The 72,089-nt window shown below is 37.7% G+C and overlaps 5 protein-coding genes, 1 non-coding gene and 1 pseudogene across 9 annotated transcripts in view; 4 read left to right on the forward strand and 3 right to left on the reverse strand.

The window, feature by feature from the left end:
* The window catches only part of ABCB2 (P-glycoprotein 2), a 9,555-nt gene extending 3,061 nt beyond the window's left edge, over positions 1-6,494 (forward strand). Inside the window, exons 5-13 of the mRNA XM_021976847.2 lie at positions 558-758; positions 937-1,196; positions 1,854-2,394; positions 2,738-3,117; positions 3,382-3,797; positions 4,166-4,407; positions 4,490-4,737; positions 4,915-5,327; positions 5,738-6,494. Coding sequence (XP_021832539.1) covers positions 558-758; positions 937-1,196; positions 1,854-2,394; positions 2,738-3,117; positions 3,382-3,797; positions 4,166-4,407; positions 4,490-4,737; positions 4,915-5,327; positions 5,738-6,285 — 3,249 coding nt within the window. The 3' untranslated portion in view covers positions 6,286-6,494. The remainder of the gene's footprint in view (positions 1-557; positions 759-936; positions 1,197-1,853; positions 2,395-2,737; positions 3,118-3,381; positions 3,798-4,165; positions 4,408-4,489; positions 4,738-4,914; positions 5,328-5,737) is intronic.
* A 9,851-nt stretch (positions 6,495-16,345) lies between these two features.
* Positions 16,346-17,887, forward strand: LOC110772421 (transcription factor MYB41-like). Of its 2 annotated transcripts, XM_021976852.2 has the most exons (3): positions 16,371-16,710; positions 16,828-17,520; positions 17,684-17,887. In XM_021976852.2, exons 1-3 carry the CDS (start codon positions 16,445-16,447, stop codon positions 17,694-17,696), a joined length of 972 nt encoding a protein of 323 aa, XP_021832544.1. In that variant the 5' UTR covers positions 16,371-16,444; the 3' UTR covers positions 17,697-17,887. The 2 variants fall into 2 exon arrangements, with proteins under 2 accessions (XP_088109587.1, XP_021832544.1); XM_088253461.1 differs by lacking the exon at positions 17,684-17,887 and having other exon boundaries at positions 16,346-16,710; positions 16,828-17,524.
* Positions 17,888-22,216: 4,329 nt separating this feature from the next.
* LOC148294390 (small nucleolar RNA R71) lies at positions 22,217-22,323 on the reverse strand. The gene has a single exon (XR_015836221.1). It is a non-coding gene; the product is annotated as a small nucleolar RNA R71 (small nucleolar RNA).
* A 309-nt stretch (positions 22,324-22,632) lies between these two features.
* Positions 22,633-24,224, forward strand: LOC148294391 (uncharacterized; annotated as a pseudogene).
* A 2,437-nt stretch (positions 24,225-26,661) lies between these two features.
* On the forward strand, positions 26,662-29,993 carry LOC148294392 (uncharacterized). The gene is made up of 4 exons (XM_088253736.1): positions 26,662-28,505; positions 28,582-28,978; positions 29,069-29,849; positions 29,977-29,993. The coding sequence occupies exons 1-4, from the start codon at positions 26,662-26,664 to the stop codon at positions 29,991-29,993; spliced, it is 3,039 nt and encodes a 1,012-aa protein (XP_088109862.1).
* Positions 29,994-61,060: 31,067 nt separating this feature from the next.
* ITPK1 (Inositol 1,3,4-trisphosphate 5/6-kinase family protein) lies at positions 61,061-62,786 on the reverse strand. The gene has a single exon (XM_021976851.2). It carries the CDS (start codon positions 62,533-62,535, stop codon positions 61,456-61,458), a length of 1,080 nt encoding a protein of 359 aa, XP_021832543.1. The 5' UTR covers positions 62,536-62,786; the 3' UTR covers positions 61,061-61,455.
* A 7,255-nt stretch (positions 62,787-70,041) lies between these two features.
* LOC110772415 (uncharacterized) overlaps positions 70,042-72,089 on the reverse strand; it is a 4,767-nt gene continuing 2,719 nt past the window's right edge. Inside the window, exons 6-10 of one of the 3 annotated variants that reach the window (XR_002529101.2) lie at positions 71,879-72,010; positions 71,693-71,759; positions 71,275-71,438; positions 70,684-71,185; positions 70,042-70,495 (exon numbers count right to left, since the gene is read on the reverse strand). Coding sequence is in view for 2 of the 3 variants with exons in the window: in XM_021976846.2 (XP_021832538.1) it covers positions 70,958-71,185; positions 71,275-71,438; positions 71,693-71,759; positions 71,879-72,010 (591 nt within the window). In the remaining variant the exon portion in view is untranslated. Of the gene's footprint in view, positions 71,186-71,274; positions 71,439-71,692; positions 71,760-71,878; positions 72,011-72,089 lie in introns of all 3 variants that reach the window. The other 2 variants (XM_021976846.2, XM_021976845.2) reach the window with 2 other exon arrangements.

Here is a 72,089-nt window from a genome sequence, read left to right on the forward strand (position 1 = left end):
CTCCATGGGAAAAAAACTTACCTATAATGGAGATAATATTGTTTTGCTATCCTCGACCAATAACATAATAACACGTGAAAAATTTATCTTATATGTCATTGCGTTAGTGCTATTCTCGTCGCATGAGAGTTTCTCTCCTATCATGGGCTATTTTGAAGCATGGCAAACCAGCATGGGATGTGACCATGGTTTTTTTATCAAAACATTATGAAAATAGAGAATAAGAATAAAAAGTAAAAAAGCTGACAATTTCCTGATTTTATAATCGATCACAAAGGAAATAATTATGGTAGTGAATTAATTAGAAAATTTAGGACATAATTTAAATGACCCTTGTATTAGGTTTAGTAATTTATCGTTACAATTCTTGACTCGATTGAAATTTGATTTATTTGGTTATAAGATCCGTAATAAGTTTTTTGGTTATAAGATCAATGATTGCTCTTGTGTGTGTGCATAGGAAGAATTAATTAATTTATGTGAAATATTTATCAAATTTCTGCAGTTTTTAATGTTATATATATATAGTTGAATGATGAGGGTGGATGATGATGCAGGTAGGGAACTTCATGCACTACATAAGCCGATTTCTAGCAGGATTCATAATAGGGTTTGTTAGGGTATGGCAAATTAGTCTGGTCACTCTCTCCATTGTTCCATTAATTGCCCTTGCTGGTGGTCTCTATGCATATGTCACAATTGGTCTCATTGCAAGGGTTCGCAAATCTTATGTCAAGGCTGGAGAAATTGCAGAAGAGGTCACCTCTCTCTCTCTCTCTCTCTCTCTCTCTCTCTCTCTCTCTCTCTCTCTCTCTCTCACACACACACACACACACACAATTGGTCTCATTGCTAGGCCTCTGTCTTCCGGAAAGGGATCCCTTATACTGCTTTGTTTGATATATATATATTTTCTTTTTGTGATTATTTGATCAGGTGATAGGAAATGTGAGGACAGTGCAAGCATTTGCAGCAGAAGAGAAGGCAGTAAGAGAGTACAAGACAGCTCTTTTGAATACGTACAAGTATGGGAGAAAAGCAGGACTAGCAAAGGGTCTTGGGCTTGGCTCCATGCACTGCTCCCTTTTCCTTTCATGGTCGTTGCTTGTTTGGTTCACCAGCATCGTTGTTCACAAGGGTATCGCCAATGGTGGCGACTCCTTCACCACCATGCTTAATGTTGTCATTGCTGGCCTGTAAGTTTTATTTTCTACTATCTTAACTTGTTCTTACCAATATGTTTACTGGAAGTCCGGAACATATATTAAGTTGAGCATTAGTTAATGATAAGGTCACGCAAGGTGGGATGAAACTGACTGTTTGATCAGGATCTTTGAGTCAATAATTTCAGATTTTTAGATTAGCAAAATTCAGTCTACGAGTTGGAAGTGAAGACAATGAAAATCACAAATCAGTACACCTTAGGACGCATTTCTGATTCACCAGTTCTTATCTCTTTTGAATTTGAGTGGAGACAGTATAATGTAGCTATGTAGAAGCATATGGTGTACTTCATCAACTTTATGTTGTTAATGGAAGCTTCAAAAGTTTTCTGAAGTACCTTACCAACTTTGGTGAATAATGAGGTTGTCATTTATAAAATATGAACAAAATTTTACTGGTAAACATAGAACCTGGTTTTGTATAGAAACAGTGAACTACTGGAGCGTGGAGGGCAAGGCATAGTGCTTCAGTTAGATTTCACTATATAAAATGTGGAAAGCTGTAGAAAACCTCAAGATGTTTATATGACATTTGACTGAGTTGGTTTATAGTTGTGATGAATGTATTGTGGCTTAGAAAATTTGGATTTACGTCAAACTCAATGATACTATTTGCTTTTTACTTGAAAGGTCTCTGGGGCAGGCAGCACCAGACATCTCTGCATTCATTCGAGCTAAGGCAGCCGCCTATCCCATATTTGAAATGATAGAGAGGAACACAGTAAGCCGATCCAGCAGCAAGAACGGCAAGAAGCTGGACAAAATTGAGGGGCACATCCAATTTAAGGACATATGTTTTAGTTACCCGTCTCGTCCCAATGTTACTATATTCAACAAGCTCAATCTTGATATCCCTGCTGGAAAGATTGTAGCCCTTGTGGGAGGAAGTGGGTCTGGAAAGAGCACTGTTATATCTTTGATTGAACGCTTCTATGAGCCACTTGCCGGCCAGATATTATTAGATGGAAATAATATTGGGGAGCTTGACCTTAAGTGGCTTAGGCAACAGATTGGGCTGGTAAACCAGGAGCCTGCACTTTTTGCAACAAGCATTAGGGAAAATATTCTCTATGGAAAATCCGATGCTACATTCGATGAGATCACACGTGCAGCTAAACTCTCAGAGGCTCTCTCTTTCATAAATAACCTCCCAGAGAGATTCGAAACTCAGGTAATGATATGTTATATCTCTAAAGAACTTGCGTTTTTCCTTGTGCATAAATTGGATGCAGATGTGGATACAACTGCAGAAATCTATTACTTGGATCCAGTTTCATATGGTGCATAATTTCTGTAGAAACATATAGCTTGAGGAAACAAGAGGACTTTTATACAATGAAAAGTAGTCTCTGCCACTTCAACACTGACTTTACAAGAGAATGCTTCGTGAAGACCAAGAATTAATCATGATATATATGGATATTGCCTGCAGACATAGTAGAGAAGTAGATGGGACCTTACAGACTTTTTCTTTTTTGCTTTTCATGGATTGATGCTTAAATGTTCTTTTCCAGGTTGGTGAGAGAGGAATACAACTCTCAGGAGGACAAAAGCAAAGAATTGCAATAGCACGTGCAATAGTGAAGAATCCATCCATTCTTCTATTGGATGAAGCAACAAGTGCATTGGATGCAGAGTCTGAGAAGAGTGTCCAGGAGGCTCTTGATCGTGCCATGGTGGGACGAACGACAGTAGTAGTGGCCCATCGTCTTTCTACCGTAAGGAATGCAGATGTAATTGCTGTTGTTCAAGAGGGGAAAATAGTGGAAACTGGGAGTCATGAGGAGCTCATTTCTAACCCGAACGGTGTCTATGCAGTACTAGTACAACTACAAGAAACAGCTTCTTTGCATCGACACCCCTCACTTGATCCTCACTTGGGTCGGCCACTAAGGTACTTGGTTGAAAGTGTTACATCTTGGAGACTTTATATGAAACATTCTGATGCCTAGAGCAACATCAACTATTTGAAATGAGAGTAGAATAATTTATGGAAAGTATTATAATGAGTTTATTAGAGGCTAATTAAAGAAAATATTTTACTTTGAAATATTAATGCTCTCCTTAAAAGGGAGGATAATGGGAAGCCTTGAATGTGTTTAGCTTGTAAATTCGTCTCTGACATTCATGTCTTCATAATATCTATTTTCTTTTGCAGTATAAGGTATTCAAGAGAATTATCCCGCACTACAACAAGTTTTGGAGCCAGCTTCCGTTCTGATAAAGAATCTCTTGGCCGTGCTGGTGCTGATGGAATAGAGACCGTAAAGTCAAGACATGTTTCAGCAGGGAGACTGTATTCCATGGTTGGACCAGACTGGTATTACGGGGTGATTGGCACCATTGGTGCCCTTATTGCCGGAGCTCAGATGCCTTTATTTGCTCTTGGGGTCTCTCAGGCTCTTGTTTCCTTTTACATGGACTGGGACACAACATGTCATGAAATTAAAAAAATCTCTTTACTCTTCTGCGGGGCTGCGGTTTTAACTGTCATTGTTCATGCCATAGAGCATCTTTGTTTTGGAATTATGGGAGAGCGACTCACTCTTCGTGTTAGAGAAAAGATGTTTTCTGGTATGTCACAATCAAATACTGTATTATCCCAGTTGCATATATAGGGTGTTAATTGAAGTTTTGTTCTTCCCTTTGAAAGCTGTTTGTATGATCTCTTCAAGGTTTGAGGTCCAATCAGTCCAAATATTATATATATTTTTCATGTTTCATTGGTGTCCTTCCTTCATCTTGAGAATGCATTGTTCCTCATATATTTCAAAAAACAGATCACAACAGGTTGTTATGTCTTGTCTGATGGCACTAATATATGCCTACGTGTGGGAACATATTTGTATTATACATACGTGAAGTTTTCCTTCGTTGAGCTTAGAATAAGATTGTATGATATTGATTACTCTTTTTAAATTTTCTCTTATAATTGATTGCAGCTATTTTGAGGAATGAGATCGGATGGTTTGATGATACAAACAACACTAGTTCTATGCTTTCGTCGCGTCTAGAAAGTGATGCAACTTTGTTAAGAACTATTGTTGTTGATCGGTCAACAATTCTTTTACAGAATGTGGGTTTGGTTGTTGCCTCATTTATCATTGCCTTCATCTTGAACTGGAGAATCACACTCGTCGTCTTAGCCACATATCCGTTGATCATCAGCGGTCACATCAGCGAGGTCCTACTTTCTTCTGTAGCTTTAAAGAGATAAGGAAGACATTTATTTATAGTATGCTAACAGTTTTTATCTTTTGTTGCAGAAACTTTTCATGCAAGGCTATGGTGGCAACTTGAGCAAAGCATATCTAAAAGCTAACATGCTAGCTGGGGAGGCTGTGAGTAACATGCGCACTGTTGCTGCATTTTGTTCTGAGGAGAAAGTCATTGACCTTTATTCTCGTGAGCTTGTTGAGCCTTCTAGACTTTCATTTTCTCGTGGTCAGATTGCTGGCGTATTCTACGGTGTATCCCAGTTCTTCATATTCTCATCCTATGGCCTGGCCTTGTGGTATGTAGCTTTACCTCCTTCATTCCACGTTTGCCATAAAAAATGCAAGTTGGATAATGAATAATTTGCCATTAGGTTTATGGTGTTTGAGTATTGTATCCTTACTTTATTTCACATGTTCGAAGAGCTTCATGTGAATTGATAGCTTCTTTTCTTCTCCTTCGTCTTGCTGTTCAGGTATGGTTCTGTTTTGATGGGAAAGGAGCTTGCAAGCTTTAAATCTGTCATGAAATCATTCATGGTGTTGATTGTGACGGCATTAGCAATGGGTGAGACTTTAGCACTAGCCCCCGACCTTTTGAAAGGGAACCAAATGGCGGCATCAGTCTTTGAAGTTTTGGATCGTAGAACCGAGGTCCTGGGGGACATAGGAGAAGAGCTTACGAAAATGGAAGGCACAATTGAGCTTAGGAGTGTTCACTTTAGCTACCCCTCAAGACCAGACGTATTGCTTTTCAGGGACTTCAGTTTGAAAGTCAGGTCAGGCAAGAGCATGGCATTAGTGGGGCAAAGTGGTTCTGGTAAAAGCTCTGTGCTTTCTCTAATACTCCGATTTTATGATCCAACAACTGGGAAAGTCATGATTGATGGTAAGTCTTGTGCATAAAACTTTGCTCTATTGCTCTGACGAGGAACAGTAAATTTGAACATAGAAGAAAATACTTGATGCAATTTTTAAAGGAAATCCATATTAAACATAGAAGAAAATACTTGGTGCAATTTTAAAAGGAAATCCATGTTAACTTTGAAAAAGCAAGATCAAAACAGAATTGCGGAGCAAATTTCTGAAATAATTCAATGATGTGCGGAAGTTTAAATTGTTTATCACCCTTGGACCTTGGTGTTCTGCATCGTAAAACTTATAGGAATCTGTTCTCTGATGTTGAAAACATATGATTATTCATTCAACTTCTCATTTTTCCAAGAGCTTTTAAATACGCTGCAAAAGTAATTTTCTTTCAATTGGGTAGGTTTATCTAAATGTTGATACACCATGCAGGGAAAGACATCAAGAAACTCAAGATCAAGTCTCTTCGAAAGCACATTGGCCTGGTTCAACAAGAACCAGCTCTGTTTGCCACATCAATATATGAAAACATTCTTTATGGAAAAGATGGATCTTCTGAAGCAGAAGTTATTGAAGCGGCGAAGCTTGCTAATGCCCACAGTTTTATCAGTGCCCTTCCTGAGGGCTATTCAACTAAAGTCGGAGAGCGAGGGGTGCAACTATCTGGTGGTCAAAGGCAAAGGGTTGCCATTGCCCGTGCGGTTTTAAAGAATCCGGAAATTTTGTTATTAGATGAGGCCACCAGTGCTCTAGATGTGGAGTCTGAGCGTGTGGTGCAACAAGCTCTTGACAGATTGATGAAGAACCGTACAACTGTGTTGGTGGCACATAGGCTGTCCACAATAAAAAATGCAGATGAAATTTCAGTTATACAAGACGGGAAGATTGTAGAGCAAGGAAATCATTCGACTCTTATAGAGAACAGAAATGGAGCATATTTCAAGTTAATAAACATTCAGCAACAGAACACACAACAGTAACAAGATTGAGAACAGGTTTACTCAAATTTATATAGGGGCCTCTGTTCATCACTGTATCTCTGTAATTCTTTTCATTTTCAATTTTTTTTCTCTTTTACCATATATGATATAAACTTATCAGATGGAGAGATTGCAATTGTCTGAGAATAATGCTAATATACACATGTTGGGGATTGCTGTACAAATATGAAGTGCTATTTCTTATGGCATCCAAATGTGTCAATATGGCCTTTCCTTTGTATTTCAAGAAGTGATGGAAAAGAAAAAACACATTGGAAATTCATAAAACTAATGAAAGAAATAACCAATTGTGCATTTTTGTTTTTTGTATAGGTGTTCTAGATTTAAGATTTTTGTTGTATAGCGAGAACCAAATGCAACCTCAACGGATTTCAGATTTATATGTTGCCTTTGTTCAGGCTAATTGTGCTGTAAATCTGTTGTAATATGGTGTTGGATGCCAAAATTTGGACCAAGATCCAAATAAGAAAAATAAGAGTAACATTCATAGGGAATCTAGTGAAAAACCCAAGACAGATAGCCAGCTCTCAAACAAACCCAAAATATTTTCAAAAAGACGAGAAAACCCCTTCTCTTTAGCACCAAAGACATGCAAGTCCTAGGGCTTTTTCCTCCACCGAAGACCAATATCAACATGTGAAGATTTTGTCTCTGTCCAATAGTTGTTACTGCACAACGACAGTGCCAGCAATAATATTTTGTTTGTCTGTACATATTTTTGAGTGCATTTTGTCTTAAAATGCATGTGAATTCGTTTATTTTTCATCAGTTTGCATGTGAAGTGTATATGTAAGTTCAGAGAGATGGAGAGAAGAGAGGCTCCTCTTCTCTCCTTAGCCATCCTTAGTAAAGTCGGTTAATGATGTATATAGTGTAGAACTCAAGAAAAGAGAAGTACAACACCAGAGAAGAAGAAATCTCAATACTCTCCTTCAGCTTTCAATTAATAAAACTCCCTTTGTTCATATACTTTCTCTTATCACACTCTCTTACTCCGACCACTATTAATATCTCCAACTACCGTTAATTCCGGGTGATCACAATTCCAGTAACAAAAGAAATTAAGCAAGTCTTTTTCTCTTTTATTTTTGGTTTTCTTAGTAGAATTCTTGTCCAAAACAAGGAAACGCTTTTATAATTATGTCATTATCTTGCTAAATTGATGATCAATACTTTGTTTGAGTACTTGGTCATGTTTGATATTTGCCACAACAATAACAGGATGTCTGTCAAGGAACCTTTGAGTTCTGCTCCATAGCCCTTTAAGTTGGTGTCTTTGCAGTTCCATGTTCTAGGCATGGTGTCTGGTTGTTATTTTGTCCCTAGAAACCTTGACCGAGCCCGCAGAAAATTATGGTATTAGAGCATTAGAAGAAGTTGGTAAACTAGATAACGAACCAGTAGGCCATCCAAAATTTACAACATATGTTGTAAGTAGTGTTGAGAAAAAAAAAATTATCAAGGTAAATTATATCATTTCTGAAGAAAAAAAAAAAGATAAATGCAAGCCAACATGTGTTCCCAAAATTTTGGGATATTTGTTGTGTTTCAAAATGGTGGATATAAAAGATTATAGGCCTAAAAATGAGGCGGAATCCTATTAGCACTTATTTGAAATTCAAACGTGTTGATTGCTTAAGGGAGGCTTATCCAGTTGGCTTATAAAAAGGCTAAAATAGGGGGGGGAAAAAAAAGAAAAAAAAAAGAGGAAGTGGAGAGACAAAAGAAACAGATGGCTATTGCTACAGGTATACTGTAATGTCCATTTTCTTTTCTATGTTAGGCATGACATGCCACAAAGCCATTGGTGAGAAACCCATAAATCATTTGGATGCAAATCTATGGGTGAGAAATTCCGAAATTATTTGGATGCAAATCTATGAGTGAGTAACCCCGAAATTATTTGAATGTAAAAATCCATATGGGTGAGAAATCCAGAACCTCTGCAGATGAAAAAAATTCTAGGCATGTCCTGGAAAAATGGATTTAGAGACTTATGACAGTTAGCAAACAAAACAAAAGGGGTCTTTACTTTTGTCATGTTGCTTCTTCTTCTCTCTACCTGAACAAGCTACAAATGAAAAAATGGGAAGTTAATTCTCTACAACCAAGTGCAGCAACAAAAAAAAAAAAGGAAAAATACTTGGGTCTAATCCGGTAGCAGATACAAGAAGAAATGGGTTATACCTCTCGTTGGGCAATCTGATCAACTCTCTTCCTCTTTGTTTAAAAAAAACAAAAAAACACTAATTCTTCTGGGCCTGAGTATGCTGCCCCAAAACAGAAAAAAGAAATTAGTTGTTAGCACATAGACAGAACAAGAAGAGAAATCAGCCAAAAAAAAAGAGGACAATTTGAAGGAGGAGGCCATGTTGCATGGCCCACTCTTGGATGAATTCCTCACATTTGTGTTTGTGTTCAAACAACCAAAGCAAAAGAATGTGTGTTTGTGTGCAAACCTGACAGTCAAAACAAAAGGAAAATGAGCCAACAAAATAAGAAAAAGAAAGAGAGAGGTTGACGCCTCTTTCTTGTGCGATTTGACAAAGAGTGTACGAATACCTTTTACTGGAGTAACAAGGATGCTCTCTAGGAGGGGTTTGATTGCAAAGGAAAAAAAGAGAGAATAAAATAGTAGAGGGCTTGACAAGATAAAAGAGTTTGCTTTAAATAGAGGAAAGTCTGGTGCAACTGTTCTCCAAGGTTATAAAGGCTACAATTCCTTCACGTCTCCAATTCCTGAAGTCCCATTTGGAGTATGATTGGTTCAGCTAGAAGATGAGTCTCACGTTGGTTGGTGATGTTTCACGAAGGCCACGGTTCAGTCCTTGCTTGTGGGCCAGTTGATTAAATGACAAGTGGGTTGTCCAAAATCGCCTATTGATTCTCAAAAGCCGAAAATGTTTGATGGATTGTTCTAATTGCCCATTAAAATTACAGAAGCCCAAATTATTTAATGGATCAATTTTAAAATCGTCAAAGTCATATTTGGGTCCAAATGTCAATGTCAATTGTAGAAAATTAGTGGGTCCAGATGTAAATGTCAATTTAAAAATCCTCAAAGTCATATTTGGGTCCAAATGTAAATGTCAATTGTAGAAAATTAGTGGGTTCATCAAAATTGCTCATTATTTTTCTTGAACATTGACAATAAGAAAATGGTACAAAACCATCCAATTTTTCCCATGGGTCATCTATCTATTAAAATTTCAAAATCATTTATAAATTATAAATATAAATAAAAATGAACATAGAAAACACTTATAAATTATTTTGAAAGAATTTATTTGATACTGGTATAGTTATAAGTAGGAATAAAGTAGAGCTTGAAAAACAAGACATAGAATTTTTAGGAATGTATATTAAGTCAGGAACTATAGAATTACAAGAACACATAGATAAAAAAACAATTACAAGTATTTTTAAGATTATTAAATTATGCTAGAAGTTTTACCCTTGATTTAGAAAGAAAGATTGCAACATTGCATAGTAAAACCAGTAAAACATGTCAAAAATATTTTAATAGTGAAGATATTAAATTAGTTCAAAATATCAAACAAGACATGACTCAGCTTCAGCCTCTAGCATTAGCATTAGATAATAATTATAAAACAGTTGAGACAGACGGATCATCAATAGTATGGCAAGAATTTTATATCAGAAGAAACGTAAAGAAGAACCTAAATCTGAAGAAAAAGTTTGTAGATATACATAAGGTAAATTTAATGATATACAAGCTAGACTTCCAGCCACTGACTTAGAAATTTTAGGAGTCATTAACTCTCTTGAAACATTTTCATTGTTCTTACATAATGAGATATTTACTATTAGAATAGATTGTCATAATATTGTTTCTCATTATAATAAAATTACTACTAATAAACAAGCAGCCCGAAGATGGGTCAATTTTGTTGATTCTATTACAGGAAATGGATTTAGACCAATATTTGAGCATATTAAAGGTATGGATAATACTTTAGCAGACATCTTATCCCGTATTATTCATTAACAGGTATGCAATATTTTGGAGCATCATCCTCTGGCAACAAAAATAATGGTACACCATCACAGGGTGGTAATCCATTAAGCATGAGTAGTCAAGCAGGACCAGTAGTAAATACTTATTATTATAATGGAATTCCAATACAAGAAGTTGGAAATTCTGCTTTAAAATATCATATTCAAGCATCATTAGCAGATAAACAAAAAGTTCTTTTAGACAATTTTTGGAATATTAGAACTAATAATGAAAGCATAAGAAGAGGGCATGAAAATCTTATTAAAGCCGTTGAGCAAGAGTTTTTAGCATATAATTATGATTACAAAAGAGCAAAACAACAAATTTCTTTTTTCAAGGAAAAACATGAATATCAAAAGAAAGAGTATGATACAATAGTAAGAAATTTTAGAATTATTAATTTAAGATGTCAAAATTTAAGCATGATTTTACAAGAAAAAGACGCTAATAAGCCCAACTTACTTGAGCTTAATAGAGAATTTTCCCTTGAGGACCCATATTTTCTTCAAACCCAAACTAGAGACAAGTATAGATTTTTACTAGAAGATATTAAGAGTCATATGATTAGATTAAAATATGAGCAACATCTCTTCAGTTATACATTCAAGCTTTTCTTTTTAATTTAGACAACATGATGGAAGCATAACTCCATATGACGGCCTCATGATAGAAGAAGCATCATCAACTTCATTTAACATGAAGGATCATCCCAACATATGAAGTATAAGTTACAACCTTTTTGACTTCATACGGCAATCAAGAAGCAAAACTCTCTTGGCATCATCTGAAAAGTAGAAATAGACTCCTTAGGCAATATAATAAGGGCATTATTGTCCAAACACTATAATTTTGTCCTTCTTTATAAATACTTCACTCATTTTGGGCTGAATCAAAAGTCCCCCTTACATGATTCACCCTTAATAGGGTTACGGGGTTTGTTTGCAGTAATGGTATGGCTTTTCGAGTTGTACGTACAGCGTTTTGGGTTGTACGCGTGCAAACCAAAATCATATCAAGAGATTAAAAATAAACTTTAAATTGGTTGTTGACCTGAAATTATTCCTCCCATTTATCTGGATCAATTATACACTTGAAATGAGCATAATAATACATGAAAAAATGTTTTTTTTTCCTAGTGAAATATGCTTCTTATGTGAGAGGAAAAGGTTAAAACGGACAATAAGAAAAAGATTTGAAAAGGAAGGCTATTCTGGCCTATGAATAAGTACCCTATTCTGGCCTATGAAAAAAAAAATTTAGAAATTTTTTGGAATATTAGAACTAAAAATGATAGCATGAGAAGAGGGCATGAAAAACTTATTAAAGTCCTTGAGCAAGAGTTTTTAGCATATAATTATGATTATAAAGAATGACGGAGCCAAGATTGTATATGTGTGAGGGGGCCGAACCATAATACAAGTATAGAAATAAAAAATCAATCATACATCAATAAAATATATATATATATATATATATATGGAAAAATGGACATTTTAAAGAACTTTGTACTCAATTTCATGTATCAAAACGGAAAAATCTTTTGATAAAATCTCATTTCCCTTTAAACTATTTATTTGGCTTATCAATTTGATTATTAGAGGATTAACACTTTTCTTTTTGTATGTCAGTTGTGTAATGGGCCTAAAAATATTTTACATATTTATAAATGAAGTTATTATGGATTGCAATGGGGACCATTAGAATGGTTGTATGGTTTGCATTGTTAAATATATGAACTAAAGCCCAACATTTACTGTGTTGAGAACAAATTATGGGGGGCTAGGGCCACCTCAAGCCCTAGAGTACCTCTGCCCCATATTATAAAAGAGCTTTCTTTTTTGCACTAAAAACATTAATATCAAAAGAAAGAGTATGATACAATAGTAAGAAATTTTAGAATTATTAATTTAAGATGTCAAAATTTAAGCATGATTTTACAAGAAAAAGAGGCTAATAAGCCCAACTTACTTGAGCATAATAGAGAATTTTCCCTTGAGCAAAAACTAAACACCCATATTTTCTTCAAACCCTAGCTAGAGAAATGTATAGATTTTTACCAGAAGATATTAAGAGTCATATGATTAGATTAGAATATGAGCAAAATATATCTCTTCAGTTATGCATTCAAGCTTTTCTTTTTAATTTAGACAACATGATGGAAGCATAACTCCATATGACGACCTCATGATAGAAGAAGCATCATGAATTTCATTTCACATGAAGGATCATCTCAGCAAATGAAGTATAAGTTCCAACCTTTTAGGCTCCATACGGCAATCAGGAAGCAAAACTCCCTTGGCATCATCTGAAAAGAAGAAACAGACTCCTTAGGCAATATAAAAATGAATAAGGGCATTATTGTCCAAACACTATAATTTTATCCTTCTTTATAAATACTTCACTCATTTTGGGTTGAATCAAAAGTCCCCCTTACATGATTCACCCTTGATAGGGTTACGGGTTGTTCGCAGTAATGGTATGGCGTTTCGGGTTGTACGCATGCAAACCAAAATCGTATCAAGAGATTAAAAATAAACTTTAAATTGGTTGTTGACCTAAAATTATTGCTCCCCATTACCCGGCTCAGTTATACACTTGAAATGAGCATATTAATACATGAAAATATGTTGTTTCCAGTAAAATATGCTCCTTATGTGAGAGGAAAAGGTTAAAACGGACAATAAGAAAAAGATTTGAAAACGAAGGCTATTCTGGCCTATGAATAAGTACCCTATTAAGATAAATATATTCCAATGCAAATTTCAAACCAGTTAGGGATGTCCGGAGAAATATAAAGTTAATCTTTAGTCTTTAATATAATCATAACCCAGGAAAACAAACAAACATTTGTCAAACAATAACTAATTAGATGCTGTTTTAAATTTCTTGTCCTACTAAAAAATTAGCTGTGCTGCAAATACAAATGGTCCCTCTTTAGAAGAAACAAGGAACCCTCTGTGTAGTTTCCCACAAAGTCACAGTGATTTTTTCTTCTCTCTACCCCCTACTATTTTTTTTTAATCAAAAGAAATACGTGGAGTAATCTCAATCATACATCTGTCTAAGATTTCTTTCTAAGTTGAGGAAACCAAGTTTATTAAGTAAATCCCAGTTGGAAGATTTTGCAAATGATCCATGTGAAAAGGTCAACATATAGGAGGGATGCTTAATTAATTGTTCTTTTCAAACTCTGTCAATATTTTCCAGAGTTTTCTTGCTTCAAGGAAGGCAATGAGGTAAGAAAGGTTGAGAAATCCTCTGGCTTTATCTTGGTGTCCTTTTTGTTGCTCCTTTTGACCAATGAGAAGCATTATGTCACACTTTGAAAATTACAAAATACCTTGAGCTACCAAGCGGAGGTCAAAACCAACTCAGATCTTCTACCAAATGTCAAACATTTTTGGGAAGGTCAAACATATTACACATCCTTTACATTGAGTCCAAGCTATTTTATATTTTATTTGGAGTGGAGCAAAGGCTAAGTGCACTGAATTCTATTTTAGCACACAATGATATCTAAAACTTTTGTTTTTCTTCATACAAATATTTCTTCCACTTGGTTGGTTTGATATTGTCATGCCATTGTCATTCAAAATTTGTAATACAATTACAATCAAATCTTCTGCAAATATTTAACAATGGCTTTCTGCTTTAGCATGTAAATTTGCTTTTAAATTAATTCATCCTATAACTATATACATAAATTCTCCTATACGGACATCCAGACGTTATTATCAGTTCTCCGGACGTTATATATACAACTCTCATAATCAGTTCTGCTAACAAGTTTTTAGAGTTATCTTTTTTAATTGTTGGGTAAGAAAAAAATTGAAATTTAGTCCATGCAGTTCTTACTGTATGTAAATGCTTTCAAAGGGGTGAAAATTGACATTTCTGTTGCAGTAGTAAGCTGATGAAAAATATGCATAAGAAGATTTTGCCTTAAGTTCATCAAGGCAGAAAAACCAATGTGATAGAATCAAATGTTGAATATAGGAACAAGAGAAGGGTAAATGTGTTCACTTTTTAATCATTTTGGCCAAGCAGTTGTGATAAAAGTATAACATTTGACCAGATTAATTAGTATACACTGAAATTACAACTACAAGAACTAAATTTAAATCGAGCTAATACTATATATGGATCAAGGTGTAATTTAATAATAAATTGACTAAAATTATTTGACCAGTTAACTTGTCTGGTGTAAAAGATAAGCTAATTTGCAGAAGCCTTAGCAGCACAGTTTCAACTTTTCTTGGCCATCTGAAAAGACAGGGAAGATAATATTTTCTCATAACAAAACATTAAGTGTCATAAACCTCTATAGTCCGGGGGCAAAACTAAAAATGAATTTTCAATCTAAATTACTGTCAATTTGGTTTAGTCTTCAGCTAAACTGTTTGAATGTCTCATGTCTTTAATCTGTTCTATTACTTAAGGTTTCATTAGAAGGTCAATGTTTTAAACGTGCGCATTGGACGTGTCGAATTTTGAATAAGTGAAAATTCAAAACTTTGTGTGGTAAACTGAAGGGGGATCAATGCACTTTTTGGTTTTAGGAAGGAGGAGAATGTTTGGTAAATGGGTGATCAACTATGCAATGGTAAGATTTGAAAGAGCAGTTGGAGACTGCTACATATTTTAGAACACAACTTTGAACATCATATGTTAAACCAGAAAGAAAATGACAAAAATGATGACCGCTAGGATGAGGCATGAAGATTAGCATAATTAAATTGAAGAATAATAGAAATCAGCTAAGTTTTATTACATAGTAATGAGGTTGTGCATGACTCAACACCCCTAGAATCTCCCTGTCAGAGACTACATCAATAACACATGAAGAAACAAAAAAAGATGACAAATAGAACCATCATCATATTTTAGGCTGTCAAATAATTGAATTCTGAGCAATTGAATAATAATGCATCTGCCATGAAACCCTTTAAGAAGCAGCATATCAATCAATGACCTAAACTGAATCTAGGAAAAGAACAAAATGATCAATGTATTTAATACCATGGAAGGCTCAAGAATTGGCACCAGTGATGCAAATTGAAAACAGGTAGATATATCTTTATTAAAAACTACAAACTAAACTGAAATTACCAGAGCTGCCTATGTTATGGTAGCCTCCGGTAATACTAGACGCTGATGCTGCATAGCTAGACTCGGGAATTCCTTACTGGTTGATAGGATTCAGTATTACTTTGATGACACATAAATCATGAACAATTTGTTTGGTACAAAAGAAAATGCATCATCATTTAAAGAATTTGTAATGAATCGTGCTCTATATTGTTCATCTTCATCGGTTTTTCAAACCAGGGCTTGTTTTTTATTTATATTTTTCATTAACTAGGAATGACATCAAAGCCATCCAGCTAAAAATCCAAGCACAACATGGAAAACTTATGGATGCTGCTGTATCTTCCTTGGGTAGAACTAATGAGAACCCCATATGGTGACATAACTTCTCAATAACAAAAATAAACATTACAATTCCAGGAAATAAATGACAAATTATCAGATATATCTTTGGAATCTCAACTGAAATACTTGTTTACTATGTGACCAACAACAGCCAAGGACAGCACATCTTCTGCAGTAGCACACACTCTGTAATAGTTCATATCTTTTACTTTTCGTCATGTTGCCTTTTAGTTTTGTTCAGACAAAAGAAAAACATAATCCAAACCTTAAATCCTAGGAACGCCACCTTACGGCGATGGCATTCTATATTGAATACAAATCTGACTGGTGGCTTTAGAGAATTTTACAATAATTTATCCATGATGTTACTGTCTCCATTCGACGACGACACTTGCACTACCTAATCCTGATTTTGGTGCCAATTTATTTCAAAATGGTTGCTAACTTGCTAGGTTATTTCCTGGCCAGTCGTCATTTGCTTGTTCTAGGGAGCTAAGAGATAAATCATAATGATAAAAAAGAATGAAATGACGTCACCATTTGAATTACATCTTCCTTGCACCTATAAAACCAGCATGTCTCAGCAATATGTCCAAAACCAATCCTACAATCAAACAATCCTCTTACCTTTTCCCCTGTCCCACTTTCCATCTCCAATTTGGATATTGTTTTGCGTGTATTAGCACAATGGGCAGATCCCCTTCTTGTGATGAACAGAGTGGTTTGAAGAAAGGTCCATGGACCACAGAGGAAGATGAGAAATTGATGGATTATATTGCTAGACATGGCCATGGAAGCTGGAGAGCTCTCCCCAAGCTTGCAGGCCTGAACAGGTGTGGCAAGAGTTGCAGACTAAGGTGGACAAATTACCTCAGGCCAGATATTAAGAGGGGAAAATTCTCTGAAGACGAAGAAAGAGTTATCATCAATCTTCACTCAGTTGTTGGAAACAAGTATGTTAGCTTTTCTCCATTTGTAAAGTTACTTATAGAAAATTTTGCAAAACTATAATTTGCATGAAATTAGAGCTCAACTAAATTGAAGGTGGTGTTAATTTTTTTTTCTTTTAGGTGGTCAAAGATTGCAACTCATCTTCCGGGGAGAACGGATAATGAAATCAAGAACTACTGGAACACACACCTGAGAAAGAAGCTGCTACACATGGGGATTGATCCAAACACCCACAAGCCAAGGACTGACCTCAATCACCTTCTGAATCTTTCACAGTTGCTCAGAGCAGCAAATGTTGGGCAGATGAATATGAGTTCTTGGGACAATGCCCTGAGCCTGAGGCTACAAGCAGGAGCGGCCCAACTAGCCAAAATGCAGCTACTGCAACATTTATGCATGCAGTTTGTGAACTCATCAAGTTCTGCTGCTGCTCCTCCTCCTCCACTTCCTAATATTGACATGATGAGCACTTTTGGTTATCAAAATCTCAACCAATTTGGAGGGCAAGCCAATTCATTGGAAGGCTTTGAAGGACATAATACTAGCAATAATAATAGTAATATTCCTATTTTTGACAACAACATGAGCAGTTACTATGAAGATATGCTGCAGACCAAGAACCCATTTCCTGCATTAGTTTCAGCATCTCCTGGGACTTCTTGCAACACCAACACCAACCAAATGGAAAATAGCATGAGTGGTGATCCTGCAGCAGATTGCTTCTCCACCCACTCTCCCACCACCATCTTTGAGGCTTGGGAGAAGCTCATGGATGATGAAACCAGTGAATCCTACTGGAAAAATATTCTAGAGTAGGTTTTCATTATAATTATTCCCCCCAAATACTTCTTCATTTTTATTTCTTCTTTATTTTTGGTATAAACATTCTTAATAATCAATTCTACACCAAATTTTCACTTGATATATTTGCTTCCTTTTTACACAACAATTAACATTTTTCTTTCTGTTTTGCAGATCAATATCATAAATGCCGTCGTCATGATCTATAGCCGCGCCCTTATAAATTTGAAGAACTTTTGAAGTTCCTACACAAAATTTACTGCATTCATTATTCATTAATAAGGTTTATTTTTTTTAAGGTTATAATTATTGTTTGATGATGCAGCTTCTGAACTGATAATACATGTATGTAGCTATACCTATGTGAAAAGATATATACCTCCGAATTCTTGTAAACTTTTAGCTAAGGAATTTTCCATTTTCACTGCAGAATTGTTCAATTCTATTTCATAATATCAGATAATTAATTACAAATTGAACTTATGCATAATATGAGATAATTAATTAAGCTTTTGACCATATTATTACACGTCAAACTCATCCATGCATGCATGTCACCGCCATTTCCACCTTATTCGACAATACATATACATATAATATATTTCTCTTAATGGGTCTCCTAGTGTCAACATCAGCTGATGAGTAAAGTTAGAAAAAAGTTGATCCCCTCGATGTTATTAATGATTCATTTATGTATAAGTCTAGTCACTAAAAGTCAGATTAGTAGTTACATTTGCAACTGATTAGGTAAGACCAAGATTATTTCCGTTTAATACAAGTTATTGACTGGTGTGCTGAGGAGGAGCCCTTTACCAAGTTCCAACCAAACCACCTAATTAAGTTGAGTTCAGCTTCGAAATTGCCTCATTGGGATAACGATTTAGTTTAGTTACTCAGATTATTAGATATAGTTGTAATCAGTGAGGATGAACACTTTCAAGACAGCCAGTTTGCTATGAATTGAATGAGAATGAGTCACTTTCAAGACACTTTTATTTTTTGTTGTTTGGTCATTTCACCATAAAAACCCTTTTCTATGCTTTAGGCTGGCTGATTTTGCTTTATTATTTGTATATTATGCTATTTTAGAAAGAAGTAAAAAATAAGTTGTTCCGGAAGAACAAAACCAACAATTGAGAAATGAGTTTGTAGACAAAGAAATTTTGGCGAATTAAATTTTGCTAAAATAAGAAAATATTTAAGGTTTGGTGGATTGAATTGCGGGCCTCCTGATTCACCCACGTGGCATATGACTCATCAAAATTGAATTAGTTGTCAAAGATGACACGTGTCGACATCCGGCAGAGTGCATCAAACGGTTCAAATTGAAGACAAAATTAAAGAGAAGAATCTTCTATAATTGACTTTGATTTAAATCAAATATTAATCAAGTCAATCAATTGAAGATAATTTGGTTATATTGCCAAATTATTGGAATTGATTTTAAATTAAATCAAAATCCCACAAAGCAAGGTCCTAAAGAAGAAAAGCTATTTAGATCATGAATCCTACAGGAGCCTATAAATAGGAGGCCTCAAGACAAAGGAAAGGACTCTTAGATAGACGAAGCACTCAGAAGAATCAAAAAACTCTTTGCATTCTTCATCCCACTTTGGAAGAGTCACCAAGCACAACAAATAGGTGCCGGTTCCTCCACCCTAGAAAAATCCAATCACTAAACAAGCCTTGTGCTACCCATTTGATCAAGATCAAGTCTCTACGACCCTTGTAATCAGTGAGGATGAACACTTTCAAGACAGCCAGTTTGCTATGAATTGTATGAGAATGAGTCACTTTCAAGACACTTATATTTTTTGTTGTTTAGTCATTTCACCATAAAAACCCTTTTCTATGCTTTAGGCTGGCTGAGTTTGCTTTATTATTTGTATATATGCTATTTTAGAAATAAGAAAAAAATTAGTTGTTCGGGAAGAACAAAACCAACAATTGAGAAATGAGTTGCTGAAGAAAATTGCAAATGCTATTCACCGTTTTGTTGCAAACGCTATTATTCTCATTCGATAGGAAATATAGGAAAACTAAACAACTCTATTAAAAAAAAACAAAAAACAAAAAAAGGAAACAAAAACGTGTAAAAGTTAAATGAGAGAAGAAATAATGAAAAAAGTAAGACCAGTTTGGTATCCTACTCAAAACATTAAAATAAAAAACTATGATTCTTTTTATAAAAAAAATGAGTTTTCAAATAGTGATTTTAAGATCTAAAAACTTGTTTGGTATTGAACTCTAACCATTTTTAATATCTAAAAAAATGAAATTAAAATTAGAAAGCCTAAATTACCAAATTGAAAAAATTGAAAATAAAATCTAAAACCCGAGATTCCCAAATTGAAATTAACAAAAGAAATGGAAAAATTTGTGTGATTTCAATGGAAACCCTAGAAACCCATAACATGAAAAAGATTGATCAATTTTGGGCGGGGTTGGGTCGACTAGAGAGGTAGTGGATGAAGGAGACCTTCATAGAGCTGCAAACGATGTCGACCCAGAACCACCAACCGAAGAGAGAGAAGAGAGAGAGAGAGAGAGAGAGAGAGAGAGAGAGAGAGAGAGAGAGAGAGAGAGAGAGCAACAACGAGAGAGAGAGAAAGTAAAAACTCTAAAATCTCACTTTTTTTAGTTTTTTTTTTTGTTTGGGTTTTTTAAAATGGGCCTACCAAACAGGGTTTTTAAGTTTTGGATTTAAAATATGTTAGTTTATAAATTTGGGTTTAAATAGGGTACCAAACGGGTCCTAAGATTTTGCTATCAATGAACTCTATTGATGAACACAAACCACTAACACGATAAAACAAATACACTACTCAAAGTAAACAAGCGATTCACTAGAACACAAGAATTTAACGATCGAAGTTTAGAAATTTGTGTCTAAATCCTCAGTGATTACCTGGATAAATTTTAGGGTTGTTAAGCAATACGCACTTTGAACTAAAAAAACTCAATACAATAACCCACCTATACTTTCAATTTTTAATAAAACCCAAATTTTGAATTGAATGCCATGTAAGACAATAGTTATCCATCTATTAGGATTAATTTACAAACCATGTCGCTACTAGGGTCTAGTCCAATGAAAAAAGGCATTGATTTGTAGATGAGTAGTGTCATATTCAAATCTTCATGACACATTAGTTGGGTGTGTGTGAGAAACCTTTGCTTGTATTAAAAAATAAAATTTACAATCCATGGCAGCGATCCCATGTTTTCTAAAAAATTTAATTTCATGGAGGCTGAACTTATTATCTCTATTCATCTCTCAAGCTTCAATTTGCACAACTACAAAAATTGACATAGATGACGGGAATCCACTGTCGTCTAGAAGGTTTTTAAATCGCCGTGAAATAGACCGCCATCTTTTGATACATTAAACTGACAGGACCCGCCCCGAAATCCTCGGAATTCGAAATGAATCTTGTGGTAATTTCGACATCTTACTGATGATGGGCCCACTTACTAAAGAAACAAGACTTTCTGCCGAAATTTCGACAGAGTCTCCCTTGAAAAATGGACGTTTCCAAAATTTTTAAACCAGTCAAATACATTTATAAATCTCAACCGGCAGCATGCACAAGATAATAACATGCAATTAACATCAATGGCCTCCGGCCTTACAATCAAACCCTAATATGGGTGACATTAGAGCAATCTAAGAGTTTCAGTTTACAAACGGGATCATAAAGTTCAACATAAATAAAACAAGGAAAAGTCATCCTACAAGAGATTGAGCTCGAAAGTTAAGATCTCGACTCGGCCGCTTGGTACAAGTCTATCTACTGCATTTGTTTCCAAACTCACTCTTGTTTAAATTCTATTTTAGACTTAACCTCCAAATTTCTTGAATTCGGTAATCTAAGTACATAACTAATTTTAACTTCTCATTCCTCGTGGCTACGACCTCGTACTTGTCTTACTATACTACTAATTGGCCTGTACAATTGTGAGTTAACATATTAACAACAGATTTTGGCGCTGTTGCCGGGGACTGAACGAAAGTTCTTTCTTGGTTATGTGCCCAAGGTTACCCTATTCTTTTAGTACTACTAATTAATTCAAATTTTCTGTTTCAAGTAGTTCATGTCTAGAAGGCCATTCCTTGAACAAGTGAGGTCTACGTTCCAGCATTCCACATCTTTGAACGCAGGACCATCGTTGCAACCCAATCGGGTGATCTCTGAAATTCATAACCGATTAGAAAGAGAGTTGTCAACTGCAAAAGAGCAAGCTCTTGCCACATTTACAAGTCTTGCTCTCCACACTGATCTTCCAGGTTCCTCACTTTCAAATTCGGAAGCAAGTTCAGACCAAGAAGAAGAAGAAATGATGGTTGCCAATGAGTTCATGGGAGACCTTGATATCCCAACAATTCCAACATCCCCTTCAAGCATTTTGTTGCCCACTGTAGCTCGAAACTACGAGTTTAAATCTTCTCATCTTAATATGTTGCCTTCCTTTTGTGGTTTACCTAATGAAGATCCATTAACTTATATAAAGGATATTTTTAATGTTGTGAGCTCTTTTCCCTTGACAGGTCTGACAGAAGATCAACTTCGAATGAGACTGTTTCCATACACTTTAAAGGATAAGGCAAAGTATTGGTTGAATTCTTTGAAGCCTGGTTCACTCACAACTTGGGGTGCTATTCAAAAGAAGTTCTTGGAGAAATACTTCTCCACTCAAAAAACGGACATGCTTAGGGACAAGATCTTGTTATTTGCATAGCAAGATGATGAATCGTTTTGTGAAGCATGGGAGAGATTCAATGGGCTGCTCAATCAATGTCTTCATCATGGGATTCCTTTGAAACTTCAAATGCATATGTTTTACAAAGGACTAACCCCTTCTAGTCATAATATTGTCACAAATTTTGTAGGTGGTTCTTATAAAACCAAGACTCCGGAAGAAACATATGAACTCTTTGAGGGGATAGCAATGGAGACCCAACACACTGATACAAGAGTAAATGTGTTGCTAGTGGTTCTAATGATGCTTCTAATGTGCAGATTTCAAAACTGAAATAAAAACTAGATGCTCTTCTTGCATTGAACTCAAGAAACCCTCCAAAGGAAGTGTGTAGCATCTGTGAAACTCATGATCATCCTACCATGGCTTGTCCACTTGGGGTTGCATATCTAGAATTTGTGCAAGTGCAAGCTAAGTTGGTAAATTCCTACAACCAAGGTCCAATAAATTATCCATATTCTCAAAGTTAAAATCCAAGTTGGAGGAATCATCCAAACTTTTCATGGAGGAATACTCAAAATCAAGTCAATCCCCCTTCATTCCAAAGGCCACAACAATCATCATCATTGGAGGATATAGTGAAGCAAATGGCAATCCAATTTCCAACAAACAACACAAGCTGCCATCTCCAAATTGGAAGTTCAAATAGGCCAAATAGTTGCTGAGATAAACCAAAGAGAGCCTAGAAAATTTCCAAGCCAAACTGTGATCAATCCAAAGAACCACGAAGTCAAGGCCATTCATGTGCTCAGATCAGGTAAGATCATTGATAATGAAGTTGATTCTAATCTTTCAAATCATGTTGTAGTTGTAGAGGATGAAGATGAAAAGGAGGAGACCATGGCTGTAGATGGGCAACAACCAAAAAGTCCAAATCTGCTCCTAAGGACAAATCAAATTCTCAAGAACCCAATCCATTCAAATTGCATAAAAATGATGTCAAATTCGTGCCACCACATCTTCAAGAAGATAGATACGTGCCACCCGCTCCATATGTTCCACCAATTCCATTTCAGGCCGTCTTAAGAAAGCAAAGCAAGATGAGGCTTTTAAAGAGATTCATGATATTTTAAGTAAAGTTAATATCAATTTGCCTTTGCTTGATGTTATTGAACAGATTCGTGCATATGGAAGGTTCATCAAGAACTTGAGAACTCACAAGCTCAATTTTTCTCCAAATGAAGAAGTAAAGCTCAACAAGAATGTAAGTGTTGTGTTGCAAAGGAAGCTTCCACCAAAACTAGAAGATCCTGGCAGTTTTGACATTCCCATTAACATTGGAGACAAGAAAGTTGGAAGAGCCATGTTGGACTTGGGAGCAAGCATCAATGTAATGCCATATTCAGTTTATCAAGAGCTTGGCTTGGAATGGATGCAGAAGACTTCAATTCGTCTAGAACTAGCTGATCATTCTATCAAATATCCAAAAGGTATTATAGAAGATATTCTAGTTCAAGTTAATACACTAATTCTCCTTGCTGATTTTGTAGTGATGGACATGAAGGACAACCCAAATGGAGATCGTGTTGATCCTATTCTCTTAGGACGACCATTCATGGCCACTACAAACACAATTATCAATGTGAAAGATGGCACCCTCTCCATGATTGTGTTGGGTGAAACTGCTGAATTTAAAGTGTTTGATCCTCCATCTCAACCGTGTACCTCTCTTGATACTTGTTTTTCAATTGATGTTGTGAATGATGAAGTTTCTTCCAAGAGTTTGCAAAAATAGTCCAATGATGATATAGAAGTTTTCATTTCACAAGAAGAGGAAGAACAAGTTGAATCGAAGTTCCAAGAAGTGGTAGCTGCCCTAGAAGTGTTCCAGCCATTCCCACCATTTTTTGGGCTACCACTTGAGCCTCTTGGACCATGCTCTATGAAATTGGAACCATCCAATGTCACCCCAATGTTCAAAGTTACACTCCTTCCACACATGAAGAAAAAGTGAAGAAAAAAACATAGGAAGCAAAGGAAGAGGAGAAGAAGTTGGGTGAACTATCTTGCTATCCATAAAGAGACAATTGATCTGAAACCCCCCAACTCATAATAAGCTGATTGCATAATGTCTTGCCGAGACATTAACTAAGGTGCATCAAGGGGGACCTAATGTATTCAAGAATAAGGTACTTGGTAGTGGTCGACCTAATCGCATCAAGGGGGAGTTTTTTCCATACATTTTCTTAACTTTTCCCTTTATCATTTACATGTTCTCAATCATCTTTACTATGCTTTAACATTGAGGACAATGTTCAATTCAAGTTTGGGGGAAAGGTTTTTAATTTTTGTTCATTTGTGTTTTCATTTTTATTTTTATTTTTTGTTCATTTGTCACAATTTTTTTTTTCTTTTAGAATGTCATACAGTCTATGCTATGGACCTGCCATTGAGGTTTTCATATCAGAAATTTTACACTTCACAAAGCTTTTGCTCTTAGAATTCTAGTGGGTAAAGTACTATGCTCAAATTCTTGAAGGAGAATAGTGGAGACTACCCTAGTGAGCTATATTGAGCCTAATTGCTTTCTTGAGAGGGTTTAAAGTGTTTCTATTTCTCATCTCTACTTATTTTCTTCAAATCACTCTAAATGATCACATTGTTCCATTTTGATTGAATACTAAGGATGATTCTCTTTTGCAAATATCATGTGCTTGCTCTCACTCATGAATGACTCATTGAAGAAACACTAGGCTATGTGTGTATAACCATGCCATGTGCTTTCTTTTCACCCTACCCATATGTGTGTTCTATCATCTCTCTTGCAGTCAAACACTTCAAGCCTTTTCTTCTATCACCCTCATAATTTCCCTACCTTTGTATCTCAATCTGAGATATTTAACCTATTGTAGCCATACCCTATAGCTTAGAATTATACCAAGGTGTGCCAAGATAAAGTTTGAAGCAAGGAAGTTGTTGCCACGTACCTAAATGAAAATTGGTGAAAATATGTGCAATGAAGTTAAAGAAGAAGCAGATCAAATAAACAGATAAGAAAGAAAGTTTTCGATCAGACCTAAGTGTGAAATATAAGGTCTATGCCAGATGATACTATGAAGTTTGCAGCCATGTCATTCTAAATCAATGATACCTTGCAGATCAGTGAAGAATGCACCCTTTGTATGTTCTTAAGTTACTTGTTTTTCCTTCCAATTCTTCCATTTCCCCTAACCTTAGCCATTCATTACAACCTTGTGAAAGACCTAGCTGATCTTTGAGGATGTATTCATCGGTGCTGGTATGTATGTGTGTATCTTTATTCTTAGTATTTGATTCCCTTCATGAGATCTAGCCAAAAATTGTGCTTCTATTTCATATACTCACTTATGCTTGTTTGAGAGAATAAAACCATAGGTTCTGAGTGATTGAGTGTTATATGTGAGAATTAGAGTTGAAGCATGTTCTTTCTTCAAGATTTGAGTGTGTTTACTTTGAAGCTGTGTGCCTTTGAGATATAGCTTCCACTTTACACACTGATTGATCATCTATCACTACTACATTTTAGCCCTTGCGCGACGGTTTTTTGCGCGACGGAGGATAAATCGTCCCACATAGATATTTTGCGCGACGGGTAACATAAATCGTAGCGCAAAATTGTACGACAAAATTAATCGTCGCGCAAATTACTGTTTGCGCGACGAAAACAAAGAGCGTCGCATAAAGTAGCTGGGAAAACGCGCGGAAAAATTTATTTGGCGGTGAACTTTGCGCGACAGTATTTCTCGTCGCGCTAAGGTATTTTGCGCGACAAGTAAAAACTTTCGTCGCGAAAAAAAAAGGCGCGAAGAACGGACTACTGTCGATAGCATTTCGCGCCAAAAAATTGCGCGACAGAGGATTGCGCGACAAACATTTCGTCGCACGTTGAAATCTAATCTCATGTAGCTGTAAATTACATGACATGGCTATGCATTTCCAAATGGGATAGGGCCCTTACCGGAGGCATAAGGAAAGATTTTGTACGAATACAACATGATTGTTGTATTGTGATTGTGGTTCCAGGAAAGATGAGCAGGAGGTGGATACAAAACCCGGATAGGTGCGCAGGCGAATACTTGGATGGAATCGAGGATTTTATTGACTTTGCACGGACACACAACCCAGGTGCAACTAGAATCCGGTGTCCTTGCAGGAGGTGTAACAACATGTTGTGGGAGACAATTGAACATGTTCGATTTCATTTAGTAAGAAATGGAATGATTGAGACATACAGCACTTGGAACCATCACGGGGAACAAGTAGACATCGCTTCGTCTTCAGGGGCCACAAGAATGGACAATGTTGAACCTATTGTGGATCCTAATGAACAAGTCAGGGATATTATACATGATGCTTTTCCATTTGCATCGACCAGCAGCACTCAGGAAGGAGAAGATGATGTGCCTACACCAATGGACAGTGCAGAGTTCGAACAGTATGAAAACCTGTTAAGAAATGCTAACCAGGAGTTATACCCGGGGTGCGAGCGCTTTTCCGTTCTGACGGCGATTGTGGAGCTAATGCACGGGAAAATAAAGTATCGTATGTCGAACTTGTGTTTCGATTACTTTTTGGGGGTTTTCAAGAAAATGCTTCCAACAGACAATTGTTTGCCGAAAGATCACAGACAGGCACAGAAGATGTTGAGTGGTCTTGGATTGGGTTATGAAAAGATCCACGCTTGCAAAAATAATTGCATGTTATTCTATAAAGAGTATGAAACGTTAGATACATGCCCTATATGCAATGAATCGAGGTTCAAACAGACATCTCAGAATAGAATGAGTAAGATTCCACAAAAAGTCATGCGTTATCTGCCCCTGAAACCAAGGTTGCAGCGATTGTATATGTCGACGCATACTGCCACAGACATGAGATGGCATAAGGAAAAACGGGTAGACGACGATGTGATGCGGCATCCTGCAGATGGGGAGGCATGGAAAGATTTCGATCGAACGTTTCCCGAGTTTGCTGCTGATCCCCGAAATGTGAGGTTGGGACTTGCGACTGACGGTTTCAATCCGTACGGGGTTCTAAACCAACACCACAGCACTTGGCCGATTTTCGTATTTCCATATAATTTGCCCCCTTGGAAATGCATGAGAAAAGAGTACATGATGATGACTGTTTTGATAACTGAGGATCTTGGCAGGTCAATCGATGTGTACTTAAGGCCGTTGGTTGATGAGCTCAAAGATTTATGGACAAACGGGGTGCGCACGTACGATAAATCTACTAAGAAGATGTTCACTTTGCGGGCGGCAGTTATGTGGACTGTGAATGATTTTCCCGCATATGCAATGGTTTCGGGGTGGAGCACAAAGGGTTATATGGCATGCCCTGTATGCAAGGAAGATGTAACTTCCGGTTGGCACGCTGGACAAGTGTGTTACCTTGGGCATCAAAGATGGTTGCCATGGGACCACGAGTGGCGGGAGAAGGATATAGAGTTCGACGGGAACAAAGAGCGTCGCGCAAAACCTAGAGAATGGTCCGGTGATCAGATCTTAGAACAGCTTAACCATTTGGATTTTGCTCCGTTTGGGAAAACAGTTAGTCGGACCAGACCTGCTACACATATGAACTGGACGCACAAGTCTATGTTTTTTGAGCTCCCATATTGGTCAAAACTAAAATTGAGGCACAATCTCGACGTTATGCATGTTGAGAAAAATGTGTTTGACACATTGATGGGAACGATTCTAGATATCAAGGGCAAGACAAAGGACACTCCGAAAGCGCGTCTTGATTTGGAAAGAATGGGCATACGAAAGGGTTTATGGCTGAAAAGGGGCAGTGATAAAGCTATACAGGATCTTGCATTTTTTTCCATGAAACCGAATGACAACAAAGAGTTTCTACAGTTCGTATCGTCTGTAAAGTTTCCTGACGGGTATGCTTCTAATATCGCACGTTGCGTGAGGGTTGACGGGGGTAAATTTACTGGACTCAAGAGTCACGACTGTCATGTGTTTATGCAACGCTTACTTCCTGTGGGGATTCGACACCTATTGCCGGAAGATGTAGTCAAGCCAATCATATTGTTGTCCAGATCTTTTTCCCAACTGACGGCAAAAACGTTGCGAAAGACAGACATTGATCAGTTGCGCCAAGACATTGTCCAAGTCTTATGCAAGTTTGAGATGATATTCCCTCCGGCTTTCTTCACGAGTATGATTCACGTGATGGTTCACTTGCCAGAAGAGGCATTGCTTGCTGGTCCAGTCAACTATCGCTGGATGTATCCAATAGAAAGGTATATAATCATCATCATTTGTGTATGCATCATTATCTCATGCTTACTACTTGCTAATTTCGGTTTATTTTGGCAGGCTACTCGGAGAGCTGAAAAAAAGCGTACGCAACAGAGCGAAGCCCGAAGGATCAATTGTAGAGGCTTGGGTTCAATATGAGGCGCTTACTTTCTGTGGAATGTATTTAAAGGATGTGGACACGGCTTTCAATCGACCTCAGCGCAATAATGACGGAGGTCTGAGAAATGAGCAACTTTCTGTTTTTGCCCAAAGCGCACGACCCTTTGGAGATCCTGTACGAGGAGAATCGTTTTCCAGAAATGACATGGAGGTAGCTCATTGGTTCGTATTGAACAATTGTGATGAGATATTGGCATACTTAGATGAACATGAAGAGATGATGAAGCGAGAACATCCATCACATTTGTATTCCAAGAAACACCGTGAATTGTTTCCACAATGGTTTTTGGAATATGTAAGTTATAAGTGTTTTCTAATTCATATATATATTGTGCTATTACATTTTTCCAAACTAACCTATTTCGGTTTTTTTTTATAATATTAGGTGAATAAGTTGAAATCAGAGAATTCCCCCACTTACAGTGAAGAGTTATATAACTTGGCATTCGGCCCACTCCGAGCAGAATTGTTCTCAGGTTGCCATGTTAACGGCGTCAAGTTTTTAGGTCATGCACGAGATGACAAGTTGTGTACGCAAAACAGCGGTGTCCATGTTCCAGGTGGAGGGGAAAGTACAGACATTGATTTCTATGGCAAACTCACAACTGTCGTGCAATTGCTTTACAAAGACCGGTACCAAGTGATCATGTTTAAGTGTCGATGGTTTGATACGAACCCAAATAGGCAGGGAAGTTTTAAAATCGATCATGGGTTACTATCTGTGAACATGAGCAGAACTTGGTATGATGACGACCCTTACATTTTGGCAAACATGGCAAAACAAGTTGTGTATCTAAATGACCCTAAAGCGGGGAACGATTGGAAAGTGGTTCAGCATATGGATCAGAGGAACGTGTATGATATACCAGAACTAGACCCATCGGACAACGACGTCGACGTCGTTGACCAACGTTTAGACTCTTCCATGGAAAATGATGCACATACACTTTTCGATACAAATGTTGTTCAAGAACCATTTCAGATTGACGGAGTGTCTTCAAGAGAAATACCGATTCAGTCAATTACAATTGACCTCGGTGATCTTCCGCGATACGATCCAACCATGGGGGACGACAACGACGATGATGTACTTATGGAGGAGGCGGAGGAAGAGGAGGAGGAAGAGGATTGGGAGACGGATAGTCATGATAGTGATGATAACGAAGGTTATTATAGTTCATCTGATGAATAATGTAATTTATTTGTAATTTAACGAAATGTACATGTTCATCTGATGAATAATGTAATTTATTTGTAATTTAATGAAATGTACATGTTTTCTCTTTGTGTCAGTAACTTTTCCTAATTAACGTCATATATTTGCATAGAGTTTTGTAAAAAGACAAATGAATAAAGGTATAACAAAATACAAATATAGTATGAAAAAATATAAAGTTTTCTATGACAATTATATGCTTTATCATATAAATATATGATATCCAAACCATATAAATATATGCTTTATCACGTCCCCTAAAACAAGTTGTGATCATCTTTTGCATATATAGTAAATACGAATATAGTATCAACAAATATTTACACTAAATATCAATTTAATTTTTTTAAAATAAAACAAAATTTTGCACGACGAAAACATCTAATAGCGTCGCCCAAACCCATTTGCGCGACGATTATCTCCGTCTCGCAAGAATAATTGTCCAAAAAAATTTACAAGTGTCCGGGAATAGTTTCGAAGTGTCTTTTGCGCGACGGACAACACCAGCGTCGTTATAGTAACCCTTGCGCGACGATATGTTTCGTCTCGCAAGGTTAATTTTCCCAAAAAAACACAAGTGTCAGGAAAAAATTTAAAACTGATCTTTGCGCGACGACATGACGAATAACTCGACACAAAAATGTTTGCGCGACGAAAAATCATTGTCGTGCAAACTATTTACAGGCGAAATATTTCACTTCGTCGCGTAAACCACTTTAATTTTTAAAAAAATATTTCTATACATGACACTTAGGAATTTTAACTCAGTATTCACTAGTATAAATAATTTGAAATGAAGATCAAACTCGGTCATTGGATACATATAGGGTGAAGGAGTGTATCCGTAAAAAATCTTCGAAATCGGGGTAAAATTGACCGTTAAATCGTGATTTTTCCTTTATAACCGTTGAAAACTTTTGTCCCGTTACGCAATCTACATACTTTTTTTTTTTCGATTTTCGGCGTATACGATCTCTAAGTAGAAACAAACAAGTGTGACGGTTGGATCGATGAAAAAAGTTTTCTATAATGCGTATATGATTCACACAGTATAGTCACTAACTATTAAAAGTTTATATATAAACTTGTTAAGTAGAACATAAGATTTTGTGATATCCACTAGTGTAAATAATTTGAAATGAAGATCAAATACTGTCATTGAATTCAAGTTGGGTGAAGGATTGTATCCGTAAAAAATTATCGAAATCAGAGTAAAATTGACCGTTAAATCGTGATTTTTCCATTATAACCGTCGAAAACTTTTGTCCCGTTACTTGATCTCTACACTTTTTTTTTTCCCCATTTTTGGTGTATACGATCTCTAAGTATAAGCAAATACGTTTGACGGTTGGATCGTTGAAACTAGTTTCGTAGAATGTGTATGCTATGAAAACAATTTGTTTCAAATTTTATAGAAGAAATTGCGCGACGGGTAACTGTCGTCGCGCAAAACATGTAGATGCGACGAACACAACTTTATTCGTCGCGCAATGGGATGATGTCGTTTAGGGTTTTATGTGATCAGGGTTCAGAGTTCAGGGTTCAGGGTTTAGGGTTTAGGGTTTAGGGTTTAGGGTATGATGTTTACGCGACGGAAAATTTTGTCCCCGTCGCGTAAGGTGGTGAAATTTTTGGCGGTTCAATTGCCGCTACTGCAACGACGTTGCGCGACGATGGGAGTTTATTTCGTAGCGCAAAGTTAATATTTTCAGTTTTGCGCGAAAATTTTAATCGAAAACGCACCGTTTAGACACTTTACTGTTTTGCGCGACGAACACTTTATATTTCGTCGCGCAAAGGTCTGATAATAATTCGACAGTTTCAGACCTTCTGGTTCATTCTTGCCGCCGCTGTCTCTTCTCTCTCTCTCTCTCTCTCTCTCTCTCTCCTCCGGCCACCACCTCAACTTTCCACATTAACGACCGGGCGATCACCGCCAACGGACTCAGACCTTTCCGAGCCGCCGCCGCGACGATTGGGTTCGAGAAACCGGCGGGAATTTATCCGGTTTTGGGCGAATATCTCCGGCTTCGTTCTCCCTCCTCCGGCCTCCAAATCTGACGACTGAGGTATGCATTTCCCCCTATTTTTTATTGTCTAGCTGATGGTTGGATAGGATTTGTTAAATTTGTAGCGTACGTTGTCTAATTTTGTAACTAAGATTTTGGCCGGATTTCGGGATGAAATTCCGGCCACTTCCGGCCATTTTTTGGCCCAGGTCCGAGAAGAAAACTGCCTCTATTCGATGTCCTGAACCTAGGGTAGGAAGATTGGCCCTTAATTTTGAGATTTTTCCGGCGATCGTTATCGCTTTTTCACATACATGCGCTGCTGCCGCGTGTGGCAGCGCTATGGAACTGTAGCAAAATCACATTGTGTCCCAATGCGATCCACTAGTTGTCATGACCGTGTCGGTGTGTTCGGTTTCCAATTTGGATACCGTTTCAGCCTCGAATGGATTTCGCCTATTGTGCGATTTAACGGTTTGATTTGTTCGGACCATTGGATGAAACTCAAACTCATGTATGATGTACCTTGTATGTCTAGGATCATATAGGATTCAACGGATTGTGGATTGGAGTCCCGGATACTCGGAAATCGCAAACCGTACGCCAACATATATGCGTTAATTAAATTTGTAATATTGTTAAAATATGCTTAGTTTATATTGGTAAATTTGATTTATTTGTATGTTTGTTAGCTTAGTTTATATAATGACCCTAAATTGGAATAATTTTTATGTTTTATAATTAATGAAGAATGTTTTATATTTTTGTTATATTTTATTTGTTTTATTTGTTATATTTGTTATATTTGTTATTAGACGTTGACTCTATTTTAAATGAAATGAAATAAATGTTATATTTGTTATTAGATTGGTGTATTACAGTAACTATTTTTTTTAAACTTTGGTGCTTGTTTTTATTGCAAGATGTCAAACCTAATCAGCAGAAGTCATAAGCCGGTGCAACCTTCACGTAGTTTGCCTCCCCCGACTATGATGTCACCGGCCTCTGGCCCACCACAGTTGCCCGACTTGCCAGTGGGTCCCAGTGCCCCCCATGCGCCGGCGTCATCAGAGTCATCAGTGGCGCAACCAATGAGCGCCAGGCGGCGTCATCGGCTTTCCAGCACCACCGACGCCACTTCGAGCGGACCAGGTAAAGATTTCCTTCAACTACATATGTTTCGTACCAATATTTTAGTCAAATTAAACTAACATTAATTTCATATTTCTTTGCAGCCAAGAAGAACACCCGGGGACCGTGTCGCCAGTTGGCTACATCGAAGGTCACCCGGGTGAACAACTCTCGTATCAACATCAGATACGACGATCGTCATCGGGCTGCCCCAACGGCAGACCAACATAGCTCATTGGCGCACGATGTTGGTGCAGTCGTTCGGACCTATTGTCCGATGAAATGGAAGTCTTGGAAGGCCATGCCTGATGCGGTGCATAACGAGATGCATGGACACCTGTCGGTATGTATCTTACATTTTAATTGTTTTTCCTTCCAATTTTATATATTTTAAATATTTAATGTATGTAATTATTTTATTGTAGATGAATTACAATTTAGAGAATGTCAACAATGAGTTGTTGGGGTACATCAACAGACTCTTCGCTGATAGGTACAAGCAGTGGAAGAGCGACCTGCACCACCACTTTCAGGCATTTGATGATCCGCAGGTTGCTCTTCAGGAGGGTTGCCCGAAGGAGCTTGAGGGGCGGGAGGATAGTTGGCAGTGGCTCTGTGGTCATTTTCAGGAGGCTGATTATGTGGTATTTTTTATATTAAGTTCAAAATTATTACACGTTTCTTACTAATGATTTATGTCATTTTTTAATATTTCATTTCAATTTCAAATAATACGTTTTAATTTTTGTATAACAGAAGATGGCTAAAGCAAATAAGGGCAATAGGGAGAAGAAGGCTCTTCTCCATCATTCAGGTTCCAGGCCCTTCTCCTATAGGATGGATGCGCGACGTCGGGTAATAATAAGTTGTTTTTATTTAATTTTTAATATGTCATTAATGTTAATTTCTTTTTTTTTTTTTGTACTAACATTTTTATACTCTTGTTCAATTTAGGAGGGGTCCAAATTCCCAGAGATTGACGTCTTCGGCGACGTTTATGTTCGACCTGGGAATGAGTTGGCGGAGTCCCTTCATGTAAGTACTCTTTAATTTTAATGATTATTTTACGCGTTCAAGTTTCATAGTTATTATATAAATATTTTTATTTATATTTTATGTTATGTTAAACAGACGACCATGATTGAGAAGAGCCAGTCTGTGGCTCCTCCACAGGATGCAGGGTTTCAGATCTTGACGGACACCTTGGATCAGACTCTAGGGAGGCAGCCAGGGACATACTGTCGAGGGATGGGGAATGCCCGGCGGCGGGAACCTAGATCCCGTTCATCGTCGCAGTCAAATAGTGTTTTGACAGCAAAGGTGGCCCAGCTTGAAACCCAGATGGCACAGATGGCTCAGATTATACAGTCAATGGCCCAGTCCGGCGTTCCCGTACCATCTTTTGTTCCCCCGTCCACCTCTGCGCATGGCCACCAAACCTCTGCCCCTGTCCCCAATGTCCAGACCTCCGAGCCGCATTTGCCAGACGAGGAAGTAGATTTAGCTACATTGTTTAATTAGTTTTTTACTTTCTTAATTACATTTTAAATATTTCTCTTGTATATTATACATTTATATTATGTTTTAAAAAACTATTTTCTCTTCATTACATTTTTCAATTGCAATTTGATTTAATTATAAAAATAAAATAAATCAAAATTCTTTTTTTTCACATAAATTAAAAAAAAATTAATTACTAATATTTGCGCGACAAAAAAATGACCCGTCGCGCAAATCACGTTTTAAAAAATAAAAAAACCATAAAAATATATCGTAAACGAATATAATCCTCGGTTTGCGCGACGGACGTATTTGTCCCCTAAAGAAAATGCGATAAATAAATCATTGTCGCGCAAGGGTTTGAGTCACGATCCTTATTCATCGCACAAGGTATTTGCAACGACGAAATATTTGTCGCGCAAATATTGTTTGCGCGACGAATATATGTCGTCGCATTATGTTCATGCAACGTCTGTTAATTCGTCGCGCAAAAAATATTTGCGACGGATTGAAGTGTCGTCGCGCGTAGTTGCTGCAACGCCTGTACTCTCGTCGCGCAAAATATTGAGCGACGGATTGTTTGTCGTCCCTGAACTATTGGCGCAACGAAGGGTATTGCGCGACGATATTTTATAGTTTTGTCGCGCAAAGTCTAGCGTGACGGTATTTGCGCGACTGATTTTGCGCGACGATATATCTGTCGCGCTATTGTTTCCGCGACAGATTTGTTCTTTGCGCGACTATTTTTGATTCGTCGCGCAAACGCTAAAATGTAGTAGTGTATCCTGGAAACTCTATGGTGTTGGAGGTATGACTAAAGTTTTCTTTCATTTTCATTAGTTGTTTTCAAAGTTTGTTTTTTCTAACCACTTTGTTTTGTAGAGTCGGTAAAGCGTTTGTGGGTATCGTTTCTGATAAACCCTCAGGAGACACAACTCCTACTACAAGGGATGCCTAGAGGTTTAAAGGCTTGTTGCATACGCTTAATGCAATCGAGTTACCTGCGGAAGTGGTTTAGTTCACTTCATGTTTTGTTTTTAACTTTGTTTTGTTTTGTTTTGCTCGAGGACTAGCAAAATCTAGGTATGGGGGGATTTGATCGGTTCACAATTGTATTTCATTTTGTACCCTTCTACCTTATGATTTCGTTATGTTTTTGAGTTAAACTTGTGCTTTTAACCTCTTTTGTGTTTGTCATTCAATTCATTGAGCTCTAGGTACCACTTGAGGCATTTGAAGTAAAATGGTGAAAACAATGTGTAAAAATTGAAGACTGAGTTAGAAATTCATTTCGGACTTATCTTTTTCATCTGAACTTGGATTGGGCCAAATCATATGTGGTTGGAAAGAACATATTCTGAACTTCAAGATGGACAGCTCAAAGTCATCAATTGATTAAGCAAAGCCCAATTCGTGAGCCCATGAAAATACACATCATGCTGACATAAGGGTGACCTAATTGTTGCTTGGTCATGATAAGCTATGCATAAGCCATGGTTTCTGGTGGGATTTGTTGGTGAAGTGTAGCAGCCATACAAGGAAAGAAACTGATTTTCTAATGCATTAGTGTGTTAGGTCATTGCCATATTCAATTCAAATTTCTCACTTCTCTCTCCTTATAAATATCACTTCCATTCCACATTCAAGGTGTGCAAATCTTAGGATTCACAATCCCACACAATTCACTCCAGCCATCCTCCACGCTCCCATCATTCCATAAACACATCCAGAAATCATCCTCAAACACTCCCACAACCCCAAACACTCCAGCAATCAACCCAACACTCTAAACTGCCTCAAATCACCAAAACAGCTCCAACAAAACTTCCTTCCATTTCCCTACAAATTTCCTCTTTCTTTGCCATCACCACTCACCCAAAACTCATCCCAAATCACCTCTTTAGTTGTCATACATCCTTCTAGATGTGGGGAAGCTCTTGGAGAAGCACTAGACGTGGAGAAGCACTTGGAAAAGACTTGAACACCACAAGAACTTCAGAAAATGGGGTTGTCTACTCTTATTGCATTCATTATGTTTTCTCATTTCTGTCTAAGTTTCTTTCCCATTATGAGCAGCTAAATCCATAACTAGGGCTTCGATGTAACCTAACAAGACAGTTTCATTTTTTCAAGTTAATGTTACTCTTGTTGATTACTTCTAATTTTCTAGTCTCATTCACTTGTTCTTAGTTGAATCTTTATGCATGTTTAAATAATTGGCCATTATTAACACCTACATGTTGGTTATCTAGTTTAAATTTACATAAACACCATATGACTCTTGAACTGATTAGTGAATGAGTGGGTAATGCATTTAGGACAAAACATCATGTTCAAATGTTTACTTGGTTCCTTAGTGTTCTTCTTAAGCTTAATGGATTCAGATTCATAGCTTAGACTAAACACCATAGCTAAGTTGTGTTTTCTGAGTACTTGATTAAAACCAAACACCATATCGATAATCATACATGAGAAAGAACGAACTCCAAAAGTTGAATGAATCAAATTAGGTGATTGTTAACTTGTTGCTTGAAATTGAATTGTTATGGTGAATTGAATGCCCTAGTCTCCAAATCTGTTTTCCAACCCTTAAGACCACTCTTTGCTACACTTGTTTACTTGCTTTCATTTGCAATTTACTTTTGTTCATTTGTTTTCACAATCACAAGCACTCTCACTCCAAACACCAATTTCATCTTGCTTCATTTGTTTCCAAACTGACTCTTGTTTAAATTCTATTTTAGACTAAATCTCCTACTTTCTTGAATTCGGTAATCTAAGTACATAACTAATTTTAACTTCTCATTCCTCGTGGGTACGACCTCGTACTTATCTTACTATACTACTAATTGACCCGTATAATTGCGAGTTAACATATTAACAACACTTGTACAAGATCATGGAACTTTTGAAGTGCCTCAAATGGCTCTCGGGGTCAGAATCCCCCTTGAACGGAGTGATGGACGACATTGTGATTCGTTCATCGATAAAGGGCGAGCAGTAGCCTCGATCAATTTCCCTACGCAAGGCCTCCTTTGTGCTTCCTTTAAGTTGGAGACCTTGGAGTCGGTCATTTACTAGCCTTTCGACATCTTCTACCCGCAGGGCTGGTGGCTCGGGTCGATGTCTTCCATGCCTTAAGCGCCACTAGTTAACTTCCCCCTCAGCTTTCAAGGACCGATCCCTTTGGTTGTTTTGCCTCTTGGGAAAATTAGGAGATTGAGCTTGTGAGGATTCCTCTATGGCTTGTCACCGTGTGTTAGTTCTCGAGCGGGTTGGTGAGTGTCGATCGTTGCGTTCGTCAAGCGGTTGTTCACGAACTCGAGCTCCTTGTGGGCCCAGCCTACATTGGATACTTCCTTGTAGGCCCAAGCGACCGTGAACATTGGACTGTGGGCCCAGCCTCTCGTGTACATTGGTTCTTGGACCTAACCTTGAATGGATCATCGACTGGCTAAGAGTACGGCTTGCAAATGTCTGCATCTCGTCAACACGATCTCATTCTCTCCACTGCCCGTTTGTCCCTGTCTGACTAGCCTGGGACCTCTCAAACTAGTAGCGGGCATGCTTGTGTGTCCTCCTCTCCTCATCACGAGATCCAAGGTTAGGACCTTGATTCAAGTTGATCTGCTTGAGTAGTTGGACAATTAGGTTGTTTTGATCGTCGACCCTCTGTGTGAGTTGATCAACCCATGAGTTAAGGTCTACCTTACTGCGTAGGTCTAGTAGAGAGGTGTGCATCGGGCCCAATGGCATATGGGTTAGGGCTCCATTAGACGCGTACATAGGTGCATACGTAAGTGTGGTTGAAGAGGAGGGAGAGAATGGATTTGCGCCAAGACTGGGACAGCGTCGAAGTAGTCCTAGGGCTATGCAGCAAACCCGGTAGCTAAGTGGTGCGGCTGCTGTGTTCCGATGGTAGGATGGTGTGGTAGAGCTTCTCCGGCAGCCGGCGCTTACGGGTGGAAGGCTGGGGAGGTCACAGGACCATGTGGTGGTTGTTCTGCAATTCCAGCAGTTGTTTGCAACGGTTGTTCTGCAATTCCAGCAGCTGGAGGTGGCTACAAAGTGCTAGGAGGCCGCTGCAAGGTGTTGGCAGCCACGGTTTTGTGAGGTTATAGAGAGGTTTCCACCACAAAACCATGAGACGAGCCCGTCGTGGTGGTGTTACTCTTTGTACGTCTTGTATCAACCATGGTTGTTTGAAACAAAGTGTGGAAAATGGATTTGGAGCACTCTTTTAGTATTATTCTGTGCTCTCAATGAAAGCACCAATTTGTGGGAGCGATTTTCATCCCACAAGAATATTCGTCTAAAGATTCCGTCTTCCTCTTTGCTTCTCTTTCTCCTTGCAAAACAATACGGAGTAAAAGACCACACCCAAGGGGTGTTGGCCAAAGGCCCTCCGATGTCTAAGTTAGGTCGAGTGTTTGTAGGAAAACAATAGCTAACAATAGGATGGAGATTTCTCTAAGGCGAGAACCGGGTGATCGGAACCGTGTGTGGTGGCCAGAGCCTTGTGTGAGAGAGAGAAAGAGTATGGCAGCTAGGGTTTGTGAGAGAATTTCTGCAGAGTTTCATACAGAAGTTTAGACGTACCTCAACCCTTGGTGTAGCCATGTATTTATAGGAGCCTCAGAGGCTAGGGTTTCGGAAAAATAATTCCACAGATGGAAAGGAATTATTCTTCCCAAATTTGGAGAGATTGTTTTAATTAGAGATTTGATTAGGATCAAATCCACAATTAGGGTAAGAATGAAATAATTCCCAAATTGATTGGCTTAATTATTTGACCTAGGATCCGTAGATATTTGTGCTTCCACAAAAGCCTTAGTCCCTATTTGGTTCACGGAAAATATTTGATGTCATTTTATCAGGGATGGGAAATGGAAGATTCCTTTCCCGTGTTTAGTAATGTTAGGAAAGTAACCGGAAATACCACTTTATTTCTTTTCCAATTATGCCCATTATAAATATGAACTAAATAAAATAAAATAAAAAGAATGCATTTAATACTTTATTGTAATTCTAAATTGTTAATGGAGAAAAATGGTCATAAGCCATGTGCATTTAATGTTGCCTTTAATTTCCATGAGAAGGGAAAATGAAACCCAAGGGGAGTGGTATTTCCCCCTTATTTTCCCGTGTGTCAGGCAACCATTTTTCATACTTGTACTTACTCCCAAGACCCATTTACAAAATCAGAGGTATTATGTGTATTTCAGTGCCTATTAAATATTGAATCTTTGATAACTTGCTAAAGGAAACTAGTTAATTCAATGAGAGCTACTTCTCAACTCATATAAATGCTCATCTACTTTAACAACTTCATATTCTAGGTTTTATCAAGAGGGATCCTGAATTCCTAGCTGTAAGTTGCTAGATTGTTTGCTTCTATTAAAAATTATTCTTAATTAGCAAATAGAAGCCTTTTAATTTGGAATTAATGTACATATTGACCAATATAATGTTTTAAGTCGACCTCTTATTTCTCATATTGACCAAACTGGATATATATTGACCAATATGGGTAACCCAACTACAATTATAGTGGACTGAAATTTACTTTTTCTTAACATGTATGATAGGCAAAAAGTAGAACACAAAAGCCAAGCAAACCAAACTCTGACGACTCAAAAGACTAATAGCCCAAAAAAAAACATTTTACCCAAAATTTAACCCATGCTTTTATAAAATGTCAATTTTGTAATAACTTTCAAATATAGCTAAATACTCACCCAAATTTACTCAAATATCCTCAAAACCTATTTTTTGGAAATAAATGTACATAAGCCATAAAAGCACAAAAAGTTTTCGAGTAAGTTGACTCAAAATCAAAGAGACTAGAATTTTTTATTGAAAAATGCTAGGGAGGCCAACTTGGGATACCAACTCTCTAATAGAGCGTGGGACCCATTGTATTATTTAAAGAGGTAGTTTAGAAAGCCCATTGTGAAACATCCATGAGCAATTAGGTCTTGCTCCATCTTTTTTTTTCTTCTTGCGGTACCCTCCGCGTTCTTAAAAAATAAATCAAGTTAAGAAAAGGTTAATTGGTCACTGATGTATCAAATATGAGAAGTAAGGCTACTTTGACATATGTATTGGTCACTAATTATATGTAATTTAAGTTGTTTTATTTGACTAATTTACTCATGGGTAGGGCAAGCTCTTCTATTCTGGTTCACGATTTCTCTTGGCTATATTGTTCATTCGGGGGAGAGATCGATACACAAATGTATAACTCCCCAGGAATAAGTTAGTCATTAAAAATTAAAAAATAGGCACCAATCATTTTAGTGACTATGTAGTATTATTAGTCATTAAATTCACTATATTTTTCACCATTATTCATTTGGTCACAAGGAAATTGGTCACTACTCACCATTTTTCGTGTAGTTATAGTACAATAATATCAAGTTGCAGTAATCATTTCCCCTGAAAAATACTTTCACAATTCCTAATAAAAGGTGCCTACTCGCCCATAACTGCCTATTTCATGCGGCCTGTCAGCTGTTTCTCCATTCTCCTGCTTGGCTTCTTTCTGCAAAATCCAATTACTCTCGTCTCCTGTGGGTTCATAATCCCCGCAATCACTGAGTCATAATAATGAGAAACTTTGTTACACTCAAAATGTCGTAGAATTCCAATGCACAAATTATGGTATTGATGAAAACATAATAAACTTGAAGAAAACTTACCGCGCAAAGCAGGAAACAAGATAAAACCATTGAGGGCTCTCCATTTCCACAGAATGAACAGTTGAATGTATGGTCTTGATCATATCTCTTCCTGCTTCTCCAACAACAATTTGAAATGTGGTGATACAAATATATTGAACCATGAGACCTGCATTATAGCCAGTCTTGACATGGCAAAAGTCCCGCTTTCCCAAATGAACGAAATAATCGTCGCCATGCACCTCAAATGGCAATGGCGGACGCGCAATCTCCAAGTCTTCTAATATAAAGAGTTGTCGTAGGGAATATGCAATACCACCATCATCACCTTTTTGCATGCTTAAGGAGAGTGCTCTAACACAATTCCCACATAAGGCATAGATAGTCGTGCCTACAACCACGGCCCTCCCAATGAAAATGGCATAATTAACAGCGGTATCAACTTCCACTCGATTCCATTGGTTTCTACTTATATGAAAAGCAACGACACCGAAATTTGTGTTCCAGCTAGCCAATGAAAACAAAATAACGCCATGACAAACGGCATAACCGGGTATATACATAATACTCCTTACAAAATGGAAGCGGCTCCCAAATGTTCTTATCAGGATCATACCTCTCGAAGGAAGACTCCACAAATGATGATGGAAAGTGGCATGGACTTGCAACATAGTAAATCTTGTCATACGCGGACACAACCATTGCTATAACTTTATTGGCTAGGTTAGAAGGAATGGATGAGCATCTTGAAAAAGAGTTCATGTCAACAATATACCCACTTTGTTGTGTAAGACAATATAATTTGGAGCGATTGAAAATCCGTGCAGCATAATAGCAATTATCCTCATTGAACTTGGCAACAAGTCCAATTGTTGTGGGTGTTGTGTATTGAGCACAAAACTCAACTCACCCTCCCCTAATGATCTTGTTGTTGATGGACTTTGTGACAAGCAAAATTATGGATGAATCACACACACACACTTGAGAAACCAACCAAGTACAAAGTGACACAAGAATTTATAGAGGTTCAGCAATTGCCTACATCCTCTTGGTGATCCCCTTGAGAAATTCACTAATGAAAGAATAAGTTACAACTTTGGTTTACAAAGAAACCCCCTTAGAACTCTATTCTCTCCCAAGCTCTCTTTTCTCTCTCACCCCTTGCTCAACACTTTGATGCACTTGTGAACACTCTCTCTTGACTTGGTGTTTCCCTTCTTAGGTGTCTAAACTCTCAAGACCCAACTCAGCTCTCTCTTGAACTGATTGCCCTCTCTCTCTTCCTCCCTTGGTGAGATAACCTCCCTTTGAACACAATAGCTCCCAGCTACTTGACAACTTTGAGATTAACCACACACTTGATGTCTTGCTTCCTCTTCCCTTTAATACACAAGCCTTTGGACTTAGGAGAAGGCTCCATCTTTTCCTCCCACGTTCTCCCCTTGGTTTCCAGACTTGGACCACAACTTGGGCAGAACAAAGGCTAGGCATTGATAGCTGCAACTTCAGCCACCCTATCTAGAGCTATAAGGTAGGTACTCTTTGAAACAAGTCAACAATCCTCATTCAATGGTGCTCCAGCTTTTCCAGCACCTTGCTAGACCTCCTAGAACCCATAACACACCTTAGAGGCCCGAGGGATTAGGTAGGGAACCAACACATGTGAAGACCTCTTGAAAAACGCGTGGAAGAAAACAGCACAGCAGCCCTGGCGACCGGTCGCTTTGCACTCTGACTGAAGGCGACCGGTCGCTTTTCGCGACTTCCAGCTTCATCTCCAGACTTCGAATCTGCTTCAAAACGACCGGTCGCAAATACCCAGCGACCGGTCGCTTCCTCCTTCACTTGCATACTTAATGTGAGCCATTTTTCCAACAGTGGGCTCATGAGAGACTCCGCTTCCATGTCTGAATTTCACTTCATAGATTGTAGTAGGGTTTTTGAACCCAAAAGAAACGACTAAATAAACAGATCGGGCTTCCCCCTGATTTACCGTCATTGATGCATGTTCCCCCTGGATCTCCATGGGCAAGCTGGACAGAGGAGAGATAAATATAAAACAAGTCAAGTTAATATTTTCAAACAACTACCTACCTGGAGAGAATTAATGAAAGTCGCAAGGTCAAAGCTACAATATCTACTTTAGTAAGCATATATACACTTCTGTTTGTGCCTGATAAATCACGGCCATGAGCAGGCCGAAGGAGCCCTTTCTCTCGGCCCTGGCACTTGTTCGTAGAGGCTGAAACGCAGTGTTTCGCCAGGGTACTTCGCCTTCTTAAAAATAAAAGAAGGAAATGCTAAGGCATAATCATCTCGGCCCCAAGCTCGGTAAAAACGTTCAAACCCCCAGTCATAAAGGATGACCGTTGGTACCATGCACGGCCTGGGGGCAGGACCGAACCACTGACGAAAACCCAGCTAAGGAGAATGCAGAGGCAGGTTCAGCAGGCCAGGATGCAGACGAACGAGGCCGAGGGTTTCAAACGCCAGAAGAAAGTGGTGACGGTTGACGGGTTGTCATCCGAGCCGGTTGTCTCCCAGCCGTAAGAGCAGCCGGCACCAGGCCCTTGAGGGCGTGGCGCCCTAGGCACGACGAAAGTCCCCGTGGTTCGCCGGCCATTTCAACCCAGCCAAAGGCCGCGGTCGCAGAAGGAACGGACGAGGGTGTCGTCGACATCTACCACGGGAGGGATCCCCCTTTTTCGGCCAACGGTCTATCCTTCCTCAAAGAATTCCATAAAGACCATTCGGCCGTGGATCTATACAGTATGAACCTTCAAAGAAAAAATGATGAGTTCAGGAAGCCTGGGAGTGTGAAGGAAAATACAAAGGAGTTTGGGTTTTTATACTAGCACTGGAGCTCAAAACGGAGGTTTGATCTCGAAAGATGAAACGGCCTGATAGCGCACTCAGAGCACGCGAAGTTATGACAGTGACCGTCGTTTCATTTGACGAGGCGACGCGACGCCCTGGGCAATGATGGCATGCGCGACGTGCTTGAGGCATTAAATGCGCGGAATGCGCCGTCTGGCCTGCGCATTTAATGCCCCAGTTGTCAATCACTTCAGAAAGGAATGCAAAGGGTCCATCCCTTGGAATCCATTCGGCCCCTACCCGTGCCAAGGCCGAAGAATCCAGGGATGTGGGGGCAATGTTTGTGCCTGATAAATCACGGCCATGAGCAAGCCGAATGAGCCCTTTCTCTCGGCCCTGGCACTTGTTCGCAGAGGCTGAAACGCAGCGTTTCGCCAGGGTACTTCGCCTTCTTAAAAATAAAAGAAGGAAATGCTAAGGCATAATCATCTCGGCCCCAAGCTTAGGCCGAGGCCGAGGTCGAACAAAATTGCGGCCAAGGCTTTAAAGGCAAATCATCACGTGACAGCAGGGTCCCAGGCTGCATTTAATGAAGTAGTGCCTGTTTAATGCAGCAAAACCCATTGGCCACAAAGTAGCATTTAATGCATGAGGGAAGGTGGGAAGTGACTGAAGTCAGGATTTGGTGATGAAGATCAGAGTGATTAGACGTGGACATTCTCACAAAGATTCTGACAGCTTGAGATGTTGGTTCACCAGCTATCCAGGCAATAAATGCGTCTCCACGGCCAGAGGTTCAAAACCCACGATTGAGCGCGGCGGCCGAGATTCACCAGGATTTCTGGCGTCTCATCACCATACTTCACGATCCCAAATGTCGATTGGATTGCCCACTTGCGCTAATCAGACTCCACTATGCGCAAATTCAGCCTCGATTACTCATCCAGGGACTCTTCCTATAAATACAAGACTCAAGCTACATTCAAAGGGTTCAAACACCAAAACAAGCCTCCCACGGAGCAACTTATTTTTTCTGTAATGCACTTTTAATATCTTTACTTGCTTTCCTAGGAGTAGTGTTAGATTGTAAGCAGAATCCATTCATCAATATATCATACGACCCTTGATTTTCAAGGCGCCGGAGCACCATCCTTGTTGTTCGTTCACTCACCCCATATATCACACGACCGTCGCTCCCTGAGCAGCGCGCCGGAGCACCGCCCAAAATCCACCACCAACACCATCACTCGACGGCCTTGTAGTTCAGGCCGTGAACCTGACAGCCGAGACCAGTTCCTCTCTCGGCTACAATCGTTTGACTAGGAAGACAGATCAAACAGGCGCACCATTCATCCATCCAAAAACTCATCGAAACATCAACGCACGGTAAACCGTGCTGGCACGCCCGCGCACAACCGCACCGCACCCCAAAAGCAGGAAACCCCGTGTTAACGCACGTCCCCTCGGCCCGGAACCCCAGGCCGTGAGATTTGCGCGGCAGACAACTTCATAGGAACAAACACAAACAAAACAGTAAAAATGCTATCAATAAATAAACTTGTCCATTTTCCTACAAACTGTGAATGCAAGTGTAGGAGTAGATCATCATCATTAAATATTAAAGAGTAACTGATACATGATAATTACATGCAAAGTTCAATTCATAGAATATACAATATATAAATCATCATAATTGTAAAATGTAACATCTGATTCCACAAAAAATAACAGTCTGCAAGAAGACACCTCAAAGAAACAGATAAGAGGCCCTCCAAATAGGAGTTGGTAATCTAATTCAAATTCAAGACTATGTAACACAGGTGAATTGGAAGGTAGCAAAGAGATAAAAAAAAAAAACCTGCAGCTATCAAGATTATAAAAAATAAAATAAAAACCTCACACTTACTGGGCTTCGTAAGTGTGAGGTTTTATCACAAAGGGCGTAGTGTAACAGTTCATTATATGTAGTATTTAAGTTTCCGATGTGGAACTTATATTCTTCAAGAGTAGCATCATCAAGGTGGCAGGACAAGAACAAGTAGAGAGAATTTATCTAGTAGACGCTCAAGCTGGTAATTATTCCAAGCAAGAATCTTTTAAATAATTAAAGATGCATGCATCAACAATTTTACAGAGAAACAAAAATTAAGAAGATGAAATCAATACACTAAGCCATGCACTGACCTTGGGTAAGGATGAAGGGCCCCATGGTTGGGGTTGGGACTGCAGGTATTCACCATGGCGCCAGTGACACTGGCGCGTAGTAGGCGAAGCTGCTCTGCTATAGATTTCGTCAAATGGACCAGTTGGATTTGCTGGTCGGAAAGTGCGGCTAGAGATTTCTCCATCTCCGATATCTTACCCAGGAGCTCATCTTTGCTCGTCAAGGCATGGCCCTGAACATCGGTGCGCTCAGCGGCGGCGGAAGGTTGAGATATTTTCTGATCCCCCATGATACCAGATGATTGATAGGGCCTTTGCTAGCTATGGAATGCTAAATTGAGGCACAAGGAAATTTAGGGTTTGGGGATGCCGCTGATGCAGAAGGGAGTTATATTATGGTTGGTTGAGGCTGGGGCTATGAAATATATACAGAAAGAATTAGTAAAGCTTGGAATTTATTCAAGAGATCAATCCAAATCCAATACAAATAGGGAAATGGCAGGACAGACAGAGTACAATTAATCTTGCTGCAAAAAGGAAAGTAATCCAAAACTACTAGAAGGGGCTCTCTCGCGATGGCGTCTGGTTTGGGTTTTCATCTTTTTTTTGTTTTATCTTCTTTTGTTTTTTGTTTTTTAAATAACTTCTAACTTTTAATTAATTAGAATGTTCATTAATTTCCAAAAGCTTTATCTGTGATAATTTTTTTTTTAATTCCGTGCTTTTACCTTTTTTCAATTGCCAAACTTTTTTAGGGAAATAATGTAGGGTTTATTTACTTAAACTTGGGTTTCTTTATAGGGAGCTTTTATTTTAAGACACTATATAATTTACTAATTTGGAAGATATGAATACATTTTCACCTAATTAGCATAAGACCAAAGACTAAAAAGTAGTACCTAATTTTACAATAATATAATTAAAAAAACATCAAAATTATACAAAATGCCACTCCTTCTAAATCAAGCACACTATGCCACATGTCCACCTCCGGCAATCTCCTTCCGGCTAGCCGCCCATTACTGGCCTGTTGCCGCTGGCCAGCTACAACTGGCGCCAGCTTCTGGCCAGCCACCACCGTACCTCACCGGCTTCAGGCCAGCCACAACCGTACCTCGCCAACTGCCGACCAGTCACCACCGTCCCTCGTCGGACACCAACCAGCCATCGCCAATCACCAACTATGTTGCCCTCAACCTAAAAAAAGGAGGAAATTTAGTGTACTTGAAGAGACTCGAACCTTAACCCTCTAAGGAGGGTTAGTTAGGCAATATTTATATTAATAGTCAATTTTTTTTATAAAAAAAAAATATATATATCAACATCGATACATGCAAAATTTGTACCAAATTCCACATGCTTAGCTCTAGAGTTATACAAAACAAAATAGTATAGATATCAATAATGTAAACAAAAACAAAAACTGTAAATAAAAACAAAAATTGCAAACAAAAACCAAAAATGAAAACCAAAAAATTCACGCCAACAACTAGTAAGAAATAGCCAAAACCAATAAAATCATATATAATCAAATTAGAAACTGCAATGTAGCATTTAGTAAGCCACATCCCAAAATACATCCACTAATAAGTAAGGAACTAAAAGGCAAAGCCATGATGAAAGTACTAGAAAAATCAACTTATAAAAACCAAAAAATAACTAGAAAATTCAAATAACAATTTGATCAAGAATATACATACCTCAACAACAAAAAATCTGAGCTTCACATCAAAACATGAATACTGCAATAGAAGAAGAAGATCGAAAAATGCACTGCAGTTTTTAGAAAAACCCAAAATTTCTCATATTTAAGTGGGATTTGAACAAAAAAAATGTAGATATCAATGATGTAAACAAAAACAAAATAAAAATGAAAAAAAATAAAAACTACAAACTACAAAAAAACAAAAACAACAAAAACAAAAAAAATACAAACTAATTTTATAGAAACAAAAACTGCACTGCAAAGTGTGGGAAAAAATAAACATATTAATAAGTAAGGAACCAAAATGCAAAACCATGATGAAAGTACTAAAACAGAAACGGAAACTGGAATGCAATTTCTGATCAAGTTGCAACCACACTCACAAAAAAACAAAAAAACCAAAAAAAAAAACCAAAAAGCAAAGCCATCATGAAAACAAGCAACTAAACAAAGTCAAAAAGACATATCCATTTATGACACAATTGTATAATTTTCATTAACTTCAAAAATCATACCAATGTCAATAGATAAAACAATTTTGCTAAAATATGAAACCTAATATGAGAATATTTGTTTGTGGGAATTTTCTGTTTTTTCTTCTCCTTATAGGAGGTTATATTTATAATACAACGAAACCAGAATGGGCAAGTAAATAATAAATTCCTAAATCTATTTACAGTAGGAAATCAGGAATTAAAGTAAATCAATTACAATTATAATAGGAATTCTTGGTGTGTAAGGAAAGTAAGTCAACAGTCCACAAGTCTCGCCAACACTCCCCCTCACGTTGGTGCATAGATGTCGTCAATGCCCAACTGGTCCAGTGAATTGTGGAACGCTTTATTGGAAATTGTCTTTGTCAAAATATCCGCCAATTGATCCTCGGACTTTACGAAAGGAAACTGAATCACTTTAGCTTCGAGCTTCTGTTTGATATAGTGTCAATCTACCTCAACATCTTTGGTGCGATCATGTTGAACTGGATTCTGTGCAATAGCTATTGCAACCTTGTTGTCACAAAAGAGATTCATTACAGATGTAGGTCTATACCCAATCTGCATCTATGTAACCATCAATATTCAGATGACCATGTTTTGAGAACATAAGTCCTCTCCCATGAGCAGACTTCAAATATCTAAGTATCTGAATAACTGCATTCATATGGTCTTCACTCGGAGAATGCATAAATTGACTGACGACGCTCACCGCATAAGCAATGTCTGGCCTAGTATGAGACAAGTAGATCAATCTTCCCACTAACCTTTGGTATCTTTCTTTGTTAGTTGGAACTTGATCTGGATATTCTCCAAGATGATGATTCTGAACAATAGGAGTGTCCGCATGTTTGCAATCTAGCATTCCTGTGTCTGTCAACAAGTCCAAGATATATTTCCTTTGAGAGAGAAATATGCCTTGTTGCGATCGAGCCACCTCAATTCCCAAGAAATACTTGAGTCCACCTAGATCCTTCATCTCAAACTCAGTAGCCAAATAGTCTTGTAGTTGTGATATTTCCTGTTTATCATTCCCAGTAATAATCATATCATCAACATAGATTATTAATGTCGTTCCCTTCCCTTTCCGATGTTTCAAGAACAGAGTATGATATGAGTTGCTCTGTTTGAAACCATTGTTCTTCATTGCCATGGTGAAAAGATGATGATTCTGAACAATAGGAGTGTCCGCATGTTTGCAATCTAGCATTCCTGTGTCTGTCAACAAGTCCAAGACATATTTCCTTTGAGAGAGAAATATGCCTTGCTGCGATCGAGCCACCTCAATTCCCAAGAAATACTTGAGTCCACCTAGATCCTTCATCTCAAACTCAGTAGCCAAATAGTCTTGTAGTTGTGATATTTCCTGTTTATCATTCCCAGTAATAATCATATCATCAACATAGATTATTAATGTCGTTCCCTTCCCTTTCCGATGTTTCAAGAACAGAGTATGATCTGAGTTGCTCTGTTTGAAACCATTGTTCTTCATTGCCATGGTGAACCGTCCAAACCATGCACGTGGTGACTGTTTCAATCCATACAATGCTTTTCGTAACCTGCATACTGTTCCAGTCTAAGTAGTATTATATCCAGGAGGAATGTCCATGTACACCTCCTCCATGAGTTTGCCATGTAGAAAAGCATTCTTTACATCAAACTGGTGTAGTGGCCAGTCCAAATTAGCTGCAATGGACAATAAGACTCTGATGGTGTTCAACTTTACAACTGGTGCAAAGGTTTCTTCATTGTCTATACCATAGGTCTGTGTGTACCCTTTTGCCACAAGTCTTGCCTTGTATCGCTCTATAGATCCATCTGCATTGTGTTTTATAGTAAACACTCATCTACATCCAACAGTCTTTTTTCCTCGTGGTATAGTCTCCAATGTCCAAGTTTTATTTTTTTCAAGAGCTTTCATCTCCTCTTTTATAGCTTGCACCCATTTAGGATCTTTCGATGCTTCAGAGACCTTGGTTGGAAAATGGATAGCAGACAACTGATGCACATAAGCCTTGAGTGGTTCAGACAGCTTCTCAGTGGATACATGATTTGCAATTGGATACTTGGATGTCTTGCCAATATCAGGTGAATAACGGTTTGGTGGCTTCCCACGATTTTTCCTGAAAGGTAATTGGTATCCAATAGATTTATCCTCTAAATTCACAAGTGTAGGAGGAGTAGTTACCTCAGGGATATTCTCAGGAGATTGGTCTGTTGGTACTGTTGAGTTAGAGGGGGGGTCTTCATCTTGTTGTTCTGTATTGTCTGTAGGTATAGGACTCGGATTAGAAACATCTTCGCAGGGATCAGGTGGATCAGGCGATTGATTGCTATGAATGGGCAATTGATCGCTTTTCGACAAAAAGTAATCTCGTGCTCCAAACTCGGGCTGATCGATCATTTCTGTACATAGGAGAATTTCTTCATTTTCCAAGTTGCTCCAATTCTGCTCTTCACTTCGTATCTCTTGCTGAAACGTAGAATTAGATGATGGGTCATGGAAGAACAGCTCAGATTCCAAAAAGGTCACATCCAAAGAGACATAGGTACGTCAGGTAGCAGGGTGATAACAGCGGTAGCCTTTCTGATGAGTGGCATAACTCACAAAAACACAACGAAGCGTACATAGATTAAGTTTGCTACGATGATTTTTGTGGAGATGAACGAAAGCCACACATCCAAATATTCGGGGTGTGAGTACCAAAACAGAGGGTAGGGGCCCGTGTTGGGCAAGCACTTATAAGGGTGTTTTAAAGGTCAATACATTAGAAGGCATGCGGTTGATCAGGTGAACTGCGGTGACAATAGCATCATCCTAGTGATGGGGAGGAACATGAGCGCCAATCAAAAGTGCTCAGGCGGTTTCAATAAGATGTCGATTCTTTCGTTCAGCAACACCATTTTGTTGTGGTGTCTGAGGATAAGTCGTCTCATGGATAATTCCATGTTGTTGGAAGTAAGTCTGAAAGTCATTATTGACAAATTCTCCACCATTGTTTGAGCGAAGAATCTGTATTTGAGCATTGAACAAAGTTTTCATCTGTTTGTGGAAGAACTGAAAACGGGAAAACACTTCATTTTTATTCTTCAGCAAATAAAGTCATGTCATCCGCGTACAATCATCTACGAATGTGACAAACCACTGAACGCCAGAAGGAGCAGTGATAGGTGAAGGTCCCCAGACATCAGAGTGAATTAACGTAAACGGAGTAGTACACTTGGTCGTACTCAACGGATAGGGCACATGGTGACTCTTGGCCAAAATACAAGTGTCACATGTGAAGTCAGAGCCCTTGAAACCTAAAAATAAATCTGGTATAAGATGCTTCATATAACTAAAAGACAGATGTCCCAATCGACGGTGTCACAACCAGATTTGATTTTGTTTGCTATCAAAGGGATGCGTCACACTATTAGCCATGCCGGGACTGAAGTCATCTACATAATATAGCCCCCCTCTCTTAGTACCACGACCAAGAATCTCCTTAGTGTGAATATCCTGAAGCAAAAAAAAACTCGGATAAATTAGTACACAACAATTCAACTATTCAGTAAGCTGACTAACAGACATCAATTTATTAGACAAAGATGGAACAAGTAAATTATTAGACAGTGAAAGAGAGGATGAGAGTGCAACAGTGCCAGCCCCGATCACAAGATAAGTAACTCCATTGGCGTTAGCAATACAAGTTCGTCGGGGTTGTGTAGTATTCAGAAAATCATCAGGATCAAACGTCATATGATCAGTGGCACCGGAATCAATTATCCAACTACTAGAATCAATCTTATCCGAAGTATGGAATCCATAACCAATACCATTACTAGTCGTATCACGTTGTGTTCAATCTTTGAGAGTGGCCCACCATTCGGGGTAGCCATGCAATTTAAAACAAGTCTCACGAGTGTGTCTCGAATCACCATAATATGAGCAATCTCGTCCATGTGTTGGGGTCGTCAGTCGGGAAGTCATAATTTGTGTAGCGGAAGATGCATAGGATACACTAGGAATTCGTATCGGGATCTGATCCTGAGTCGGGGTCGGAGTCGGAGTCGAAGTCGGGATATGGGTATGAATCATAGACAAATTCGGGGTTGGGGTCATTATCGGAGTCGGGGTCGAGGTCTTCATCGGAGTCATGGTTGGAGTCGTCATCGTAGTCGGCGTCGGGGTTGTCAAAATAGGATCTTGATTCAAGATCGGGTTCGAGGTCATCAAAATAGGATCCTTATTTAGGATCGGGTTCGGGATCAAAGGTTGCATCTGTAGGAGCTGAGCCACTTGGGCACTCAACTCAGCTATGGTTGGTTGAGAAGGAGCGAATGAGTCGGTGGTGCTACCTCCCTAAGGGTTGAAAAAATCATCAACCCCCATAGCAGCAACGGGGGTTTGAAACTAGAGTCAGCAATTCCAAGATCGCCGCTCTGATACCATGCTAAAATATGAAACCTAATATGAGAATATTTGTTTATGGGAATTTTCTGTTTTTTCTTCTCCTTGTAGGAGGTCATATTTATAATACAACGAAACCTGAATGGGCAAGTAAATAATAAATTCCTAAATCTATTTACAGTAGGAAATCGGGAAATAAAGTAAATCAATTACAATTATAATAGAAATTCTTGGTGTGTAAGGAAAGTAAGTCAACAGTCCACAAGTCACACCAACAAATTTAGCCAATTGTAATTAAATGGAAACTGCAATGCAATGCGTAAAACTACAATCCGTGTGCAAAACTGCAATGTAACACTTGTCTACAAATTCACTAAACTATCTCTAACATAAGCAACCATAAACTTAAAAGGAAAAAGGACATTTTTTTTCTTTTTGGGTACAAGGAGACTAAAAGTCACTAAACCAAAAACACCAACCGAAACATAACACAGACTGAATTTATTGCTAAGACCTTCACTGCACTGAAACAAGAAGACTAATATATTGACAAAATTCTTTTCCTTCAAGCATTCTAAAACCTAGACCAACATCAATGATAAACATGCTAATCAAGGTCTGCCTTGCTAACAACATTTTTTTATGGCGTCACAATTTTGCCATCAATAATAAAATTTCTAATAATCCAGACATTTTTAGACCAAAGATATGTTAACTTTTAAGACTTACCTTAGGATAATTGCACCAAAAAGTTTTTTTTTTAAAATCCACAATAAAAAGCAAAAGCTGGAATGCAGTTATGGGAACAAAAACTACACTGCAAAGTATGGGAAAAAATAAGCATATTAATAAGTGAGGAACCAAAATGCAAAACCATGATGAAAGTAGTAAAACAGAAGTTTCCATTTTCTGCATTCATTGCAGTTTCCATTTTCTGCATTACAGTTTCCGTTTTCTACATTGCAATTTCTGATCAAGTTGCAACCACACTAACCAAAAACAAAAAACAAAATGCAAAACCATCATGAAAACAAGCAACTAAACAAATGTAAGATAATTTGGGCTTTGATTGATTATATACAAGGCACAATTTTTACTATGATTAAGCCTAAGAGGGAGCCCTGATTAGTTGACTAATAGAGTATCCTAATAAGGAGGGCAATCAAGCCCGAATAAGGTGTGTCTATTGGTATTAATTAAATAAGATACTGAAAGGAGCAATCACATTCCTTGATAGGGGGGATCTGATTTGTATTGTATTCTTATATAAGGAGGTCCCTGCTCTCACAGCAACATGCGTTCTAAAAATACCTAGTCCTATTTACTAGTTAGAGCATTCGGTGCTGCTGAGAGTAGAAGCCTTCCTTGTCTGCTGTGATCAATGGCTTCATCAGGTAAGACTCAATTCTTGTACTCTTAGTTCTTATGGTTCAATTCACATGATGAGTGTAGTTCTTTGCATATATGCTATTTGGGTTAAATGTATTCATATATGTGCTTACATGAGTCAAAAAGACATATCCATTGATGGAGCAAATAAGAAGCACTTTCTCTCATAACTTTCCTATTACATAATGTATATGGTTGTCCAGAAAATTTCTACTGGATACATGTTATTTTATTCAAACAGGTTTCTGAGCACGAGTTATGTAAAAAAGAATATCATGCAAGCAATCAGGATACCCTCTATGCATATAAGCAAATATAGAAAGATATCACTCACATAGATTGCAAAGTGATACTAAAAGAAAAAGGACTTTACCTAACAGTGACAGCCATAACTATGTCTCCTGGAGCAATCAAATTACAAGCATACCATAGATCATCGGAATCAACCAGTATCATCTGCCACACTCACCTATTCCAAAGTTACACAAAATTCAACGAAGGAAGAGGGAGGGCATCGTCGTCGATGGAGCAAATAAGGAAGAGGAGAGAGAGCGGGCGTTGTAGTCATTGATTGAGAGACAAAGGAAGAGGGGAGAGAGAGAGGTCGTCTTCACGTTGTCAATGGAGCGAAGAAGGAAGACGAGAGAGAGGGCGTCGTCGTCAATGGAGTGAATATGGAAGAGGAGAGAGAGGCTAAGATCTAGTTTTAAAAAAAGGGTAAAATTGTATTTTATCTTTATAATTTAGACAAGCTCAAATTCGTTGGGCCTTCTCTTTGGGCATATCCAAAATATAATTTTATTCAAAGGTATTAAAACCCAAATAGAAATATTCTATGAATCAAATCCTAATTAGTAAAGATTGTTACATCTAATACCTAATTTTTCTTTCTTTATAATAGTAGAGATACTAGAATAAGTTATTATTATAAATTTATAAATTTTTTGGGTTTTTCACAAATAAGCCCATTCTAACATGACATATTATACAAAAGTCCATATAGAGCCTATTTGGAAAGAAAAACCCAAAATTGTCAACCAATTAGAAAATGACAAGTGGTAGATTTGAGGGTTTATAAGTGAAACAACTATAGTCATAGGAATATATAAGTAAACATAAGAACTATATAATGAGATTGCATACATCGAGACTTATCATAATTCATAATCCTAAATATGTTCCTGGTTATAGGAGTATCAATTGGGCGTTGATATTCCGCCAAGACTAGTGCACATAATATCTTCTCTATATGTAAAGAAAGAAGTGGTCTCAAGTCATTGAGTGTAGCGACACCTAGATATATGTGTAGGTGCTTGTAGGAGAACAAGTACACTGAATGCGATCAAATACATGAGTTCTAGAATGGAAATCTTTACTCACATGTCAAACTAGAACTCATAGATTGCAGTGGTGCAAACTAATCCTTAAACATGAGACATAATAGATGTCTTGTGGCTTATTGTTTGTCGTTTAGGGCACTATACAGTTGTATTATAGAAGACATGACCTAAAGGTGTTTATCAAGACTCTCAATAAAGTCATGGAGGCAAATGAATGTACAACAAGGAATCTATATTCTTAGTAAAGAGAAAGAATGCTCGAAGGATATAATTGATCAAATCTCTGCGCAGAGTAGTTGATAAGATTTGAAAGAAGAAGTCTTCAAATCTTACTGGGATAATCATATAAAGGAATAATTCACATTAGGATACTCGACATTAGATTCCATTATCTAATAATGTGAATAAGGAGTATTGTATAAGAGAAGGATTCAATTACAGGGTCATTCTAATTTGAATAATTTGTTGGGCTTCAATGTAGTATGGTCAAAGTCTTCATTTGAAGTTGGGAAGCCCAAGTTGTGATGCACACAAAGTTGATTGTTCATGCATGACCTAAGCATGCATGTGCTCAGATCAAGTGAGAACGGTAAAATAAGAACATTATATGAGAATCAATCCCAGTCATCCAAAGTCATCTAAGCGGCTGAAGAGAAAAAGCAAGCTTACAATACAAACGAGTACGCTACACTTTCCCCTTAGCCCACGTGTCCTGCCGGGCCTTTTCCAATCCCGCCCAATCCCCCCACCTCTGAATTCATTTTTTTCAGACTCCCTCTTGTTCATCTCAAAAAGATTCTCCACTCTCAATACAATCTCCAATTTTCTTTGGTCAGAATCAATACGTTTCTCTCGAATTCCCTCTCTCTCTTTGATATTAAGGTTTGCATTTTCTATTGCATTCATTTAATGTTTAATTTTTGTTTATGATTTTAGGGCTTTGATTCTGGGTAAGACTATTTTTTTCTCTGTACTAGTTGTGTTTGCAAAAATATAAATTGGCTTAAGCATAGTAAACTCTATATAAAGGTTTGCTGCTGTTTAAATATTTTTTCCTTTTTCCAAAATTTGGTTTTTTTTTTTTTTTTTGGCTATTGTTTGTGGTAATTTGTTGAAGTGTAGATTCACGATTGTTGCTTCTTCCTAGTTAATCTGTATCATAGATCCCTCAAGATTTGTAGATGCTACTTTGCTAAGTCTACTTCTTGCTTATCTATTCTTAAAATTCCAGGAACCTCTATTTGTTTTCTTTGACACTCATTGTCATCCTACTTTGCCCATTTAGTTGTGTGAGTGTAGGGCATCGTTTTAGTGATTTAATGGGGCTTGGGCAACAACTAATAAGTACCATTAAAAGTAGAACGCAGAAGAGAAAATTGAATATCTACACTGTGAATATGAGATGATTTGGGATGCATAAGGATCAATGCATCTTGTCAAGAAAGCATTTGCATACCTTGTTTCTATTTGTATGCTGCTGTGTAAATATATATTGGATCCCACGTCGGTTGGTAGATATCAGTTATGTATCTTAATGTGTTGAAAATAGTGCTAGTATGTATCAATTTTGTATCTTAATGTATTAAAAATAGTGTTTGTAGGTATCAATCATGTATATTAATGTGTTAAAAATGTGTTAATAATGATAGTGTGAGTAGGTATCACTTCTGTATCTTAATACCCACACACATTTTTTTTGGATATCACTTCTATATCTTAATACCCACACATTTTTTTTGGAAAAAAAAACATGTACATAAGCCTTAAAAGCAAAAAAAAGTGTCCAGGTAAGTTGACTCAAAATCAAAGAGACTAGATATATATTTTTTTTTTTTGGCCAAATGAAAAAAAGATATTATTAAATATCAGGTTCCCAAAAAAAATTGTAAGATCAAGTTCACATCCTGTGCGAGAACCTTCTGCAACCATAAAATATTGCAGCGAAAAATCCTTATAAAATTTCTGCTTTGTTGTTTTTTTTCTCACTAGAAGCCAAATCTACAACTTTACCGTCGGCTAACCAGATTGCTTATGACAAATTTGAGATTACAAAATCCAAAATTATGAAATTTGGTCCCGTTGAAAGACAAACAGGTTGTAAACCTTCAAAACCCTCACGTCTCATAAGCTGGTACAGGTTAGCTGAGATTGACAGGTCAGTAACGTTCAAATTGCACCGTATTTTCTTTCGTTCAGCCTCGATGTACCTTGACTAGAAGCATGACACCGCTCCCACGAGGCTTCACTAGCAAAACTAGCATTAAGGTCTTCTTGTCCCATGAGGCTTCGTTACTCTCCTATATTTTTCAATCTAATAGGGTTTTGCTTTTTAAGTTTATGTGGGTTTTAATTTTAAGCAAAAACAAAGGTACATTGAAACATACTGAGAAATTTTAAATGAAACCCACTGAAAATTTGCTACTAACAAATTTACACCCCACAAAATACTGATACAAAAATGACCCAAGCAAAAATCCAAGTACGACAATCACAAACTCACAATGCTCCTCTGCCAAAAATACATAGAAATATTCTCAAGGACTTCGTATATCGATCCCGAAGGGCATCTCTCCACTGTTATGGCCCTCATAAAGCCTGGCACCAGTCATACTAGTGCATTTTCTTTAAACTGGAAACTCCACAACAGATTTCCCATGTACTCCCACCATGCCAAAACTATAATAACCTATATTGTGCAAATGCTATCCAGTTTCAAATCCTTTGAAGAACCTCAAATTCCTCTGCTACCTAATTAGAATTCTATCTGAACAGACTTTTCGGGACAAAGCCTGAAATACAATCCAGTACAATCTTATTCTCCTTTTTCTTTTTCCTTAATAATCGAAAACAGGTTCAAAAAGACCAGAGCATTTTAAATTTTCTGCAATCAGGAAAATCCATAGCCAATAGAAAATTCAGGATGGGGAAATTTCCATAAAGAGGATGGAAAAGTAGGACACCACCATTCACTTGCCAATGGAAGCCTCAGAAGGATTCATACATGCCCACAGTACTCCACATTTAGTAACACTAAATAAAGACATAACAGGACTTCTAAGATCCAATGAACAACCTCATGCTACTGTTTTTCTTTTTCGGGACTTGTACAATAGAAAGTTTCTGTTTACAACCTTCAACAACAACCAAGATTTAATTTATTTCTGTACTCTTATATATTTGGGCAAGAAAAGTCATTGATCTAGTTGGAACTTCTGGAATACAACCAGTGAGACAGAAGGTTTTATGGGCTTTTTCTCTTTCTATCTCCAGAATCAGACTTTCTCAGTTTTAACTTCTATATTCATCCTGCATGGTTATGACCTTTACACAAAATACCAAACTTGATTAAGTTTTGCACCTAAGAAGGGGACCAGTACATGAAGCTCAATCTACAGAGAGAGTCAAGGACTCTCCACATCCCCAGTTTTCTCAAAACATGAATTCATACAATCGCGTAAATCATAACATTTACCACAAGGCCACAACACGAGCAAACGCAAAACAATTTCGAAGGTGTAGCAAAGATTCTTCTATCAAAGCACATCAAAACTTAAATATACATAGATCGCCACAAAAGAAGACTGACTTGAAAACTAAATTAATAAGTAACTGAAAGAAAACAGAAAAGGAAAACAAAAATAGAGTAAGAACCTTCCACCAACTCTCCAAAAATACAATGGATTCAATGCGTGAATTCAAATGTAACATGGGGACACAATAAGTTTTAGCCAAACAAACACATACTGTTGATATTCTCTTACCATCCTCAAACCAAGAGGTAGTAGTTTAATCAATACCATAATTATTTATCTATATGTATATGGCATAAATTCTTTCTATGAAACAGAATATAGAAAATTAACAGACAGATGACTCCTCATTGACAGGCTAGAAACGTAGCGGGAATCATTCAGCTTAGAGCAGCAAAGGTCATGGAACTGGCCAGGACAATTGGTTGTATAAAAACTACAATCCTGCGACAAGTTCACAAAAAACAATTTATTCTATACTTATTAACTTCTCAACTGGGCTTCCATAGCCCATTGGCACAGAACTGTAGAGAATGTATATACTTGACGCAAAGGAAGTAAAATAATAGGAGTGAGATTCTCTGCAATTGGATATATATTTGATATATCCTTTGCAAAGGATTTAATCAGTTTGCTATTGACTACAGAAACTTAATAGCATTCAAAACTTTCCATTTCCACTTATAAATCACTATCATTTTATCATTGACATGTGGCCTTTCAGGTGTCCTGCCAATAATTTCTCTATTTGAATTTGAAAGATTATCAGGGAGGGGAAAGGACATAGGGAGATTATTTGTACGCAATTCTCTTCTTAAGTACGTTTCTTTGATGCTACTGCAAAAGAACCATATGCGGTTATAAGCACTGACCCCTGACACTTAAGCACTGTGGAAAATAATTCACAATTTTGAGCTTAAAACAATTAGCAAACACATGTTGGACTCCTACACACATCGAGCTTGCATACATTGTACTAGTCCATCTATCGTGAACAAGTTTATGAGCCAGCAGATGGTGCTTAAATATGACTCAGCTACAAGTCAGAATTTAACATGAGTACAAGCCACAGGAATCCTAGTGTCAAATTCCTAAACTACTTAAATATATTGTTTCCATAAACGACATGGTATATTCGCATCATAAAAGTAGAAACCGTTACTAATAACGACACACCAAAACCATATGTGGGCCAATCACTCCTATTGGCATTCATGCAAAGTCAATACGCAGTGTTAAACGTATAGCAACACAGATCCAACATAGTAATTTGTTCTATCCTACGCCCACTTTGGTTTCAAGACCATTCTTATCAATTGATTCACCGAAAATATGATCAGCTCCTTATTCCATTCTGATTCTAGCATTCTGCTTCATCCAAAAACAACCAAACATTACATCAAAGCAATAATTGGCTTATGTGTGTATTACTTGGTGTTCATTTCTCTCAAGTCTCAACAAAACCTGAAAAGGCAAACCTGGGATCCTAATTTTTTTATTATGGAAATTAGAGCATTAGTCTGGGGATTCACTGGATGTACTAAGTTTTAAATAACTTTCCAAAACATGCGACAAAGCACTACTCTCCTAACACTAGTTTTTACAAACGGACCTATATATATGACAAAAGTATCATCAGAAGGTAACACATTAAATGCAAGCAAGTCAATATGCCTCTTGCCAAACAATAAAGCAAAACAAACTGCATCAACCATTTCTTTTATCTTCTTGCCCAAAAACACTCGCATTTGAATATAAAAATAAAATTTAAAAAAAAAAAGAAGAAGAAGGAAGAAGCGCTAGATCAGGAATGTCATAAAACTTCAATGATTTCCTCATAAAATTTGATTGACAGAGTACTAATCAGAAACCTTATTAATGCAACCCATTCAAGCCACATTAATAACCACAAACAAATAAATTAGTTCATGAAGAGAAAAAAAAGTATCATAAAATTCAATAAATTCAATCAAAATTAAAAAGCAAAAAAGAATAAAAATGAAAAAATCATTAACCAAAAAAAGCCAAAATCCATTAACTAAAGGTGCCTATGGCACAAACTAGAACAGTTTCTAGGCAATGAAAGACTTTAAAGCCTCAGATTACAACTTGACTTTCCTAAAAGGCTAAAACTTCAGCATAGTATTTTGAGAAGTACCTTCTCCGGAGCATTGGTGAATGGAATATACACGATCAACGCTGAACATCATGTAATCTTGTTGTCAAGAAGTTAAAGCTAAAACCAAGAACCAGCCTACTCAGTTCAGCACTGTCCCAACTGCTATCTAAACCTAATGTGCAACTCATCTTCGTCCACAAATCACCAAAATGGCCAAGCTTCTTACGAAAATGCCAATGAACCAATAGTGCCAGCCAACCACAGGACAAGGACGCCACAGGGCCTTTCAAACTTGAATTGGGTTCTCCTCTTCTACGTTAAGATCACCCCCATCATCCCCATCACTACTTACAATTTTCCTCACTTCGTCATCACAGCTAAGTACCTCATAACTATCCAAACCAGTGTTCTCCGCCCCATCTTTCTCTTTCTTTTGCTTAATATCGCAAAAGAAATCAGTCAACACAGTCTCGTAACCCGGCATTTTGGCATATCCAGGAAAGTAATTAATGTCAATTATCAAATACCGGTTACCAAACCTCGCGTCCCGAATCACATCAAAGTTAAACAGGTTCAACTTCAGCCCTTGCCGCAACCCTCTTGCAATATCAGTGATAAAGCTCTGTGGCGGCATCTCTGTGTCGTCCAACTGCATCATCTTGTAGTACTTGTCATCAGTTCTCTCATTGTTTGCAAGATTGGATATCTGCGAGAACGACAACAAGCCATCCAAGCTTCCCAATTTCTCTTCTTCGGAAACGTCAGGGAGTGACTTACGCTTCACGCATTTCACATGTTCGCCAACCACATACACCTTGAAGATAACGCCGCCATGGTTCACAAACTCCTGAAGCACAATTGGGGGTTTGAGGTTGTCGAGCCCGTCGTGGTTGAAAACCAGGGCCATTTTGTGCGACTTGGCGCTGCCGTCGGCGACCAGAGGCTTTGCGATCACCGGGAACTTCAGACCCTCCCAAGCTTGGCGATCAAACAGCGTTTCCTTGTCGTATATCACAATCTGCTTCGGAATCCCGAACGTGTCAGTCTCGTGCTCGATTTTCAGCTCCGAAACCACCTGCAGCATCGAAATCCGATTGTGCAGCCGCTCGATCGCCTCCGGCGAGTCGATTATCACCGCATTAGGGTTCTTCACGCCGAACTCCTCCAGCTGCCGCTTCCAATCGTTGCCGTACAACTTGTGCATCACACAATCGAACGGCCCCTGATCCGCCAGCGAGCGCTCAGTGTCGATCCGTACGAGATCGATGCCGCGCGATCTCGCGAGGCCGACCAGCGACTCTTGGATGAAGCTCTGCTGCTTCTTCGGCGCCAAAGCATAGCCTATCCCGAACCTCCGCTCCGCCATTGATTTGCAAGACAACGAATCCACAGAATGCTACACAAAACGCTCATATAATCCCGCGCATACAAATTGCAGAGTTTTGTATACGTAACCCTAATTCACGTTTTCGGTTTTTCTCTTTTTCTTCTTTTCCGGTTTATTTATTTTCCTTTTTTGTTTTGGAGTTTCTTGGTTGTTTTTTCGGAGCTCAGAAAAAATCGAAAATTGCACAGGGAGAGAGAGATATGAACGGGAGAGGAGAGGTGAGAGAAAGAGAGAGAACTAGGGTTAGTAAGGTACGGGATTGATAAAGTAACCGGGGTTAGTACAGAGAGGAGGGGTTGGATGCACACGTGGCATATTCTTTGGGCGAGATGTGGAATCGCTCCAGGCAAGGAAGCGCGTGTGTGAGATAGAAGGTGGGGTCTGGGGATTTGAGAGAGAAACGGACGGTTGGAGTTGAGCTAAAGTGACGGGCTGGTGAGCTGAGAGAGTCAACGATGTTGACTTGAGGATTCTGGAGGAGTAAAATGAAATCAGTGTTTAATTCGGCTGATAATTTTCATTTGGACCACGGCTCTCCTTTTTTTTTCTTTTTTCTTTTTCATTCTTCTGTTTTCCTCGTGAGAAGACTAAAGTCTAAAATTATATATTTACGTCAATAGGTCTAATCCGGAAAGGGATCTTCTTGACCTGAAGATCAGTGATCTAAAGTTTGAACCCACAACCAGTAATCTAAAATTTGAATACTATATCACTTTGATAACGTGTAAGAAAAATTCAACATTTCCTTCTAATTTAGACTATTACATGCATTGAACACTTAAATTTTGGTATAAATGCGTGCAATTTGTTGTCGACAAAAGAATCTTTGCAATTTGGTGATGCGACTTCTCCAGCCACCTGCTTTTTCGCATTACATTTTGGCTCTGGTATATTTGGCACGCGTTTTTTGGATTTGGACACTAGAATTACGTTACATTGCGTCGGCACACGTGTGGTGTGACAAGTATCTTCCATATACCACAACCCATGGTTACCTTGGGCCTGAAATTTAGGATCTGATGATTATAATTTTTTTTTCTTTTTTTTTTAATTATGTGACAACTGAAATCCGAGATACATGTTTGTGGTTGTGGTTGTGGTTGCTTTTATAAGAAGCACTTATTCTTATAAAATGCATATATGAAAATAATAAAGTTAAAAATTTTAAAATTTTGAGGGTCTGTTTGGTATTTAACTTGAATTCAACTTTTTAAATTCAAAAATAGAATTTGACTGCAAAACAAAGAAAACCTGTTGAGTAGCCCTATTTTTAAAAACTCAAACTCAAGAACAACTAAAAAAACACCCCAATTATTAAAAACAAAAAAGATCTATTTTTCAATTTTTTTTCTTACAACCCACAAGTTCTCAAATTTTTAAGATTTGAAAATATTTTTCAAGTTGCATACCAAACAAGTTTTTGAATCTTAAAAATAGATTTAAGAACTCCTTGTTTTTAAGAAAAATCTAAGTTTTTGAGTTCTCTATTTAAATAGGATACCAAACGCCCCCTAAGTGCTCCAGGTTGAAAATTGAGGGAAGTCAAGTGATTTTAGCCATTTTAGAAACACTTCCAAATAGGTCATGAAAACTAAATGGAGATCCTACAATATAAGCTCAACCATCGACATAAAACTTAACTTCTCTAAAAATGTGTTTTAATGTGGCATCATCAAAGAAATGAACAAAAACATTTCAATGATTTTTCACATCACTTCCCTTGAATTCTCGATAATACGCTCAATACAGACTCACCTTAAACTTCAATTTAAAAAAAAATGAAGTTTAAATGATTTGGAGAGAATTGCTATAACATGTTGAGTGGATTAAACCCCATCAAGGCTCTAAGGTTTAGTGTACGAGATTAGGCATCATGTATATGTATTTCTCTAGATCTTGACACACAATTATTGGTTGTATTACAACTACTTGTTCCACGCATGTCTTCTTCATATCTTAATTTTGGTCCATTGAAGATAAAATCAACAATTCCTGCCGTGATGTTCTTTTCCAACAAATACATACAATACAAGTGAAAACAAAAATAAATAAAAACTCCGTCATAGTCCAAGTCCAAAGCATCCCAATCCTACCGATCACCCATTGTCTGTAATCTGCAGGGATAGATCCAAGCTCCCGTTATTATCCATCTTTCCTCTTATCTGATTTTTTCTTTCTTTCTTTGGCCCACCTTAAAAAGGATTAATGACGTGATATATCAGTCAGTAGGGAAGTGATAATTTTCTCACTGTTTCCCAGATAATTTTCTCCTTCGAATTTACTTTTGTGTTAAAAGAACACGGAGAAAAAGGTAGCTATTGAGTCGTCTCTTTCATTTCATATACAGTCTTTATGATCGCAGAGTCACACAATTTCTATCACCACATGCGTTGATGTTCCTCCGAAAGTGAGTGGGCAGAGTTGAGGCTTGTGTTAAGCATAATGGGTTGTGTTCTCAAAGGAATTTACAATTGGGAGAATGAAGTTTCTTTTTTATAAAACAAATGGGGAGAATGAGGAAAACATGCCTATCTATCTGTTTAGGGTCAAGATAAGTGCGGTAGGTATAAGCATGTTTTTTATGCGGTTGAGCTAAAAGAGAGGTGTCGTCTATTTTCTATTATTCTTCTCCCATTGAAATGATGTCTCTCTCAAAAAAGTTTACGTTTCTAAAGAAAAACTTGAGGACTTTCATAAAAAGGGCCACTAACTAATTATAAAGCACCACTTTTAAAACGGGTGTCACGCTTCAAATTGGATGTAAAGTAACATATTAAAAACGTGAAATTATAATATTTAAATTTGACGTTAATACTAACTATTAACTAGTGGTGCTTTTCGTTTCAACTCAAAAAATTGGTCTATAAAAAAGATTAAAAGATATAATAAATGCTTTGATTTCTTTAGGAAATTATCTTAAGAGCCAAACGTACGTTGTGTTAACAAAAATAGAGGTGATATAATTTAAAAGAATAGGTTATCTAGTGTAACACATGACAACTATAACAATTGACTCACTTTTTGAAAGCAACAAAAATATGTAATTATATTGGCTTTTGATGTGATCAATGGGGTATAGCTCAGTAGGTTGAGCTTTTCCACCCCCACTCATGTGGATAGAGATTCGAAACCCAAATACACTCAATGAATATATATATATATATAAATCTCCCTCCTCCAATCGTTTGTACTAAAAAATAATAATAATAATTACTAGCTCTTGATGTGGATTAAGAGTTGCTAGGTGTTGGGGTCTTTTTCCGTCGGAAGGCTCGTCTGGGCTTGTTGATTCTTGGACCGCCATAGAGTGGTGAATCAAGCCTTCGTTGCCCCTTTTCTAAGGTAGCGAGAACTAAGCCCAAAGCATCCCGAGGGAGAAGCAAGTCTCAGGGGAGTACTTTGTTCTTCTTCCAATGGCTGTGTGTTTTGTGCTGATGTTTCCGACAGCTAGACGAAGAGTTGGAGATGGTGCATTGATATTGCATAGGCTTGGCATGAGAGTTTACTTTGGTGAATCAAGATACTATTAGGCTTGGCATTGGTGAATCAAGATACTACTAGGCTTGGCATGAGAGGCTTGTGGTGTGGGAGCTAAGAGAAAATGAGCATAAAGAAAGGATTAAGGCTTGGGATTTTGGGTGTTTTCGGCAGCTAGATGAAGAGCTTGCGATGTCTGTGTTTTCTTACCAAAAAGGTAATGACTATGGTTTCAACTTAGCTTGAAAGGATGGGTGTTTCAGATTTGGGATAGAGCTTTTTTAGAGAAAGAGAGAGAGAGAGAGAGAGAGAGAGAGAGAGAGAGAGAGAGATAAAGGATGGGTGGCTTGAGTAGATTTCCAGCAACTTGACGAATGCTTGGTCGTGCTTTTGCATGGTTGAAGATGACTTGATGATGTTGAACCGAGATTGTGCGAGCTCGGCATGAGAGCTTGGAGTGTGGGAGCTAAAGACTTGCAAGTTCAGTAAATGAGAATGCATGTGCTTGGCTTGGTGTGGATAGGCTTGAGTTTGGGTGTAGAGAACTTGATGTTTGTGGCTATGGCTATGGTGATTTAAGAGTTTCAAGATAAGGATGATGGAAGGAAAAGCTTGAGGCTTGAAGGCTATGGTGTTTATAGCTTGGAAGGGTATGAGGAGGAAGGAAAAGCTTGAAGTTATGCTTGGTGAGGCTTTATAGGGAAGATGAAGGATTTCAAGGATGAGAAAGTAGAAGAAATGGTTGTGATAGCTGAGGAATGGTTGGGATGATTGCTAGAATGCTTGCAGTAGTTGAAGAAAGTGTGAGTTCTCATGGTTGCTGAGAGGCTTGCAACAACCAAGAGGAGTTGATTTTGCCTGGGCAATGCCTCCCAATTTATAGAAGGTGAAGGCTCTCTTTGGTTTTCAATAAGTAAAAGGAAGTGTTGGAGCTAGTCTATTTCCAACAGGTAAAAGAGAGCATTGGGACATTCTTATTTCCAACAAGTAAAGCTAGGCATTGGAAAATGATTATTTCCTATGGGTCAAAGGAAGTGTCGGAATTGGCTTATTTCCAGTGGGTAATAGGGAGTGCTTGAAGAATATCTCATTTGCTCACCCACATTGGAGAACTCCAAGTAATGAGCTTGGACTTTGTTGCTCCCAAGTAGCTATCCCAAAGTCTCCATTATCCAAGAGCTGCCGTCGGCCTTATGGACCTCCGTAACCTTTCACACCACAATCCCTCATGCAAGCCCCGTAAACCACATGACTTGGGTTCATGTGAGCTTGGTAGGTGATTGACAAATGAAAAATATATTATTGGCTTGGCATGACATGCACACTATTTCTATATTTATTTAATGAATTAATTCCCAAAATACAGTTTGGATTAACGCATGACCAACATTATATGTTATATTGGGCCTTAAATATTTTTGGGCTTCTCATGACTTTTTGGGTCTCAACACTAGGTTTAGTGGTTATAATTGTTCTATAAAGAGAGATAAGTAGCGTGGTTTCAAACTACAATAACTCATTAAAAACATTATAATTATGTGTTTCTTTTTTTTTTCTTTTTAAATGGGAGTGATTGCAACCCATATCCCTCACTCAGCGATTGCGGTACATCTGCTTAAAAAAGATATGGAAGGCCTTCATCCTTTTGCTGCTATGTTGTGGGGATGCCAAGACTATATAGACAGAAACTAGATTTGTATCTATTCATCATGTATATCATGAGTGCAATATGATGGCAGATGGATTAGCTGAATTGGGTTCATGTCTTGAGTTGGACCTGCCATCCTTCCATGAAACTTTGTATGCTAAGCAATAATGGGTTGTGTTCTCAAAGGAATTTACAATTGGGAGATTTCTTTTTTATTAAACAAATCGGGAGAATGAGGAAAACATGCTTATTTGTTAAGTGCGGTAGGTATAAGCATGTTTTTTATGCGGTTGAGCTAAAAGAGAGGTGTCGTCTATTTTCTATTATTCTTCTCCCAATGAAATGATGTCTTTCTAAAAAAAGTTTACGTTTCTAAAGAAAAACTTGAGGTATTTCATAAAAAGGGCTACTAACTAATTAAAAAGCACCACTTTCAAACCGAGAGTTACTCTTCAAATTGGATGTAAAGTAACATATTAAAAACGTGAAATTATAATATTTAAATTTGACGTTAATACTCACTACTCACTAGTGGTGCTTTTCGTTTCAACTCAAAATATAGGTCTATAAAAAGATTAAAAGATATAATAAATGCTTTTATGTCTTTAGGAAATTATCTTAAGAGCTAAACGTACGTTGTGTTAAAAAATAGAGGTCATATAATTTAAAAGAATAGGTTATCTAGTGTAACATGTGACAACTATAATAATTGACTTTTTTTTTTTTAGGACCTTTCCTATTGAGAGGGACAATAGCATACTAAACTCACACACACTACATGGATGCTAAGACTCGAACCCAGGACCTTGCCTGAGGGAGTAAATATTGACTCACTTTTTGAAAGCAACAAAAATATGTAATTATAGGTTTTTGATGTGGTCAATGGGGTATAGCTCAGTTGGTTGAGCTCTTCCACTCCCACCCATGTGGACAGAGATTCGAAACCCACATACACAATATATATATATATATATATAAATCTCCCTCCTCCAATCATTTGTGCTAAAAAATAATAATAATTACTGGCTCTTGATGTGGATTAAGAGTTGCTAGGTTTAGTGGTCATAACTGTTCTATAAAGAGAGATAAGCAGCGTGGTTTCAAACTACAATAACTCATTAAAAGCATTAGAATTATGTGTTTCTTTTTTTTTTTTTTCAAAAAATGGGAGTGATTGCAACCCATATCCCTCACTCAGCGATTGTGGTACAGCTGCTTAATAAAGATGTGGAAGACCTTCATCCTCTTGCTGCTATGTTGTGGGGATGCCAAGACTATATAGACAGAAACTGGGTTTGTTCTATTCATCATGTATATCGTGAATGCAATATGGTGGTAGATGGATTAGCTAAATTGGGTTCATGTCTTGAGTTGGGCCTGTCAACTTTCCATGACCCTTCTGATAGTATTAGGTCTTTTCTTAGTGAAGATTTACTTGGAGTCTATAGGCCTTGAGATTCGTTTGATCCAGGTTCAATTGGGCCCAGTAAACTGGCCATGTATGATACCATATTAAGATTTCAGAAGGATGACTCACGGTTCACTACTAACATCGATATTGTCCCCAACTTAACCACTTGCACTATCTGGTAGGTGTGAGATATATACAAAATCCAAAAATAGACAAGATAAGATTTCATCTCATACGAATCATTGGATCAAGTTCTCTCATCTGAATTAATCCTTTCACAATCCTCTTATTTGGAATGGTTGGATTATAATTGTTTTGGCTTGTTTAAAAAAAAATCATATTTCTTATTTAATTGAATTTTATGAAAACTTTACTATTATATTAATTTATTTAAAATATATATATATGGATCCCAAATGTGTCATGTCATCACTTAATAGATTTTCTAACAACTAATCTAACGGTTGAGCCGCATTGGAAAAAATTTACAAACACATGGTACTTTATTGTTAAATTGAAAATGCAGGAGTAAACATGCGGCTTAAGGGTAAGAGTTCAAGATACTAAGTTCAAATTAACCATTGTTTTAATTATTCTAGTGTTGTTGGTTTGGTTGCTTAGTTTTGATGCAGGTTTTCTTTTGGACGGATTTTTTTTGTCAAGTCTTTTGAATGGATCTTGCTACAGCTAGTTGGATGGAGGTTTTTGGGTTGATGACCTCGAGTTTTGCTGCAGCTATTTTTTTTTGTGTTTTTGTTTTTTTTGGTCATGGGTTGTAAGTGCAATATGAATTTCTTGCTTTATGTATATTTTTTGTCATGTGTTGTAAGAACTAATAAATTATACTTGGATTGATAGTAAGCACATGTATAATCTTGATGGTAAGTACATATTCTGTTCTAGTTCCTTGGAAACTGATATGTTGGATGATGATTGTGATTATTAGAAAGAAAAAAATATGTTGGATTTATAAGATTACAACAATAAATACTGTAAAACGAAATGGCTTTATGGCTGGCCTGCTTTAAAAACTGCTATTTAGCTTTTTGGAAAAAACTAACATTGGGGTCAAGCCCAAACCAACTAAACCTGCAAAATCGAGGATTTTTGAAACTTTTACACCACGAATCATTGTGGTGGTAACAATCCTAAATCGGCAGCATGCCTGTAAAAAAAATAAAAAGGGGGCTACACTTCAGATCACCGATCAGTTCATCACTCTTGGCTGTCTTCTCTGGAAGTCGAGCTGGTTTCGGGTGCCAAGTACCAATAATTTCTCTATTTGAATTTGAAAGATTATCGGGGAGGGGAAAGGACATAGGAAGATTATTTGTACGTAAGCACTGTGGAAAACACATTCACAATTTTGAGCTTAAAACAATTAGCAAACACGTGTTGGGCTCCTGCACACATTCAAGCCACATTAACAACTACAAACAAATAAATTAGTTCAATAAATTCAATCAAAACTAAAAAGCAAAAATGAAAAAATCATTAACCAAAATCCATTAACTAAAGGTGCCTAGTAACAATCCTAAATCGGCACCATGCCTCTAAAAAAACATAAAAAGAGGGCTACACTACAAATCACCTCAGTTCATCACTCTTGGTTGTCTTCTCTGGAAGTCGAGCTGGTTTCTCTACTGGAGACGACTTGTTTTGCTTTCTTGGAGCAGTTATTCTCAAATTCTCAAATTCCTACTTCCTACCAGCTTTCTTTTTAGATACAAGCAATATTATACTATCTCTCAAGCATGGAAAAGAAAAGGGGATTTGTCACTATCTCCTCTCACATGTTGACAACGAAATTTATAATCACAAAATAATTATTAAAAGTAAATTTATAATGACAACGAACTTTACCATCACCATAGGCTTTTGAGCTTCTTCCCAAAATCGAAAAATCCTGCCCGCTTGCAGTTGTCAGCATTAATTGTATTCCAAAAAAAGAAAAAGTTGCCCTGCTTTCTTTTTCTTTTTTGGGTAACTATGTCCTGCTGTCTTCTGTCTCGATCATTTTGGGAACTCACCCGGATATCCCCTCCCCCGTTTGAAGGAACATGGGGTACCTTGCTTAGCATATATTCATGAATCTGTGAAATTAATATTATCCTTTAGCAAGTTTTCATGATGAGATGTTAGTCGATGTTGGTTGCAAAGAAACCTTGTGTAAATATTGTACCTTATCAATTAACTTCTGTCGTTCAGCAGTCCCATATCTTGGGGCTGCTTCACGAGATTTGACGGCCAGGGCATGCCTTTCTTTCTTATCGTATTCTACTGAAACCAATGCACCATTTGGGTAGGTGGGCAATAACTCAATAAGTTTAAGTAAAGTACTTCGCACTGCCAACAACAACAGTAATTAGCAAGATGGTACATTAACAAGGAAACGCAGACAAGACAACTTATAATAGTGAGGCTAAAACCATATCCATTAGCAAAAGCATTTTGGTTTACTGAGAGTAGAAGAATAGCTTGTGTTTTGGTGGATTATGTGTGTCTTCTTCTTTAGCAGGTGGTTAGTGAGTGTTTTAAGAGGCGTATTCTAATATTATATACTAGCACATACATAATGCCTCAGAAAGAATGAAATGTACCAGTGAATGGCTCCCCAAAATTATGGTTCAAATTGATCTCGGTTTGGGTTTTGAAGCGACCATTTTCCTACAAGTAAAGTAAACACATCATGACTATCATAATTTAAAAAAGAAAAAGAATGAAAAAAGAATTTAACTCAAGTAGCAAAAGAGCCCATAAACTCAAAAGGCAAGTACATATATTACCGTCAACAACGTGAATATAGGATGCTGGTTTGGGTATTCCACCGGAAACTGGATCCGGCCATGATAAATTCCACCCTCGAAATCAGTTCCATTAGGGCCTTTGATTGCAAATTGCCAGTCATATGGGTTCCCCTGAAAACAAATATCAATGAGCTACCAAATCAAAAACTTCAGATATCGATAGATTGATAATTAGCATTTTGGCCAAACA

Source organism: Prunus avium, chromosome 5 (assembly GCF_965620075.1).
Source record: "Prunus avium chromosome 5, drPruAviu1.hap1.1, whole genome shotgun sequence".
Taxonomy (NCBI): domain Eukaryota; kingdom Viridiplantae; phylum Streptophyta; class Magnoliopsida; order Rosales; family Rosaceae; genus Prunus; species Prunus avium.

Bases quoted from the DNA above. Each gene is read 5' to 3' on its own strand.
- LOC110772421 (XM_088253461.1), top strand. From the start codon at position 16,346: ATGTCCAAAACCAATCCTACAATCAAACAATCCTCTTACCTTTTCCCC. The intron at 16,711-16,827 runs GTATGTTAGCTT...TTTTTCTTTTAG, and splicing joins CACTCAGTTGTTGGAAACAA to GTGGTCAAAGATTGCAACTC.
- LOC148294392 (XM_088253736.1), top strand. From the start codon at position 26,662: ATGGACAGTGCAGAGTTCGAACAGTATGAAAACCTGTTAAGAAATGCT. The intron at 28,506-28,581 runs GTATATAATCAT...TTATTTTGGCAG, and splicing joins TGGATGTATCCAATAGAAAG to GCTACTCGGAGAGCTGAAAA. The intron at 28,979-29,068 runs GTAAGTTATAAG...TTATAATATTAG, and splicing joins CACAATGGTTTTTGGAATAT to GTGAATAAGTTGAAATCAGA.
- ITPK1 (XM_021976851.2), bottom strand. From the start codon at position 62,535: ATGGCGGAGCGGAGGTTCGGGATAGGCTATGCTTTGGCGCCGAAGAAG.